Source organism: Hemiscyllium ocellatum, chromosome 20 (genome assembly GCF_020745735.1).
Source record: "Hemiscyllium ocellatum isolate sHemOce1 chromosome 20, sHemOce1.pat.X.cur, whole genome shotgun sequence".
Taxonomy (NCBI): Eukaryota; Metazoa; Chordata; class Chondrichthyes; order Orectolobiformes; family Hemiscylliidae; genus Hemiscyllium; species Hemiscyllium ocellatum.
In genome coordinates this window covers 48,005,211-48,077,299 of record NC_083420.1, presented here as the reverse complement: position 1 = coordinate 48,077,299, position 72,089 = coordinate 48,005,211, and the positions used below count along the sequence as shown (strand labels likewise).

At 44.1% G+C, this 72,089-nt stretch overlaps 1 protein-coding gene across 2 annotated transcripts; it reads right to left on the bottom strand.

Annotated features, from left to right (window-relative positions):
- Positions 1-18,423: 18,423 nt before the first annotated feature.
- On the bottom strand, positions 18,424-58,058 carry LOC132825492 (cytochrome P450 3A21-like). Of its 2 annotated transcripts, XM_060840818.1 has the most exons (13): positions 57,932-58,058; positions 47,997-48,090; positions 46,882-46,934; positions 40,158-40,257; positions 39,527-39,640; positions 35,046-35,134; positions 31,596-31,744; positions 29,877-30,004; positions 28,984-29,077; positions 27,115-27,275; positions 25,927-26,153; positions 21,323-21,485; positions 18,424-21,149 (listed from the first exon to the last, which is right to left on the bottom strand). In XM_060840818.1, the coding sequence occupies exons 1-13, from the start codon at positions 58,027-58,029 to the stop codon at positions 21,054-21,056; spliced, it is 1,566 nt and encodes a 521-aa protein (XP_060696801.1). In that variant the 5' UTR covers positions 58,030-58,058; the 3' UTR covers positions 18,424-21,053. The 2 variants fall into 2 exon arrangements, with proteins under 2 accessions (XP_060696801.1, XP_060696803.1); XM_060840820.1 differs by lacking the exon at positions 21,323-21,485 and having other exon boundaries at positions 21,056-21,149.
- Between the last annotated feature and the right edge of the window lie 14,031 nt (positions 58,059-72,089).

The window sequence follows — 72,089 nt, the reverse complement described above, 5'->3', positions numbered from 1 at the left end:
AGTTCTGGACTCCCCGACCCCAGACTTTGCCTATTTATCCTATCTATGCCCCACATAATTTTGTAAACCTCTATAAGGTCACCCCTCAGCCTCCGACGCTCCAGGGAAAACAGCCCCAGCCTGTTCAGCCTCTCCCTGTCCCTCAAATCCTTCAACCCTGGCAACATCCTTGTAAATCTTTTCTGAATGCTTTCAAGTTTCACAACATCTTTCCAATAGGAAGGAGACCAGAATTGCATGCAATATTCCAACAGTGGCCCAACCAATGTCCCATACAGCCACAACATGACCTACCAACTCCTATACTGAATGCTCTGACTAATAAAGGAAAGCATAACAAACGCCTTCTTCACTCCCCTATCTACCTGTGACTCCACTTTCAAAGAACTATGAATCTGCACTCCAAGGTCTCCTTTTTCAGCAACGCTCACCAGGACCTTACCATTAAGTGTAGACGTCCTGCTAAGATTTGCTTTCCCAAAATGCAGCACCTTGCATTTATCTGAATTAAACTCCATCTGCCACTTCTCAGCCCATTGGCCCATCTGGTCCAGATCCTGTTGTAATCTGAGGGAACCCTTTTCGTTGTCCACTACTGGCAGTTAACTTGTATTCATTTGCATATTGCCCCTGGCAATGCCTTTACCAATCAAAGTATGCTTTCCCATCAATCATTCAGCTCTTTCCTCACTTTCTGTATAAATTTTGGTTTCCTTTTGTTTTGGTATTTCCCATCTTGACTTTGCCCTTGTCCAATCTCTTCCCATTTGCATTCAAGATTCTTCGGATGTTTTACATCAGTTCCACGATTTCAGTTTTCTGGCCCCAGCTACCTTGTCCTCAACATGGCCACCGAAATGCAAGGTCCTATTTGGTCAGGCAAATCAGGGCAGGACTTATACACTTAATGGTTAAGTCCTGGGAAGTGTTGCCAAACAAAGGGACCTTGGAGTGCAGATTCAAAGTTCCTTGAAAGTGGAGTTGCATATAGACAGGATACGGAAGTGTTTGGGACATTTGCCTTTATTGGCCAGTGCACTGAATGTAAGAGGTAAAAACAATGACTGCAGATGCTGGAAACCAGATTCTGGATCAGTGGTGCTGGATGCTGCCTGAACTGCTGTGCTCTTCCAGCACCGCTGACACTGAACGTAAGAGTTGGGAAGTCATGTTGCCGCTGTACAAGACATTGGTTAGGCCACTTTTGGAATATTGTTTCAATTCTGGTCTCCCTGCTTTCAGAAAGATGTTGCTAAACTTGAAAGGGTTCAGAAAAAATTTACAAGGATGCTGTCAGGGTTGGAGGATTTGAGCAAAAGGGAGAAGCTGAATAGGCTGGAGCTGTCTTCTCTGCACAGTCAGAGGCTGAGGGGTGACCTTACAGAGGTTTATAAAATCATGAGGGGCATGGATAGGATGAATAATTAAGGTTTTTCCCCAGGATAGTGGAGTCCAAAATAAGAGGACGTGGGTTTAAGGTGAGAGGGAAAAGATTTAAAAGGGACCGAAGGAGCGGGTTTTTCATGCAGAGGGTGGTGTGTGTATGGAATGAGCTGCAAGAGGAAGTGGTGGAGGCTGGTACAATTACAACATTTATAAGGAACACTAGACTTACACACAATATTCCAACAGTGGCCTAACTAATGTCCTGTACCGCTGGAATATAACCTCCCAACTCCTGTACTGAATGCTCTGACCAATAAAGAAAAGCTTACCAAATACCTTTTTCACTCCCCTATCTACCTGAAACTCCACTTTCAAGGAACTATGAATCTGCACTCCAAGGTCTCTTTGTTCAGAAACTCTCACTAGGACCATACCATTTGAATACCATTTAGGAAATACACAAATTCTCCATTTTCCTCCCACAGTCCAAAGATGGGCAGGTGAGGTGAATTGACCATGCTAAATTGCCTATAGTGTTCAAGAATGTGAAGGTTAGGGGCATTAGTCAGGGGTAAATATAGAGTAATGGGGAATGGGTCTATGTGGGTTACTCTCAGAGGGTCAGTGTGGACCTGTTGGGCCGAAGGGCCTGTTTCCACACTGTAGCGATTCTATGATTCCTATGAAAAGGCATTTGGATGGTATGTGAATAGGAAAGGCTTAGAGGGATAAGGGTCAAATGCTGGCAAATGGGACTAGGTTAATTTCGGATATCTGGCCGGCATGGACAGGTTGGACCGGAGGGTCTGTTTCTGTGCTGTACATCTCGGTGACTCTATGATATGCAATCCATCTTTCGTCAGGAAGGTCAGCAAATTGAAAAGAGCCATGCACATTCTCCATCCACCACCACCCTCCTTCATCTCGCTGAGCTCATTCTCACTTTGAACAACTTGTCTCACTTTCACCAAGTCAAAGGCATGGCCATGAGTATCAACATGGATCTCAGTTATGCCTGTCTCTTGGTGGATATGTGGAACATTCCTTGTTCTAGTCTTACTCTGGCCCCTGCTCACAACTCTTTCTCCCATGCATCGATCATATTGGTTAGGTGCTTGCCCTTGTCCAGAATTTGAAAAGTTCATCAATTTTATTTCCAATTTCTATCCCTTTCTCATTTTCACTTGGTCCAGCTCTGATTTTTCATTTTTCTGGGGATAGGCTGTCCACCATTATCCATTACAAATCCACTGACTCTTAAAGTTATCTCAACTCCACTTCCATTCCAGTTTTCCAGTTTCTCCAACTCTGTCGCATCTGTTCTAATGATGCCACCTTCCACTGGGGTTCCCCTGACATGTCCTTGTATTTTTCTCCACACAGCATACGTCCCACTGTGATTGACAGGGCTCTCAGCTATTTCTGACCCATTTCCTACCCTGGTTGCTTTTCTTCCTGACCAGAACAAAGAAAGGATTTCTCAACGACACCTTCTAAGTGAAACACATGTTCATTGTACGTCTTCTAATCTAGTCTACTGTATTTGCTGCTCAAAAGGTGGTGTCCTTTACATTAGAGAGATCAAATGCAGACTTGATGACCACCTTGGGGAATACTTGTGACTTGTCCATAACAATACCTTCCAGTTGCTTGCCATTTTCAATAAATCATGTTTATCCCATGTTAATATTTCTGTCCTGGGCCAGCTGAATATTGTGTGTGCCTTGCTAGCTTTGCCCTTAGCAGAGTGGATCCATTTTCTCCTTTTCACAGCATCACTTACACTTATGTTTGTCGCTCCTTTCCCAACTTCCCTCCCTTTGTCTTTAGCTCTGTGCACCCTCATCATCTATACCTCTGCCTACATCACCAACATAAAATCCATTAGTTTTAAACTCCTTTTGTTTCCAAAAGAAGCGTCATGTTGGACTTGAAACATTACATCTTTCTCTCATCACAAAGGCTACCAGATCTGTTAAGTTTTCAAGTACCTTAATTTTTTTTTTAACTCTTCACTGCTTGGGCTGCCTTCAAAACAATTGGTAGAATGGATGTTCTATCTGATGTTCTGCTTTTGTGCCTTTATTAAACCCAATGTCTGGAGTGAGACAAGTGACACAAAGGTCTTGATTTGTCTAAGTATTGCAGGGTCAAATGTATTCCTTCTATATCATAATATAGAACGGGCGCCAACGGGCGGCACGGTGGCACAGTGGTTAGCACTGCTGCCTCACAGCGCCTGAGACCCGGGTTCAATTCCCAAGTCAGGCGACTGACTGTGTGGAGTTTGCACATTCTCCCCGTGTCTGCGTGGGTTTCCTCCGGGTGCTCCGGTTTCCTCCCACACTCAAAAAAAATTTTTAAAAAATTTTAAAAAGTGCGGGTCAGGTGAATTGGCCATGCTAAATTGCCCGTAGTGTTAGGTAAGGGGTAAATGTAGGTATATGGGTGGGTTTCGCTTCGGCGGGTCGGTGTGGACTTGTTGGGCCGAAGGGCCTGTTTCCACACTGTAAGTCTAATCTAATCTAATAATAATGCTATTGTCTGTGAAGTAGAGAATTTGTTCTGACCAGACCAATTTCTAGACATTTCATCAGGTGGGAAGCATCTATGATTTTCCAAATTCTACCACTGAAATCACCAATGAAGAATCAGCTCTCTTGGACACAGGGCAATGACAGATCAAGGTTAGAATCAAATCCCTCTTTGACCTCAGCCACTGTTTCTGGGGTTTGGGCAGATACATTGCTCTCTGGAGTGTACTGTTTCTGGATTAGAGTGAACTAAAGGTTCATGAACCATTTGTTTGTCGGGGGGAGACTGGCTCAGATTGTCAGCTAGCTTTTATGGAAAGCCAACCCTATGGAGCTGCCCTTCTTCAGGTTTGCTTTTCCTGAAGTGCAACTACTAACCTTGCTCTTTGAGCTGGACATCATCACACCTCCATGTATCACTCAGGGCAGCAATGTCAATGTCATTGTGTCACAGCCCCTGGGCATAATAGTGATACAATCTTCAGGCCTGTCACTGCTGGGGTTGTCATGGTATTAGGATCCTGATATTCTGGGTCCTGAGCTTCATTTTGAGATAACAAAGCATCTGAGCGTTCCTTTCCCATAGTTTAGCTTTTGCAATGAGGTGGGCTTGCAACTTGGGCCAATTACATTGCCTTATCTCCCACATCTGAGGGAGCAGAGTATGCTAGCAGATACCTGAGCTATGAGAATTGTGACTATCATAAGAAAGGAGACAAGACTGATTGTGGTAACTACAGAGGGATGTTCCTGCTGTCCATTACAGGGAAGGTGAATCCTCTTCAACCACCTCCACTTTGTGGGTGAAGAGCTTCTACTGGAGTGACAATATGGATTCTGTCACTCCAGTAGTAACTGAAATCATAAAGTAGATATGATCATCATAGCAAGACAAGTCTAAGACAAGTGCAGAGAGCAGCAGCAATCTTTATACATGGCCTCCTTTATTCTTATTAAAGACACTGGCTCTGTCAATCAGGAGGGTCTATTGGTCATGCTCCTCAAATGTGGCTGCCCCCAGAAGTTTATCTACATGTTACACCTGCTGCATGATGGTGTGCAAGCAAAGATTCTCACAAATCCAATATGAGTGCAACCTGTCTTAAAACAAAGCTGGATCACTGCTTTTCTCCATTGTGCTCTCTGCAAATTCTCTCGACAAAAATTATGAAGCTTTTTGGCTGAAGATGGCCAAGAAAACGTTCAAACTGTGGCATCTCCAGTCCAGAACCACGACCACCCAATCTGTCATCTAGCTACAGTTTACAGATGACCATCCCACTCAAAGGCCAAACTCTCAATAATCATCAATGCATAAGGCATGAGGAAATGGGCTTTAGGCTAAATATCTGGAAGACACAGGGGTCTACTGGCCTGTTCCTGCTGTGCAAAATTGCCAACTATCAGATCCATGGAGTTTGGACATTCTTATCAAGGGCAGACATAGACAATTAAATTCAACATTGTCTCCACTGTACCCTGCAGTGTTTGGCCATCTGAAGAACAGACTTTTTTGAAACTTAAATCTCAACTCCAGCAACAAACCATGGTCCATAGGGCAGCTGTGAGACCAGCCTGTAACAGCTGCCCTCCTGTATGTGTCAGATTCATGGATAATGTACAGGAGATACCCATAAAGCCTTGAGAAATACACTTAGCGATGCCACACAAAATTCTGTTGAATTGTTGGCAGGATAGACACGCCAATATGTGTGCTTTCTTGCAGGCCAACGTCCCAGCATTGAACCCAGGTTACGGCCAACTACCTGCATTTGGTGGACCACACGATTCCCATCTCTGAAACAGGACTCCCAAAGCAAGCTCTCTACTTGGAGGTTTGTGACTGCAAGTGGTTATCAGAAGGACAGAGAAACATGTTCATGATTGACCTCAAAACCTCCCTGAAAAAATGCAACATCTTTACCGACTCATGGAAATTCCCTTGTCCAAGACCATCCAAAACTGGAGAAACAACTTTTTTAAAAATGCCAACTGTGTTATATGTCTCCAAAAGGCACAGGTGATGATGAAGTTCCAAAATTAGGAATGTGTGCAAAACTGAGCATCCCACCCACCAGCCTTTTCAAATAAGCCCTGCCTCAGCTGTAGCAGGGTGTGTGGATCCAGCTTTAGTCACTTCCGGACCCACATCTCAGGGGAGGAAGATTAGTCTGGATCCCAAATGACAACCTAAGAAGTTACCAGTGTGAGAAGAACAATGAAATGAAAAAGTTTGTTCATGAGGTTATTACACAGGAATTTCTGTGGCTGTTGACAATGAAATTCAACAATTGCCCTTTCCATAATCCTTGAGACAACATTCAATGTGAAGGTCTAAGTTTTTCTTATTTGCTTCTGCCCTTAAACCAACAGAGAGCTTGTGTCCAATTACATTCTGAATCATATTCAGCAGAAAACTAGCTGAAAGTCAAGAAAAAACACATTCTTGGCTCCTCTTGAGTATTTCCAAATTGCTTACTGTTTACTGGATTGGCACCGAGCAATTGCACAAAGGGACAAATCATTAATCAAGTTCCTTCATCTGACCTATCCCTCAATGTTTGTTCAAAAACCATTGACCATTTCACCCATTCGGGCAAGGCTATTAACTCACCTTAACGTCTGGCCAAATACAGTAAAGTGCCATGTTTTGTAATACTGAGTCTGAAGCTGTCTGAAGAAACGTTAAATCACAGACTCTGAATCAAGAGCACACAACATTGGAAGTGCACACAACAGCTGATGTTTTGCCTGAATATAAAATAACTTCCGTTGGGACTAGGCTTATTATTATCCTTAACCAAAACAAGCAATTCTTCTGGTAAAGGACTGATTGGGTCAGAATATTTGCTGGTGAACTTTTGAATTCACCTGCCAAGTCCTCAGACGTTCAAGAAGGTCACTTTTAGGCCCAGGAACAATTTATTCAAATAGCACCAAGTTAAGGAAAAACAAAGTTACTGCAGTTGCTGGAAATCAGATGCAAAGCAAAAGGGAAATGCTAGAAACAGTTGGTAATCTGTGCAGATATTAGGCGGGCTAATGTTTTAGATGTATCCTTCTTCTAAATGAAAAAGTTACACATTTGGGAAGACGCGGAGAAAGAATGTCTTAAAAAATGTACTAAAAGACTTCACAGCAATCTAGGTTTGTTCAATACATCGCACCAATTGTATGACATTTTGATCTTTTACTATAAATTCTGTGTCCTATGTTGTCCCCACTAGCTACCTGACAAAGGAACAGCGCTCCGAAAGCTTGTACTTCCAAATAAACCTGTTGGATTGTAACCTGGTGTTGTGTGATTTTTACCTTTTAAAGAAAATTGCAACACCAGAGACAAAATTGTGAGTGAATTATCTGAACCAAGTAAATGGACAGAAACATTAAGGTATTAGGAGGTCAAACGGCATATTTTGATCTGACTCTTGAGCACTTATATGATAGCTGATTCCCGGAATGGTGTTTTCTTGCTCCCAGCCCCGATTTGTGTGGGATATTTATATCGCCATTTTTTAAAGTGGTCATAAGGAGCCAATCTGTTCTCTCCAATGATGCTGGTTGTTCTACAACATTTAGGACTTTTCTTTCCCCATGTTTTCTTCAAGTGTCCAATGTTTGCAGTATTTTACACATCCTGTAAGTTTTATCTCATGCTATTTGGACCCCAGAGTGAGTTCATTTGAAGTGCATTACCTGAGTGATCCACAGGACAATCTCATCAAAATAGTCCAAGAGGCTCCTCTGCAATGTCTATTCTGTATAAGAACTGAAACATAACATTGAATTTAAATTATTTTAAATGTATTTGAAGTTTCTTAGCTATGTAATGTTGCTTGAAAAAGTGATAAAGTTAAGAAGTTTAAGAAGAAAGTTTAAGAAATCCTTTACAGATATACTTTCTGTTGAAACTATTTGTTGTATTTTAATATTGGACAATTCATAGCCAGGTAGTTTTATAAATCACAAATGATTCACTTCAATATCCATGAAAAATAAACATAATTTTACAACATATATTGATCAGAGAACAAGATTCATTTTTCAGATGTTCTCTATTGAATAATCATTAATATAGTATCACTGCAGGCAAAGGATGCTTAACTTTTTCAACCTCATATATATGCTGCTTGGCCTGTTCATAAACATTACCATGGTGAAATTCCTCCACTAACTTTTCTCCGGACAGATGAGTAACACCTATGTCATGTATGCAGAGAGTATGGCTCTGGGGTGTGAACTGCACTTCCATATCTTAGTAGCCATCTCTCCCGATGGACTACATTGATGAAGAGGTGCAGCATCACCTCACCTGTACCAGTGCTATCTCCTTCAATATGTAATAATGTGTTTTTGACAACAGGGACCTCAGGCAACCAACAAATATCTACAGACTGTTGTATTGACTACAGCAAAACCAGGTGTGTCTATCAACATTACTTAAGGTCTTTGAGCACTTCCCCCAGTGGTGCCTATGTCAAATCCTGGGGATGGATTGGGAGGACCATTAGGAGGACTGCCCGGATGGGCCTTTGTGTGTGTGTGTGTGTGTGTGTGTGTGTGTGTGTGTATTGCGGGAGGGGGGGAGGTGGGGGTTGTGGTGTGGAACCATTGAGAAGAACATTAGGAGGGACATTGAGGAAGAACATTGGGAAGACCTTTGAGAAGAACGTTAGGGGCACCACTGAAAAGAACATTAGGAGGACCACTGGAACCACACAAGCGAGCCCATGAAGACGTACCTACTAGCATGGAAGCCTTGCTCTTGAAGAACCAACTCCGAAAAATGTACCATAGTAGCCTGACAGCCGCCTCCATCGGCAGGGGATCTATTCTTCCAGCTCTCCATTGGTTCCATCGCTGACAGGGCGGTCAAAGGAAAACATGTGAGGACCCTAAAGCATGAGAGACACTGTGTGCATGAGGCGAAAGCTGCCGGCTGTTGCCATGGCGCCTCCTGATCCAAGGGCATCAACCATCTTGAAGCTCAACAACGACGTGGAATGGCGACGGTAAAGAAGGAGCTTGAAGCCCAACCAGGGTCTGCGAATGCATAGTCTCTCCCAAGTAACAATGTGTTCCCATCACAGAAAATGAAAACATGTGGATCCAAAAAGAAATGTGGCTCTTTAGTCATCAGAAAACTCATCTAATCTAATCTGACAGTCATCTTCCTCAACTCTGAGGGACTGTCCTAAGACGGACTCCCGCAGAACAACGCGATTCCTTCAACATTCAGACAGTCTCCACAGCATGTGGTATAGCACAGACGTTAATCAATATATCATCTGTTTTTGTGATCCCATATACTCGAATTATTCAAGTTTCCATATATATTCATTTAATTATCTTTAGCTTAAGACATGCACATTTTAACATGTATTCAAAGCTCTACATTGGCCGAATTCCTTTGAACCAGCATTGACTAGTGACACAAACATAAGGCTGCAAGAATCCTGTCCATTCCTGGGGATGGAGTGGGAGAACCACTAGGAGGACTGCTGGGATGGACCACTGGGGGGACTGGCCGGGTGGACCTTTGTGGGAGTGGGTGGAACCATTGCAAAGAACGTTAGGAAGACATTGAGAAAAACATTGGGAAGCCCTTTGAGAAGAACATTCTCATCTTCTGATGGGAGACAGACTATAAAGAATAAGGGTAGAACAAGCAAACTGTAATTGTTGATGATTCTTTTCAATCCCATCATTCTCTTTCCGCTTTATTGACTTAAACAAACAAGTAACATTCTATTCTCAGTGACGTCTCTTTGCATAGCACAAGAGTCAAGGGTCAAGAAAGAAACGTTACCACCTTCATCACAAGTTGGGCAAATCACATTCCAAGGACCCACTCCAAATATCTGGAAGATATAAGGATCCCAGGACAGGGTAAAAAGAATGACTGCAGATGCTGGAAACCAGATTCTGGATTAGTGGTGCTGGAAGTGCACAGCAGTTCAGGCAGCATCCAACGAGCAGCGAAATCGACGTTTCGGACAAAAGCCCTTCATCAGGAATAAAGGCAGTGAGCTGGAAGCATGGAGAGATAAGCTAGAGGAGGGTGGGGTGGAGAGAGAGTAGCATAGCAGGGCAGAGGAAATGACCTGGGAGTTGCAGTGGGAGAGGGACTCCCTGAGATTCTTGTAGAGAGAGGAGGAAAACTTCTTGGATCCCAGGACACCCTATTCTCTTTGCTTAACCTAATTATATTGACAAAAACAAATCAAGTGGGCAGTATTATCACTAAATTTCCTTGCAGTTTAAATTTATCAGAGTGGATGAAGGATGTCACAGTTTTAAACTGTCACCATAGTTTTGTCCAACAGTTTCTCCACTTCGTGATATTTCTTGAGTTGTTGTTCCACAGACACTGAGTATTAATCTTGATGTGTAAGTCCAGGTTATGGTGTGTAGCCAGACTAATCAACTGTGAGGAACAGGAGAATAGTCAACGTGGATCCTGCCCATGCCTGATGTTCAGCTCTGTATTCAGAACGGTAATTGGGATGCTGTGCCTGTGAGTGAACTCCACTTTTAAAATGTACCCAATCAGAATTTAGCACCTCTAAATATCTTTCAATCTTGACCCATTTGGTCTATCCAATTTATCAACTTATTAACATCCTAAAATACCTCCCATTTAAGAAAGGGGAAAGGTTACACAGTGGTAATATTAATAGACAAGTAACCAGAATCCCCCTCCACTGCCCCCCCCACAAATCCTTAAGAGATACAAATTCAATTTATGAATAAATTTTGAACTAAAAAGCTAGTCACAGTAATGATGATGCAATCTGGTCCTAAAAATCTTTCTGCCTCACTGATATCCTTCAGGAAAGAAAATCTGTCATCCTTCCCAGTCTGACCTACACGTTATCAAAGAGACGACAGTGATTCTACTCAATGGCACATCAGCTTTCCCAGGGAAATTAGTGATGGGCTACAAATGCTTCCATGCCATAAGAGAATTAAAATGTAATGCGACTGCTGAATTGCTTCACTGGGGTAGCCCACAAGAAATCAAGCCAACTTAGCTATTCCTGGAATCATCTGAAAAGTTAAAGATTTTAATAAGTATGCATGATTCCAAAATTTTGCTGACTTTTATAAACAGGTTGACAGAAATGCTAGATGATCCTTTGAAAATGGAAAAAAAAACACCCAACTTTCGAGATCTGCAAACTGCAGTTTAAACAAACCTAGAAGGCAAAGTCTACAGTTAGTTGTCTGCTCAGTCCTGAGTTAGTTAGTTTCAATGTTGTTAGCACCATTATATTAAGCCTTAGCAATTCTAGAGCTGTAGAATATAATCAAGAAAAATACTACTATTGTCTGTTCCTGATTAAAGTTATTGGAGAGTAGGCGTGGTCAACAAACTTCAGAATGTTACAATCATGTTAATTTGAGAGAGTAACTCAAACACATTCCCAACACAACACTAAAAACAAGGAACACAATTACAATGCATTAGGAACCTGTTTATTGTGTTTCGGGGCGGGGTGGGGGACGGGGGGGTTAGAGCGGTGGAGCAGTATATGGAGGAAATGCATTGGAGGTCTGCCTGGATGACATGGGGGGAAACAAATGTTGTTCAAAATCGGTGGACATCTGGGGACCAACACTTCCAGCTGCCAACGAGATTCATTCCTTCCGTTCACTTTACCTGTGTTCATCTATCTCTACCTCACCACTCCACCCCTCGCCCCACCCAAAACCCTCCCCCAAGGCCCCTTTATCTGCAGCTCCCCTTAAACACACCCCCAGGCCTGAAGAATGGTTACACCTGAAACATTGACTTCTCCATCACCTGACACTGCTTGGCTTGCTGTGTTCTCCCAGCCTCCTGCTTGTCTACCTATGATGAACGCTTAAAGGCTACAACCCACCACAGGTGTAATTACCTGTCTTCCTGGTTGTCTTCCAATAGGAAATCAGGCAACCTGCCTTTTGTTTGGTGGGGGCCTCCACTTGCTCCAGTTTGGGGCAATGGGCAGAGATTAAGGGGCACGGATTGAATACTGAAAGGTCCAGTAAAAATGGTAGTGCAGAAGTTAGTTCAATTTTTGAAAGAAATATGGATTACCCCGAAGAAATTAAATCAGATCAAAGTTCAAATTTTGTCACGAATATTCAAGGGAATGGTGGCTAGAATTGGAATAAAAGAAGTTACGTCTTCTCCTTATCCATCACAATCTGATATGCCCTGAACTAAAACTCTCTGAACTTTGGACATATGTTTAGGCAAAGTACTTTGGACCACAATTCTCAACAGATTTACATAAAGCACAAAGGTGTGGAACGTTCGGTATTTCTGTGCCCGAGCACTGATTGAAAGTTGAATGGCTCTGTCTGAAGTTGTTTTGTTTTGCAGTCTGGCTTTCATTGTTTTAAGTTGGGGCAAGAATGGGAGTCTTTCTTTTGCTTTGTAAGCTAACCCCTGGTCCAGAGAGCTGACCCTCGACTTGAATATTACACAATCAGTCTCATCCAGCCTTTCCTGGTTCGGATGAGCCCATAGCTTCTTGAGTCCACGATATCAGTGAATTGTGGTCCAATGTACTTTGCATAAACATATGTCCAAAGTTCAGAGGGTTTTAGTTTGGGGTACATCCACAAGCTGATGGGGATTTTGCCTCACCTTCCCTTGTGGAGAGATGGGCTTCAGACTGCTCACTTTCCAGAGGCTGTTTTCAACCTGGGCATTTTATCCAAGCCTGGAGTAAGCCTCACAAAGACATCCAACTTACCTACTCCACTCATCCCAGCCCCATAGTGGGCGACCAACGATCAGGGGTGAGGGAGACTCATAAAGTTCAGAAATAAATGTCATCCACGTCTTTTTCCTTGGTGAATAATGATGGAAAGTAATCATTAAGTAGCTCACCCACTTCCTCTGGAACCACGTATAAACTCCCTCCTCTGTCCTGATGTTAGACCTATCCTTTCCCTGTTACACTTACTCCTAATATATGGAAACAATGCCTTGAAATTCTCCTTAAGTCTGTTTATCAAGGACATTTCATGGCCCCTTCTAAACCTCCTAATTTCTTTTTAAATTTATCATATGCTTCCTTTATGCTTCTCAATGGACTTGTATTGTTTCTGCTTCCTAAACCTTACATGTGTTTCCTTTTGCTTTTTAAGTAAACTTACAAACTAAACTCTTATGTAAACTTACAAACCATTGAATGGTGGCACAGTGGTTAGCACTGCTTCCTTGCAGCACCAGGGTCCCAGGTTCAGTTCCTGCCTCAGGCAACTGTCTATGTGGAGTTTGCACATTCTCCCCATGTCTGTGTGGGTTTCCTCTAGGTTTCTTCCTATAGTCCAAAGATGTGCAGGTCAGGTGAATTAACCACGCTTACAAAAAATTGCACGTAGCGTGAGGTGCATTAATCAGAGGGAAATGACTCTGGGTGGGTTGCTCTTTGGAGGGTCAATGTGGACTGGTTGGGCCGAAGGGCCTGTTTCCACTCTGTAGGGAATCAATTCTAAACTTTCATCATCCAGGATTCTCAAATGTTGCTAGCCTTATCACAGGAAAATGCTGGTCCTGAACTCGAGACAGCTGGCTTTTAAAAGACTCCCACATATCAGATGTAGATTTCTCTTCAAATCGGTGCCCCCAATCTATTTTTTCCGGTTTTGCATAATTCTATTGTAATTAGCCTTCCCCCAATTTATTTACATTCACCTGAAACCAGTCTTCTCATTTTCGTTAACTATCTTAGAAATTAAAAACTTCTCCCAAAATGGGCTGCTTCCCTAGTTTTACCATCTACATATTGTTTCAAAAATCCCTCCTGAATGCACTTAACAAATGCTGCCTCTTCTAAGCTCCTGGCACTAAGAGAGACCCGTGCAAATTGGGGAAATTAAAATATCCCACTACCACTGCCCATTGTTTTTACATCTCTCCATGATCTGCTTACATATCTGTTCCTCCATCTCCCACTAGTTATTGGCAGGCCTATGTAATAACTCCGCATTGCAGGTTTCTTATTTCTATTTTCTACCCATATGGACTCACTGGATGCGATCTCTAAGATGTACTGTATTAGTACAGCTGTGACATCCCCATTAATCAGTAATGCAACTCTTCCACCCCTTGTACATCCCTCTCACTTGAAACATGTAAACCATGTTTCTGTAATGGCTATCTTATGGTAGGCCCATGTTCTAATCTGACAGCAAAGAAGGTCACCTGAGTGTAGGACATGACCTTGATCAGGTGGGCCAGTGAGCTGAGGAGTGGCAGATGGAGTTTAATTTAATGTGAGGTAGTGCATTTTGGAAAAGCAAATCATTGCAGGACTTATACACTTAGTGGTAAGACCCTGGGGAGTGTTGCTGAACAAACAGACCTTGAATCCAAGTTCATTTTTCCTGGAAAGTAGAGTTGCAGGCAGACTGGATAGTGAAGAAGGCATTTATTAGTCAGTGCATTGATTATAGGGGTTGAGAGGTCATGTTGCAGGTGTACAAGACCTTGGTTAGGCCACTTTTGGAATTCAGTTCTGGTCTCCCCGCTACAGGAGGATGTTGCAAAATTTGAAATGGTTGAGAAAAGATTTACAAGGATGTTGCCACGATTGGAGAGTTTGAGCTATAGGGAGAGACTGAATAGGCTGGGGCTGTTTTCTCTGGAGCATCAGAGGCTGAAGGCTTGGATGGGGTGAAAGCCAAGGTCTTTTTCCAGAGTGGAGCGACCAGAGGGCATAGGTTTTAGGTAAGAGGGGAATGATTTAAAAGGGACCTAAAGGTTTTCATGCAGACGGTGGTGCATGTATGGAATGAGCTGCCAAAGTAAGTGGTAAAGGCTTGTACAACATTTAAAAGGCATCTGGATGAGTATATGAATAGGAAGGTTTTGAGCAATATAGATGAAATCCTGACAAATGGAACTAGAGTAATTTAGGATATCTGGTCGGCATGGACGAGTTGGACCAAAGGGTTAGAACTGAGGAGATATTATTAAAATCTCCAGCACAGACACAAATAAGACAGAATGTAGGTAAAGGATTAGCGATCAAACTTCAAGCACACTGGCCAAACGAATGACGATGAGAAGAGGGATGGTTAACACAGGACTGAAGGCGTTATATCCAAATGCACGCAGTATAAGGAATAATATAAGTGAGCTTGTGGCACAGATCAAACTTGGCAGGGCTGACATGGTGAATAGCACAGAGACATGGCTGCAAGGGGATCTGGATTGGGAGCTGAATATTCAAGGATATCCATCCTATCGAAAAGTTGGACAGTTGGGCAGAGGGGATAGGCTTGCCTTACTAATAAGAAATGAAATTAAATCAATAGTCAGCAACAAACTAGGATCAGATGGTGCAGAATCTGTGTGGGTAGAGTTGAGGAACCGCAAAGGTAAAAGAACTATAGATGGAGTCACGTACAGGTTTCCAAGCAGTAATTAGGAGCCGGGATGCAAGATACACCAGCAGATAGAAAAGATGCGTAGGAAAGGCCAAGTTACGGTGATCATTGGAGACTTCAATATGCAGGTGGACTGGGACAATCAGGTTGGTAGTGGGTTACAAGAAATGGAAATTGTGAAATATCTGCGAGATAGCTCTTCGAAGCAGCTTGTGGTGGAGCCCACCAGGGTACAGGCAATACTGGATTTAGTATTGTGCAATGAGGCAGACTTGAAAAGGGAGCTTAAGATGAATTTACTTTGCAATTTGAGAGGGAGGAGACAGAATCAGAGGTAACAGTATTACAGCTGAATAAATGCAACTACAGAGGGTTGAGGGAGGAGCTGACCAGAATTGACTGGGAGAGGAGCCCAGCAGGAAAGATAGTGGCACAGCAATTGCAGGAGTTTCTGGGAGTAATTCAGGAGACACAGCAGAGATTCATCTGGAGGGAAAAAAAGCATGGTACAGGGAGGATGAGGCAACCATGGCTGACTAGGGAAGTCAGGGATAGCAGCAAAACAAAAAAGAGAAAGCATATAATGTGGCGAATGGCCTGAGGATTGGGAAGCTTACAAAGACCAACAGAGTGTATCAAAAAAGAGGGTGAAGATTTAGTATGAGGGTAAGTCAGCCAGTAACATAAAGGAAAACTGTAATAGTTTCTTTAGATTTATAAAGGGCAAAAGAGAGGCAAAAGTAAACATTGACCCATTTGGAAAATGACCCTGGAGACAGTAGTGGGGAACAAGGAAATGGCTGAGGAACTGAATAATTACTTTGCATCAGTCCTTACAACGAAAGACATGAGTAATATTCCAAACATTCAAGAGAGTGAAGTGGCAGAGCTGAGTATGGTGCCATCACCATGGAGAAAGTGCAAGAAAAACTGAATGGCCTCATGGTGGATAAATCACCTGGATCAGATGGACTACACCGCAGAGAGCTAAGGGAGATAGCTGAAGAGATAGTGAAGGCATTAGTGGTAATCTTCCAGGGATCATTAGCATCAGGGAGGTCCTAAAGGACTGGAAAATCACTAAGGCGACAACCCCTGTTTAAAAAAGGAATAAGGCAAAAGATGGAAAATTACAGATGGATTAGCCCAGCCCTGGTTGTGGGTAAAATCCTGGAAACAATTTTGAAGGATAAAATTTCAGAACACTTGCAAGTGTATGGTAAAAGAGGGCAAAGTCAGCATGGTTTCATCAAGGGGAGGTCATGCCTGACTAATCTGCTAGAATTCATTGAGGAAATAATGAACAGGTTAGACCAAGGAGAGCCAATGGATATATCGATCTGGACTTAGAGGCAAAGTGCTACCATGAATAGAAGCTTGACTGACTGGCAGAAAGCAGAGAGGCTGGCAGCTGGTGACAAGTGGTGTTTCTCAAGGCTCAGTGTTGGGACCACAACTTTTCACTTAACACATTAACAATCTCAATGAATGAACTGAGGGCATTCTGGCTAGGTTTGCAGACAATACAAAGATAGGCAGAGGGACAGGTAGCATTGAGGAGGAGGGGAGGCTGCAGAAGGATTTGGACAGGTTATGAAAGTGGGCAAAGAAGTGGCAGATTGAGTACAATGTGGGAAAGTGTGAGGTCATGCACTTTGGTAGGAAGAAGAAGCATGGACTATTTTCTAAATGGGAGAAAACTCAGAATTCTGAAATACAAAGAGACTTGGGAGTTCTTGTCCATGATTGTCTCAAGGTTGAGTCAATGGTTAGGAAGGCAGATGCAATGATGAAATTTATTTTGACCAGGACTTGAATATAAAAGCAGGTATGTACTTCTGAGGCTTTATAAGGCTCTGGTCAGACCACATTTGGAGTATTGTGTGCAGCATTGGGCCCATATCTCAGGAAGGCTGTACTGGCCCTGCAGCGTGTTCAGGGGAGGTTCACAAGAATGGTCCCAGGAGTGAAAAGCTTAACATATGAGGAACATTTGAGGACTCTGGGTTTACACTTGATGGAGTTTAGACGGATATGGAGGATCTAATTGAAACATACAGAATACTGAATGGCCTGGACAGAGGAGATGTAGGGAAGATGTTTCCATTGGTAGGTGAAACTCAGACCCAAGTGCACAGCCTTAGAATAAAGAGAAGACCTTTAGAACAGAGATAAGGAGAATCCTCTTCAGCCAGAGAGTGGTGAATCTATGGAATTCATTGTCATAGAAGGCTGTGGAGGCCAGGTCATTGAGTATATTTAAGATGGAGATAGATAGGTTCTTGATTGTCAAGGGGATTAAGGGTTACAGGGAGAAAGTGGGAGAATGGGGTTGAGAAACATATGAGCCATGATTGAATGGCAGAGCAGACTCAATGGGCTCAGTGACTGAATTTCAACTCCTGTGTGTTATGGTCTGTTTCCAAACTGTACAGCTCCAGACTCTAAGCTCATCTGCCTTCTCTATTATACTCATTGCATTATAATAAATATACTTCAGACCTGTAATCCCACTGTGTTTATTAACTTGATCCTGCCTTTCTTCCTACTGCCCTTGTTGATTTAGCCACTCTCCTCTCTTCAAACACTCTATATACTGACATACTGCTCAATTCTACTCTGTGCCACCCTAGTTTAAGCCCTCCAGAGTGGCACTAATAAATCTTCCTGCAAGGATATTGATGCTGCTCCAGTTTAGTTGCAACCCATCCTTCTTGTATAGGTCTCACAGGCTGTAGAAGACATCCAAATATTTGAAGCCATCTGTACAGCTGCTCTTTAGCCATTTAGCCAACTGTATTATCTTCCTACGTCTGGCCCCACTAGCACATGGCACAGGCAGTAGTCCTGAGATCACAAGCCTAAAGGTCCTGCTTTTCAACTTCCTACCTCACTCCCTAAATTCTCTTTGCACATTATTCAGAGTCTGTGAAGACTTTGGCCACTGTGACACCTTCAACAGATTATTTAATTAATTAGTAACAGTATCATTTCAAGGAACAAAAATGTTTAATTGGTGAAGATAGGATTTTAGAGTAAACACCAATTGTTCCCAAAATTTGTTAGCATTTCGTTTAATATTTCAAATACACTATTTTTTCAACATTACTGAAATGATTAAACAACCAAAGTCCTCTAAAATATCCCAAATTCAAATTCACACAATTAATAATTCAAAGCTGCCATTATTTGTGTTTCTTATGTTTGGTGTTAAGACTTTCCTCTTATTTACCATGACAATCAGGATATCACTGTTACCCAAAACAAAATTCAGATTTACAATTTAAATCTGAATCTTCATTCCAATGTAACTAAGATGTAAGTATCCACATAACCGGTGTTTGAGAAACAAGTGTTATCGATTATGTATTGTTCTGACTGAGACTAAGAGTGTTTTGTTTTAACATTTGTAACAGTAAGAGTATGTTTAAAGTGTGAATCGGATTGTGTAGTCTTTTTAATTGATTGCCAGTAATTCAAATGACTTTTCAACAAGTTAACAATTTCTGCTAAGATTGTAACAATTCAGTGAAAGATTGTGCATTTAGCTAACAGTTTGGAGCACATTGACACCTTGAATTGAAGTGCTCCTACCAGCACATACTGTGCTGAGGGATAGCCACCAACTTCCTGATGATTGGACTGACTGTGTCGCCGGGCTTCTTGCTCGCTCTCTGAACACTCACTTCGTGCCGACTTGGATACTGACAGTACTTGTGTATGACTTTGCCATTTAGTGCAGACACAGGCAGCTTGCCAAGTGATCTGTCAAGGGTGGATATGTTGCTGTACATGCCACCCGAGATCAGTGTCATAATGCAGAATGTGTCAGCAGCATACAAAGCATACGAAACATACTTTAGTTGTCTTAAAGTCCACTAGAAGTAGACCTCAGTCAAACCAAGGGAGACAGCTTTCACTGAGGGGTCCTGCACAGTAAGTCAAAGGCAGCTTCCGGTATCAGTCAGGGAATTGAACATGACTAGTTGAACGATCACCATTTGGGTAATCAGGGCAGGGCCATCTATAGCTCTGATTAACATCTGTGCTCTAACATCTACATATTGCCCGCAAAAAAGACTGAGCTTCCAGTTGCCTGCCACTTTAGCACAACATCCTGTTCCCTGGCAACATCTCTGTCGCAGGCTTGCTGAGGTACTAATGCGAAGCTCAGCATAAGCTGAAAGATCACCTCATTTTCTACGTTGGGACTCTGCAGCCATCTGGTCTCAATAGAGGTTCAATCACTTTAGGGCTCAACTCCCCCAAGTCCTTGCCCCCTATTGAACACATCAGGCCTTATCACATGATACACTAACTATTGTTAGCTACTAACAACCCATTAGCAGTTATTCATTCTCCTCAGTTTACCATGATCTTCTTTTTCATTTGTCCAACTGTTCTTTCTTTTGGGCTCTGTTCCTAGGTATCATTTACTCCTTACTCCCCTCCCCTACTTTATGCATGTAATCTGACATTTTCCCAGCCCCCATCAGTTTTGAGGAAGGGTCATCAGACCCGAAAGGTTAACTTTTATTTCTCTTCACAGAGGCAGTGAGACCTGCTAAGCTTTTCCAACAACTTCTGTTTTGTTTCATCAATGTCTCTGCATTCCAGGGAGTGGCCCACAGTTGTGCAATTCAATGCAAAATGTCTGGGGAGTTGCAGTAAGTCAATCACGAAGCTGCATAGATCATTTAGGATGACCATCTTCTCTCTAATACCTCACACTCTCTCTCTCTCCTTGCTACTGTATCCACCTCACCAAGGCTCAAGCTCTACATCCATCGCCAATTCCTGTAACATTTTCCCACATGCCTTCACAAACCCCAGTGCCTGATACCCAGCATGCCCCCTGTGCTGCCTATCCTCTCAGACCGCCTCTCCCCCTATATCAACAGTAATAGCAAGGTGTGAAAACGCGGGGCAGAGACACTGTGAGCATCCAAATAGACCCAAAGAGTAAGCACTGACAGTGAATTCAGAGCCCAGAGAGGCATCCTGGTCCAGTCCATGTATCCCCAAGTACAGTCATTGTACCAGCATTAAGAGCTACAGACTAGCCATCTATCATAATGGCCATGAATATCCTGGGCCAGTCAGCAACATATTTCATGCTTCACTGCATTTTGAGACAATCGCAGGATAAAGTTTGCATGTGATCTGTCTCAGTGGGTTTGGGTGCAGATTAAATAGTACAGGTACTCTACAAGCCCTGTGTTTATCAGATTCATTTCATTTGCCAAAAAATTAGAATTCAGGCAACTAGTAAAAATTGGATATGGCACTTTTTAAAATTATAAATACAAAGTTGCTTAAGACTGAAAATGTACAATTAATAAGAAACCCTTGGGAGATGTTTTCATTCAAATACACTTCGTATAATAGAAATAATGTCTATCCATCTATCAAATAATTTGTCAGCACAGAATGATTCATTAAAATATCAAGAATATTTTTAAAAATACATTTAACATTCTACTAATTGGACAAACTACTTTGAAATGTTTTTTCTATTGAATAATCAATTATAATATCTTTCTAAAAACACTCAAACATTCAGTCACAGCAACTGGAGAAAGATCATAGATCCTCATCACTTAATCCTGGTTTCCTCTGATGAGACAGACTGATTGGTTATCCATGTATTTTCATTTCCTTTGCAGTGACACGGCCCATTTCTCTTCAGTTCAAGGCATTCACGCTCCTAAATATTTTAACAACTCCAAGTGGGCCACTGCCTTATTCCATTGAATCAGCATTCACCCGTGGCACAAATTTCAGGATCACGGGTTTTTTGGGATGCATGGGTCCTTTCACATCCAGTTCTAGTGGGATCTGGAATAGAATGAGCAATGGTGAGGAGGGCAATGGGAATGTCTGACTGAAAAGTTTAATGTATCCAACTATCAGGCCATAATTTCCTCCCTGTCCCATTATCCACTTAATTTTTAAATCCAACTTCAAAACACATTTACACTTTCAGATTTTTTTTATGCTGAAATTCTCACCGATGTCTCCTGGCATGGCACAATGGTCAAATGTTGCAAGAATGAAGCAAGTGCCATCTTCATCATAAGTTGAGCAAATCGCATCCCGATGCAGTTCCGAGGGCCCACTCCAAATGGCAAGAAGATATTTGGATTCCGAGACTCCCTATTCTCTTTACTGAACCTAGTTATATTGGCAAAACAAAAGGGAAAGAGGCCATTGTCAAATTGGCCTGGATGCAGGTGAGGTAGATGTAGCTTCACAGTGGAAGACACCAGTAACATACCGGATCTTCAATGGAGTCGGGGCCGAGGTAGGAGTAATGGCCGAGGTAGGAGTGGCCATCACTGAAGGAGAAGATCCTAGAGAAACCAAAAGGTCTGAAAGTTGGACTACACCCCAGAGTTCTGAAACAGACAGCCGAGGAGATCGTAGAATCGTTGGTGGTTATCCTTCAAGAACCATGGAGGCTTACAGAGGACTGGAAAATGACTAATGTAACACCCATGTTAAACAGACAGGAGGGAGGGAGGGAGGCAGATGTCAGAAACTATATACCAGTTAGCCTGACAGGGTCATTGGTAAAATTTGAGTCCATTAAAGATAAGATTGTGGAGTACTTAGAAACGCATGGAAAATTGGGGCAAAGTCAGCATGGCTTTGTCAAGAGAAGGTAATGCCTGACAAATATGTTAGAATTATTTGAGGTAACAAGTAAATTAGACAAAGGAGCACCATAGAGTCTTAGAGATGTACAGCACAGAAACAGACCCATTGGTCCAACTTGTCCACGCTGACCAGACATCCCAACCTAATCTAATCCCAATTTACAACACCCAGTCCATATCCCTCCAAACTCTTCCTATGCATATACCCATCCAGATGCCTTTTAAATATTGCAATTGTACCAGCCTCCACCACTTCCTCTGGCAGCTCATTCCATACATGTACCACCCTCTGTGAGAAAAAGTTGCCCTTTAGGAGTTGACATGTTCAATTTGGATTTCCAGAAGGCCTCTGACAATGTGCCCCACTGGAGCCTACAAAACAAGATATGAGTCAACGTTGTTATGGGTAAAGTACTGACATGGATAGAGGATTAGCTGACTGGTAGAAGTCAGAGAAGGGGATAAACGGGGTCCTTTTCAGGATGGCAACCAGTGACTAGTGGAGTTCTGCAAAGGTCAGTGTCGAGACCACAACAATCCACACTATATATTAGCAATCTAGACAAAGATGTTTCCACTAGCAGGAGAGACTAGGACCCAGAAGGCCCAGCCTCACAGTGAATGGATACCCTTTTAGAACTGAAACGGAGAAATCTCTTCAACCAGAAGTTAATCTATGGAACTCATTGCCACAGGGAGCTGTGGAGGCCAAGTCATTAAGTGTTTTGAAGACAACGGTAGGTAGGTTCTTGATTGGTAAGGGGATCAAAGGGAAGAGGGAGAAGGCAGGAGAATTGGGTTGAGAAACTTCTCAGCCATGACAAAATAGCAGAGAGGCGCAATAGGCTGAATGACCGAACTCTGCTCCCACATCTTATGGTCTAATATAAAATTTGAAATGGTAATGGTGGTTATGTCCTAGCATTCCTTTATTGATCAACAGTGAGTTGATGTTTCACAACCATTGGATGTATACCTTGGATTCCAGAACACAAAGTGTCTCCAGACTAATCCAATAAGGGAACACAATGTTGATCTGGTACTTGCCTAACATCCCAAATGGTAAAACTGGAGCATAATATGTCACAGTACCCCCAAAGTGCACATTAAAAAGTACCAAACTAGCAATTGGCCTAGCCACTCTGTGACAGACCCCTTTGATACTGGCAGCTTCTTATCATTATCGTAAATGAGGCACCTGTTTGAATTTCAAATTTATACAAGAAAAAATCATCACTATTTGTGCTGATTTCATGGAACTGTCAGTGCTGGAAGTCATTACTTCAAAGTCTGAATGTTGCGACGTGCACTTAACTGAGGAAATCCAGCATTTTCTGTCAGTGATTGTCTCCTTCACACAGTTTGTGAAGTTGAAAAATCACCACAGGCAGTAAATCAATGAACTGACAAATTACTCTTTTACCTTATTTGTATGGCTTTAAGAATCTCGGACAAGTTGCATTTTGTTGAGTGATATTACACTGGAATTTTAACACAAGTCTATTTTACAGAACAGCCTCACAGGTCCTGAGAAATATTTGTGGAATGTGAAATCATTTAATAAAAGTTCATATATAGACTTAAAATATTTGTATTTTGGATATTTCAACTATTCCCTTAAACCATATACAGGTCACAATTATTTATTGCTCCCAGCAAAACTGAATTATTTAAATTACCGTTGTCTTCAAAACACTTAATGACTTGGCCTCCACAGCTCCCTGTGGCAATGAGTTCCATAGATTAACTTCTGGTTGAAGAGATTTCTCCGTTTCAGTTCTAAAAGGGTATCCATTCACTGTGAGGCTGGGCTTTCTGGGTCCTAGTCTCTCCTGCTAGTGGAAAAAAGGAGAAACTAGCAAAAAAAGAAATTTGATATTTGTGGAGAGCAGCTCACTTACTTTCTGTGGGCAGTTCCTCACATACAACTGCAAGTTTTTGTTGCCATTTTAGTAGTCCATTTCCAGGCACTGTTCAAGTTTGTACCTTCTATAGTTCTAATGCCCACTCCTACTTTGGCATCATCTGCCAGTTTAGTAATATGCACCAAATGAGAGATTCATAATTCATCAGTTGGAAATAATAATGGTCGCCAATATTGAGCTTGGGGCCCACTGTGCGGGACGTTCTTCATTTCTCTAACTAGGTACAAAATGCTTTCTATTCTCAGGCCAGTTTAAAGTTTACTTTGAGTTGCTAACATTTTGAGTTCAACCAACAAATGTTTTGTGGAACAAAAACAGAAAATGCTGGAAAAACTTTGCAGGTCTAACAGCAGCTGTGGAGAGAAAGCAGAATTAACACATCGAGTCCAGGTCCCCCTCTTCAGAATTTCGGAAATATCTTGTGGGACTTTGTCATTAGTGTTTAGGCTTCATGACAATAAGGTGGTTGTTCAGATGTTTATATTAATAATTGATGTTTCATTACAAAATAGAGGCTTCTCAAGCGCCTGAAGCTATCACACTTAGCTCTCCATACGCGATAGTTCAGTTCTGTGTCTGTGGAAAACAAATGAACAATACACTACTTCCAGTAGCTAAAAGAGTATTTTGAACATGTGCGAACATCTACTCAATATTGATTTAGTTGGCCTTAGTGAGTGGTTCTAGCACTGTTATATTATTGGCTACTGAGGCTCAACAGAAGAACTGCTCATGTTGAATCTGATCACTATATTTGTTAGCCAGCAGACAGCACATGTTGGTATTCAAAGACAACATTATTTTGCCCAGCATTGATGACTCTGACAAATGACAACACCAGGTTATAGTCCAACAGGTTTATTTGGAAGTACAAGCTTTCATCGAGTAGCTAGTGGAGCAGGATCATAGGAACAGAATTTATAGCAAAAGATGTGTCCCGTGATCCTGCTCCGCTAGCTAGCCGATAAAGAAGCAACACTCCAAATAAACCTGTTGAACTATAACCTGGTGTCGTGTGATTTTTAACTTTGTCTGTTCTCGTCCAACCACCACCTCCACATCTAACAATGAGAGATACATCAGGCCAGTTACCAAGATGGATCTTTAGCCAGACCGAATGGGTCTTGACTAGTAAGTATATAATAGACCACAACATGTGCCAGTAATCTGCCTTCCATTTTCTAGTAGCTTTACGATGAAAATGACAAATTTTAAACTGCATCAGAAGCTATTTGACCATCAAAAATCAAAACCTTCAGGATTCCAAAAAAGTATTTTGCTCTGAATGTCAACATGGTCATGCCATACGACTATGTTTAAAGTTCCATCAGCTGAATAGATCAAGACCTCGCCTTATATTGAAACAAAGACCAACTGGTCAAAGCAGAAGAAGTATAAAAGGTGCCAAGTAAGAAATAGAGATTGTTATTGGGTATTGTAACGTAAACAGCACTTCAGTCAAATATTACTGTAATTGATGCAGCTCAAAGGTCAGCGCTGGGCTAGTTAAAAATCCCAAAAAGGAAAATCAAAAACACAAAATTCATATTCATCCAATTTGTCAAAGCAGAGATCATTGGTCGTATGCAGAGGAACACAGATTACTTCTGTATAGTACAATGCAGAACAATGTCAATGATTAGCAGACAGGAGAGCAGATGCTGGAAGCCAGAGGTGTGGGGCTGGAAAAACACAGCAGGTTAGACAGCATTCACGGATCAGGAAAGTCAACCTTTTAGACTGAAATATTGACTTTCCTGCACCTTGGATGCTAACTGACCTGCAGTGCTTTTCCAGCCTCTCATCGATTGACAAATGTTCATGATGTTACTCTGATGTGTTGATTTTAGGAAGAGGATTAGAACTGGATGAGAGGGCGCAGTAATTAGTATTCTGTAAATTAGCATGTTAATAAAGTTTTTACAACACTTGCAGGGATTCAGACAAGTTACTCTGACATGACACACAGACAGGTGCAGCAGGATCAATGGAAACAGCCTCGCCAAGTAGAGCAAATATGTGCAGTAATACCTTTCAGGTCTAAACTCTTCAGGCTCTGGCCAGTATTTTGGATCATGGTGCAGAACATAGGCAGGAACAATGACTACAGTCCCCTTTGGAACTGTTATCCCATTGAGCTGGACATCTTTCTTGCACACTCTGTCAATGCGGGGAGCAGGGGGGAACATTCGTAGGGTTTCAGATATCACCATTTCCATATATTCCAACTGCATCACTCCCTCGTATGTGGGAGGAGCCTTTAAAAGGAAAAAAAACAAAACAAGTCATTAGTGAAATGTATAAATTTAAAATATTTCGCCACAGGGCAAGAGAAACAATCTCTGCTATTTGTGATGGTACAGATGGCGTATCAATAGTGGGGAGACCAGAAAGTAATCTAATTGAGAATTCAGATATTGCATTCCATAGAATGTCAAACTATCTGTGTGTATGTTGTGTGTGTGTACGCGTGTTCATAGATTGGGGCTGCCATAGTGTCAAGGATCGGATGGAGAGGAATTTATTCTGCATGTACAAGCACATTTTCTGATTCAGTATGTAGATTTACCTAGTACAGAATGAGCAAAACTTGACTTCCTCTTAAGAAATAAGGCAGTGCAAATACCTGAGGTGTCAGTTGGGAACATTTTGGAGCTAGTGATCATAATTCTATTAGTTTTAATGTAGTGATGAAAAAAGATAGACTGACCCACAAGTTAAACTTATAAAATGGGAGGATGACCACTTTTGATGGTACTAGGCAAGAACTTTCAAAAAAAAAGTTGACTGGGGGCAGATGTACACAGGTAAAGAGACAGCTGGAAAATAGGAAGCCTTCAAAAATGGGATAAGGGGAGTCCAGAGACAGTATGTTCCTGTTAGGATGAAGGGCAAGGCTGGTAGGTGTCGGGAATGCTGGATGACTCTTGAAAGTGAGGTTTTGGTAGAGAAAAAAGAAGCATACGTAAAATCACAAAAAAAAAATGCAGTACAGAGCATTCCAAATTAGAGACACTGAATGAAAACCCTTTCAAATGGATATAAAGCATCTCACAGCAGGATTTTGAATCGCATGAGAGTTCTTACAGCAAAATGTAACTAGTTATAATCAGACTGTTGTGCATAAAGTTTAAAAAAAAACAATTACTACCAACTCAGAAGTTGCTGCAAAAGGGATCCCAAGGTTATTATCACCAAAATAGAATTGCAAGTTCTCACTTTGTTTGGGAAAGCTTCATCTATCTCTTGCTGCAGTTTCTTCTGTACGTCTGGGTGTGTTGCCAGGTTGTGTGCAGTATATGATAGTGTATTGCTGGTGGTCTCGTATCCAGCAAAGATAAATGTCATGGCCTGTGCCAGAATCTCTGTGTCCGTTAGACCTGCAGAGAGAGAATTAGAATATATCTATCACAAATTTTGCCTTACACTACCAAAAGATAAAAACGTTGGGTCTCCAATACAAGCAATTCTTAAAATATATTACCAATTAAAAGTATGATTATAAATAATTAAATGATGCATTGATTTAAGCCACAGCTTAAAATCATTAATATACTGCAGTCTGAGTATATGATGCAGATTACTACATAGAATTTAGTAATTGAACACTGGAAGTAAAATGACAGTTCAAATATACTTTTTTACTCAGTAAGTAAAAACAGCACTGACAAGAGTCAAGCTTGGATATTACTGACTGGAATTTGAATGTTCAAGTCACAAAGGGTTTCAGGACAAAATCAGAAGTGTCTCAATTTCCCTGCACAACACAGGATTCTGATCCCACTTTCAGACTCACAATTGTGCAGAATGAACACCTACGAACCAGGAAATTCCCATTTGGGTAGTCAAAATATTGGATACATAACTGGCTCAACAGGGTAGGAGACAGAGGGTTGCTTTTTAGACTGGAGGCCTGTGTCCAGCAGTGTGCCATGAGGATCAATGCTGGCTCCATTGCTTTTCGTCATTTACATAAATGTGGTTTCGAATATAGGAGGTATAGTTATTATGTTTGCAGATGACACCAAAATTGGAGGTGTCGCAGATAGTGAAAAAATTACTTCAGAGTACAACGGCACATTGATCAGTTGGAACAATGGGCTGAGGAGCAGCAGAAGATGTTTAATTCAGATAAATGTGAAGTTCTGCAATTTGAAATGGCAACACAGGGCAGGCATATCCACTTAATGGTAAGGTCTTGGGGAGTGTTGCCACATAAAGAGATCTTGGAGTACAGGTTCCTTTAAAGTGGAATTACACATAGACAGGATAGTGAATACGGTGTTTGGTATACTTCCCTTTATTGGTTAGTACATTGAGTATGGGAGTTGGGAGATCATGTTGCAGCTGTAGAGCACATGGATTGGGCAACTTTTGGAAGACTGTGTTCAATTCTGGTCCCTTAGTTATAGGAAAGATGTTAAGATTGTACAGAAAAGATTTACGAGGATATTGCCTGTTTGGAGAGTTTGAGCTTTAGGGAGAGGCTAAATAGGCTGGGACTCTTTTGCCTGATGCGTCAGAGGCCTTATAGAAATTTATAAAATTGTCAGGGGCGTGGAAAACATGAACAGCCATGGGCAGGGGAGTCCAACGTCAGAGGGCACAGGTTTAAGGTGAGGAGAAAGATTTAAAAGGGACCAAAAGGGCAACTTTTTCACACAGAGAGTGGTGTGTGTATAGAATGAACTGCCAGAGGAAATGGTGAAGGCTGGTACATTAACACCATTTAAAAGGCATCTGGATGGGTATATGAATAGGAAGGATTTAGAGGGGTATGGGCCAAATGCTGGCTAATGGGACTGGATCTGTTTGGGGTCTCTGGTCACCGTGAATGAGTTGGACCGAAATGTCTGTTTCCATGCTGTACATTGCTCTTGACTCTATGATTCCAAAAGGCTCCATGTAACCCCTCACTGACACTTATGGAGCTGGGAATAGATCACGTGTCTAAATTGTCAGCCAGGTAGGAATGGGAAAACTAGAGGACAGGACAATAGCAAACAAGAAACTGAATAGGGAGCATTCATTTCAGGATCAGAAAGAAACAAAGGATGAAGGCAATGAGAAGCTTTCCCATGACGATACCTTTGTCTATCGACTTGCTGTCACCATTCTGTTTCTCAGAGCTGACATTTGTTACTTGCGAATCAACCATTAGCTGCAGGAAATCCACCCGATCCTTAGAATTAAACAACCACCATTTGTGAATACTTAGCTTTTTAAAAAAACAACAACAGAGCTTAGCACTACCTTTCCTGAACTCAGCTTCATCCCGTTAGCAAGGAAGGGGAACAAAGGGGCCTCTTTCAGACGCTCAGTCATTAGCACTGCAGCCTCACAGCAGCAGGGACCCAGGTTCAATTCCAGCCTTGGGTGAACGTCTGTATGGAGTATGCACATTCTCCCAGTGTCTGCCTGGGTTTCCTCCAGGTGCTCTGGTTTCCTCCCACAGTCCAAAGATGTGCAAGTCAGGTGAATTGGCCATGCTAAATTGCCCATAGTGTTAGGAGCATTATGCCAGAGGGAAATAGGTCTGGGTGGGTTGCTCTTCAGAGATCAGTGTGGACTTGTTGGACTGACGGGCCTGTTTCCACGCTGTAGGGAATCTAATCTAATTTAACCTAATATTCTCAGGTAGCTCATTCTATACATGGACCACTCTGAAAATGTTGCCTCTTATGTCCCTTTTAATACTCTCCCCTCCCACCTTCTAGTTTTGGACTCCCCCACCCCAAGGAAAAGACCTTGTCTATTCATCCTATCCGTGCCATTCATGATTTTATAAACTTCTATAAGATCACCTCTCAACCTCCTCTGCCTCAAGGAAACCAGCTCCAGCCTATTTAGCCTCTCCCTATGGCTCAAACCATCCAAACCTGGCAACATCCTTGTAAATCTTTCCTGAACCCCTTTTAAGTTTCACAACATCCTTCCTATAGCAGGGAGAGAAGCATATCAATGATTAGTTTAATACTCACAGTGTGCACTCCCTTTTGTCTTTTTGCCTTCAAGTTCGCTAGAACATTCATTAAAAATGCGTTCACATCTCTGGGGAAGAAGCTAAAATTAAGCTTCGCAAGGATTGGAATAACAGCAGGAAAAACCACTAGAACAAAAGATAAAAGTTATATCAGATGACAAATAGCACTGACAGTACACCAACTCACTTTTCATAGGACATGTTGATGCAGCACCAGAGATCAAGGTTCAATTCCTGCCTCGGGTGATTGTTTATATGGATTTGCTGCCCACCCTAATTGGCCTTAGAAGCTGGTGGTGATCCACATTCTTGAACTGGTGCAATCCTTGCCATAAAAGGAACAGACTCACTGTTGGGAAGAGTTCCAGGATTTTGATCCCACGGTACTGTAGTTGTGACAATGTAGTCTTTAACATTTGGTGTGTGGCTGAGAAAATAACTTGCAAGCAGTGGCCTCCCAAACCATTGTTCTTCTGAGTGATAGAGGCCACAGGTTTGTTAGGTGTTGTCAAGGGAACCTTGATAAGATCCTGAATTTTGCAGGTGATACACACTGTTGCTACTGTGTGCCAGTGAAAAACAGCAAGAATGTTTAGGGTGGTGGATGGGGAGCCAGTTACGCAGGCTGCTTCATTGTGGAAGGTGTCATTGCTTGGAGTGTTGATTAGATTACTTACAGTGTGGAAACAGGCCCTTCGGCCCAACAAGTCCACACCGACCCGCCGAAGCGCAACCCACCCATACCCCTACATATACCCTTTACCTAACACTAGGGGCAATTTAGCATGGCCAATTCACCTGACCCGCACATCTTTGTGACTGTGGGAGGAAACCGGAGCACCCGGAGGTGTTATTGAAGCTCTTAGATCATGGTATCCCTATGAAGTTGCAATCGTTCAGGCAAGTATTTCATCCTTCTTCACCTAGGATTTGTAGAATTTGGGCAGGCTTTGAGAGATGACCTTTCATGGAGAATATGATTTAGAAGGCTGAACCAGTTCAGTATCTGGTCAGTGATAATCCCCAGGATACTGACAATGGCAGACAATCAGCAATCAAATGTCATGGGGAAGTGGTTTAGATTTTCCCTTTGTTGGGTGATTACAGTTGGAACTGAATAGCTGACAAGTCTTGAAATGAGAAAACTCCTCTTTGGATATGGAAGACATTATAATTATTAAATGTTTTAGGGTCCCTAATGAAGTCTGTTAAGTCCTGGATTTTTTGACACAATGGCATGGTGGCTGAGTGGTTAGCATTGCTGCCTCACAGCACCAGAGACCAAGGTTCAATTCCTGCCTCAGGTGATTGTCTATATGGAGTTTGCATATTTGCTCCACGTCTGTGTGGGTTTCCTCTTCGGAGCTCTGATTTCCTCCCACATTCCAAAGCTGTGTGGGTTAGGTGAATTATCCATTGCCATTGTGTTTAGGGATGTGTAGGTTAGGTGCATTAGTTTAGGGTAAATGTAGAGGAGAAGGGGAACGGGTCTGGGTGGATTACTCTGAGTGTCAGTGTGGACTTGATGGGCCAAAGGGCCCTTTTCCACACTGTAGGGAATCTATGAAAGCTACTAGAAGTGCAAACTGTAGGCATTGCAGCTATGGAACCAGGGCAGCTGGAGTGAACAGTGCAACCAGCAGCATATCTCCTCAAATCAGAAGAAAACCTTCCCCTAACTCAACTAAAACAAAAAGAAATATTATGAATCACTTACAAGCAAGAATAAGAACCGGGTTGAAGAAGTTGAACTCGACCAGTTTCTTGATGTTGCTAATTAACAGGTCATTGGGATTGTTGATCGAGTCGACATCCACACTGAATGCAGTGCTCGTCACCACATCCATACTGTATGTACCAAAGATACTGGAAGAAAAGAAAGATTTATTTGTTACAACTGCTTATCAGCTGAAAGAAAAAAAAACTTTCACCACTTGACAGTAAAGACAAGATTAAACCATTGCATGTATGTGCCAACCATGAGTGCTTCCAAACTGTGATCTAACACTCAGTAAATCAGTCTATGCGGTTCTCCCTCTCATGGTGATTTAATGTTTCCTTAAATGTATCTACTTCATTTATAAAATTTTAACAGGTCTAGATAAGGGAAATGCAGGAAGAATGTTCCTGATAACTGGAGAGTCCAGAACTTTAACAGATATGGAATTGTCCATCTGGGCCTGAGATAAGGAGAAATCTCTTCACCCAGAGAGTGGTGAACTATTGAATTCTTGACCACCAAAAGCAGTTGAGCCAAATCATTGAATGTTTAAGAAAGCATTAGGTATGGTTCTTAGGTCTACAGGGATCAAAAGTATGAGGAGAAAAAATAAACAGGGTACTGAGTAGATGATTAGGCATGATCACACTGAATGATAGAGCAGGCTTAAGGGAAGTACTCCTGTTTTGTGATAGTGTGGGTATTTGAAATCCATAACAGAATGAAAATTTAGACCCCATTAAATGATCTGGCTCAGGAAAACATAGTGCAGTATAATAAAGCTGCAACATGGCATTCAGTGATTTTTAAAACCAATCAACTACAGCAGGTCTGCAATCGTTTTGTTTCCACTGAAATAGTGAATACAAATGTAAGCAGTCAAGGTAGGTACCCCACAGAGCCAATGATCAGCTGTGCATTCACAGCACTGAGAACAGCTCTAACATTGGCTGTGCTGTTCCTCAAAATCTAGAGAATGTGAATAACGTCAATTAGTGATCATGGCCTTGTTAGCCATTTGAAGCATTTTATTGCTTTACTATAATATTATATGGAATGCCTAACTGATGGTTTTATTTTAATGATCATTTTTCCATCATAGTTTTGGCTGCCAGAAATTATGGATAAGCAGACAGTGATGTCACAGTAGGCAATAAGGTGCAGATGAGTGAATTCACAAATTGCAAATGCTAATAGTGGAACCTTACAGTATCATGTAGGGAAAACAACAGTAATATCTAGAGACAAGTGTCAAAAGGGAGGCGTATAGACTGGGGATAGGAGCATTGTAAAAAGCGGGGAAAGAGTTGCTAGAATGTTTATAGGAAAAGATTCAACAGCAGCACATTTCTAGTCCAAGGAGACATTGCTGAATCTGGTTTATGGGAATAAATGGGGCCAAGTGTCTTCAGGTGAACAGTGATCACCATCAGTGAACTGCAGGGGACAGTGATCTGGTTAAGACTGGCTATAGAAGAGGACATGAAGAAATTCAGGAGAAGGAATAATTAACGAGGAAAACGCCAACTTCAATGGAGTGAGACAAATTTGGCCAATGTTGGCAAACTAGAACTGAACAATGTGCTGCCCGAAAACAGAGGAAATCGTTTAAATCAGGTACATTTCCAGTGGAAAGGGATAACAAACAAAGCCAGAACTTCTGGGATGAAGAAATACACAGAATAAGATAAACAGATAAGAGGATATTAAAATGACTGCGACATAAAATTAAGAAATTAGGCTATACATAGAAGCTTCAGAGCAGAATTTTTAAAAAATACAGTGAGGATGAGAAATAAGTGGCTTCCAAAAAAAAGGAATCCAAATGTCTATGAAGTATTTAAATAATAACTGAGGAGTTAGGAGAAATGAGGGCAAGTAAGGATTAAAAGAAGGATTTGTGCATAGAGGCCATGGCATGGTAAAAATTGAGTATCAAGGATGATTATGCATCCCAGTGGAGAGAAAAGATAGCGTCTTGGACTAAGGTGGATTAATTAAGGAAAGCTAACATCAATTTGTTGAAGTAAAATCATGTTTAACTGACTTCCCGGAGTTTTTCTTTGCCCAGGGTTGACAGAAGGAAGATGTCAGTAATCTTATCGATGGTGCACACAGACTTAGTGCTACACTGATTTGTGATGTTATGAAGATGTGGGTGTACTTTGACAGTTAAAAGCAGCAGAACTACTTGGCACAGAACCAAGGGTTCTCAATAAGGCAACAATGTAACACCTCAATTAGATCACTGCCTGGAGACAAAACAAATTCAAATTTGGCCAGTCAGTTTAAGTTATACCCCGAAAAGTATCAAACTCCAGTCCAGGTTGAATTGAGTATATTGACAATATTAAAAGCCAGTGACACAATCAGATTCTTTGGAGGTATAAGACCGGGGAAAATGGAACAGTTGAGGGGAGAAATCGCAAAAATTGCTTCAGGCCTGAGAATCTCCAGCTACATAAATAGATAGAAGAATCTGGGACTGTTCTGAGAAGATTTGATGGAGGGATTCAAAATGACAGTCTGAACAGAGTAGAGAAAAACTGTTCCCATTGGAGGACGGCACCAATTTATTGAGTTGGACAAAAAGACAACATGGTTAGATTATTTGTACATTACCCAATGACTTCATGTCTTGTATGTGGATACTATTTGAATTCCAATCAAATTTACAGAGTAAAAGCTGTGAAATATATGAGAGCCTTTCTGCTTAGACAGAAGTTTTTTTGTCGTTCTTTTTAGGGATGCAGGTGTCGCTGGGTGAGTTCAACTGAATTACCTTTGATTAAGAGAAAGTGAGGCATCTCGACTATAACACCAGGGTAGGAAGTTCCATGATTTTGATCCAGTCAGAGATGTGTTTCAGACTTGCAGGTGGTAGTTGCCAACATATCCATGGCCTTTGTCCTTCTAGGTTATAGAGATTGTGGCTTCTTGGAATGGGCTATCAAGGGATCCTTAGTGAGTTGTTGCAATGTATTTTCTAAACAGTGTACAGTGCTGCCACTGTGCATTGATGGGGATGGGGGGTAAAATAAAGTCTTATGGCAGCTCCTCTATCTTATGTCTACATCAAGGTTCAAAGTGACATTAAGAAAATCTCAAAAGCAGTTCATCCACCATCATTGCCAATGTTACCCTAAGGGAGAAATGGAAGGATTGAGAAACCTCAAAGTGTATATGTCTTTTCAATATGGAAGCTACATGTTTGAGCTGTAGTGAGACGTTAAGATGTACCATCACAACCAGCTTATATAAAGGTATAACTGGTTAACACAGGATGACCAGCAAGTTATTTAAAGTTAGCAAACATCACATGAATTCCACTTAGAGAGCAGTGCAAATCAGAAAGTCCTTGGATCAAAATGAAAATCATTTATCGTGTTTGGGAATGATTTATGGTACAGAAACAGAAATGTGTAATCTTATAGACAGGTAACTCACTCTTTCATGTCAGCAGATTCATTCAGCTTTGCTTTCTTTTTTGCATGCTTTACAAGATTTTCTGCATAGTGACTGATGATTGGACACATCTGGGAAGGAATAAAAAAGGACAAACAATGTATGGGATACATACAAAGCTGGGTGGGACCCAAATATAGTCATATGTTCCTGGAGATTAGCAGATTTCATCTCGTAATGGAGCATCTTACACACTCGACATCCCTTCAGGATTAGATTAGACTTACAGTGTGGAAACAGGCCCTTCGGCCCAACAAGTCCACACCGACCCGCCGAAGCGAAACCCACCCATACCCCTACATTTACCCCTTACTTAACACTACGGGCAATTTAGCATAGCCAATTCACCTGACCCGCACATCTTTGGACTGTGGGAGGAAACCGGAGCACCCGGAGGAAACCCACGCAGACACGGGGAGAACATGCAAACTCCACACAGTCAGTCGCCTGAGTCGGGAATTGAACCCGGGTCTCAGGCGCTGTGAGACAGCAGTGCTAACCACTGTGCCACCGTGCCGCCCACATGTGCCACCGTGCCGTCCACTACTGTGCCACCGTGCCGCCCACATTGTGCCACCATGCCGCCCACTAGTGACACAGTGACAGATAATATATTTCATTTCCCAGAAGAAACTATCCACTTCCTCAACCTTCCTAGTCCCTAAACCCCACCAACTATGAAATACTACTAGCACTTTACCTGCACACACAGACACAGGTTAGATTACTTTTTAGATTAGATTACTTACAGTGTGGAAACAGGCCCTTCGGCCCAATAAGTCCACACCGACCCTCTGAAGAGCAACCCACCCAGACCCATTCTCCTACATTTACCCCTTCACCTAACATTATGGGCAATTTAGCACGGCCAATTCACCTAACCTGCACGTTTTTGGACTGTGGGAGGAAACCAGAGCACCCGGAGGAAATCCACGCAGACACAGGGAGAATGTGCAAACTCCACACAGACAATTGCCTGAGGCAGGAATTGAACCCAGATCTCTGGCGCTGTGAGGCAGCAGTGCTAACCAATGTGCCACCCACAAAACTCTTCAAAACTCAGCCATACATAACCCATCTCATCAAATTCCACATCCATTACCTGGTCTTGTTGATCGCATGTTGGTTGTATGTGCAGGAAGTGTCATCAGCTGCAACAGCTCAAGCTTTGGGGATTTGGAGCAGTGCTGCTGAACACACTTGGGAGGTCAAAACAGCACAATGGCAGATGTGGTCATCCCACATCTTGAGTGTATGAAAGAGAGAGACAGGATGGGTGACCACCAGGCAGTCAAGAAGAATGCATTCCCCCAATCTGTATCTAATTCTCCATACTGATAAATGATACACTGAACAAAAAAAACCCACAGAACTACAGATGCTGGAAATCTGAAACAAAAACACATTTTTTGGAGAAACTCAGTAAGTCGCTGGCAGCATTTGTGGAGAGAAAGCACAGTCAATGTTTCAGGCCAAGTGACCCTTCTTCAGAACTATGATGTTTCATTTGGAGTGAAGGCAAATCTATGGAGCCAGAGCTGGTTGAGCTGTACAGAGTGAGACAAAGATAACAGGAAAGCCAATTGTAACAGGAGGTTAGATGGAATAGACAGCTGTTTATACTCCTGCAGTTCTGAATCCATGATGATTCTGCTGTCTCCCAAGTGCCAGGGCCAAGGATGTGACTGAATGGCCATTTGGGTGAACATCCAGCAGTTAAGGCCCACGTTGTTACTGGCAAGTACAATTGTGCTGCTGTCACTGTTTATGGAGCTCTGAAGGATGTTTGCAAGCAAGGCCTTAGAAATAGTGACCTCTGGATTACACACACACACAGACACACACACACACGCGCAAGCACACGCACGCACATATAAATGTACATGTGGCTGCAGAGATGATGCAGTAGAAAGGGCTTTACATTTTTGGGACATTGGGATCAGTTCCAGGTCAGATGAAACCTGTACAGATTGTGCTGCACCCAAACAGAGCTGGGACCAATTTCTGTGCAATGTGATTTGCTAGTGGTATTGAGAAGACTTGAAAGTAGCTTGACAGGGTGCGGAAATCTGGAGCACCACCAAGGTGCAAGAAATATTGGGAGCTAATATAGGACTCAGCAAGGCACCTGGAATTGCTATTGTAGCAATAATTGAGACTTAGCTCAAAGAGGTCGTTTTGTGGGATTGGCTATTAAATATTTCTGAATTTAAAGGTGCTCTGAAAAAAAGATAGAGAAGAAGGGATGAGGCATGGTGGTATTGATTTCATTACTAATTATACAGAACATTAGAAATGATACAATAGTTATTAAGGGGGATATTAATTATACAAATATAGGCTGAGATAACAGCAGTGCAAAAGGACAAAGATGGGTATAAGCTCCTAGAGAGTGTTCAGGAGAATGGTCTACAGCAATGATGTTTCCAATCCAAATGAAAGGAAACACCTACTTCTTGGGAATTAGGTGGATTAACTGGAACAAGGAGAACTGGAAGAGAACATTTAGGAAATGGTGATTGTTACAAAAGGCTCATATTATTATGGATAAAAAGTAAAAGAACAGGCCAAAGTATGAATAATTAATTGTGAAAGTGCACTTAACTTTGTAAATGCAATTGATATGGATTAGACTTGTAGACCAGCAGACAAACTGTAATGAGCAATGGGCTTCTTTTGAAAGGAGGGATAGGAATATACTCACGATGGGGAAAAAGTAGAGCAGAAGATATCTAGAACTTCTTGAAAGAGATATAGAGATGCAGATCAAAACAAACATGATTATGACAGCTGTCAGGTGAATAATGCAGTATGCAGGTTGAAACTGGAAGTTTTAGAGGGGAAATTGATAATGTGAAGGAGATAGATGGTCCAAGTAATATTTTAAGGAGTCATAGAGATGTACAGCACAGAAACAGACCCTTCGGTCCAACCCATCCATGCTAACCAAATATCCCAACCCAATCTAGACCCACCTGCCAACACCCGGCCCATATCCCTCCAAACCCTTCCAATTCATATACCCATCCAAACGCCTCTTAAATGTTGCAAATGAACCAGCCTCCACCATTTCCTCTGGAAGCTCATTCCATACACATACCACCCTCTGCATGAAAAAGTTGCTCCTTAGGTCTCTTTTATATCTTTCCCCTCTCACCCTAAACCTATGCCCTCTCGTTCTGGACTCCCCGACCCCAGGGAAAAGACTTTACCTATTTACCCTATCCATGCCCCTTAAAATTTTGTACACCTCTATAAAGTCACACCTCAGCCTCCAACGCTCCAGGGAAAACAGCCCCAGCCTGTTCAACCTCTCCCTACAGCTCAAATCCTACAACCCTGGCAATATTCTTGTAAATCTTTTCTGAACCCTTTCAAGTTTCACAACACCTTTCCGACAGGAAGGAAACCAGAATTGCACGCAATATTCCAACAGTGGCCTAACCAATGTCCTGTATAGCCACAACATGACCTCCCAACTCCTGTACTCAATACTCTGACCAATAAAGGAAAGCATACCAAACGCCAACTTCACTATCCTATCTATCCGTGACACCACTTTCAAGGAGCTATGAACCTGCACTCCAAGGTCTCTTTGTTCAGCAACACTTCAAAGGACCCTACCATTAAGTGTATAAGTCCTGCTAAGATTTGCTTTCCCAAAATGCAGCACCTCGCATTTATCTGAATTAAACTCCATCTACCACTTCTCAGCCCATTGGCCCATCTGGTCGAGATCCTGTTACAATCTGAGGTAACCCTCTTCACTGTCCACTACACCTCCAATTTTGGTATCATCTGCAAACTTACTAATTGTACCTCTTATGCTCGCATCCAAATCATTTATGTAAATGACAAAAAGTAGAGGACCCAGCACCGATCTATGTGGCACTCCACTGGTCACAGGCCTCCAGTCTAAAAAACAACCTTCCACCGCCACCCTGTGTCTTCTACCTTTGAGCCAGTTGTGTATCCAAATGTGAGATAGGAAGGTATTCCAAAGCTTGGGCCCCACACAACTGAAATCAATGGTGAAGCATTTATAAATTTGATACAGAATAGGAGGAGCAGAGAATTCATGTAGGATTGTGGAGCCGGAGAAGATTACAGAGATAAGGAGAAGCGAGGCCGTGGAGTAACATGGAAAACAGGATGAGAATGTTAAAATGAAGACATTTGACAAGGAGTCAAAGGAGGTCAGTGAGCAGGCGTCTTTAGGGGAATGACATTTGCTAGGAGTGAAGATATGTGCAGCAGAGTTCAGGATGTCCTCATGTTACTCTGTATTTTATCGTCTCAAATTATAATTCCTTTGTGTATCAGCTACACTCATCATATCAGATCAGTTATCGTACAATTTTGCATCTGATACAAAAGGACCCAAATACATAATCTTACACACCACAATTACAGGCAAAAGACAAAACCTTCAATAACGGGAGAATGGGTTGGGGGTTCATTACCTCTTTCAGTCTCCCACTGGTGAAAGTTGGCGAAAGCACACTTCGGATTCTCTTCCAGTGGTCATCTTGAACAATCAGGATAGACTCAGCCAGTGGTCCATTCAGAACAAAGTCCTACAGAAAAACATTGGCAAGTCACACTTCAATGTTACGTTAGTTTACATATTAGGTTCTATACATGTTAATCTATCAGCAGAGTTCTGCTAAAGCAGCCATGGGTATTTAGGTTGGATGGGGAAGACGGTATAGAGAAAACAGAAAGGGTGTAAGGAAAGAACAGCAATCAGATCCCACTTGCCCCTTTCCGGACGCAAAATTTTGGCAAGATTTCAGCATTGGGCCTCATCTCCACGATTGGAAACAATCTGATCAGTCATGACCTTACTGAATGGTAAGGCAGGCTTAAGGAGAAAAATGGCCTATTCCTGATAATCTTATTTTCTCATCCCATACCCCAATCCGTGACAAATGCAGTTGTGCTTGGTAAGCCTGACCTTTACCCTGCATGGCATGAAATCAGAACACCAGATGGACAAAATCTGGAAACTAAGTTACATTCTAGCCAAGGCAGATTTAAACAAATCAGGTAGAGAACAAGAGTTTATTCTAATCCATGCAGTTCAATACTTACCCGTCTATTGGTGAACAAAGTGTAAAATTCTTTGATGAAGATGGTTTTAATTAGGTCAGGGTCCATAATGGATAGAATGGGCTGGCGTCCATCATAGAAGCTAAAGGAGAGAAAAAAAAAAGTCAGATTGTAAATCTGGGCTTTAAATCAGACAGAGAGAGAGAGAGAAAGTCTTCTTGTGGAGTAGGTGAGGGGGATTCGGGGTAGAATGTAAAATGAGAGAGATGTAAAATGGTTCTAATTTGGTTCAACTCCTCACTGATCAATTTATAAATCCGCAAGTGGTGTATTTAAGTCAAAATTTAATTGGTGAATTAATGAAGGTTAAATTCCAATTGTTCTGTGGTGCTGTGCTGCACCTGATTATAAAAAATGTATAGTTTTTCGAACCACGTGGAATTTCAGGAACAGAACATTAGAGCACGGCGAGGCCGCAAGGAATTATCTTCAAAATGTTCTGATATTTCAATTGGTTTTCACCAGCATGTGACATGTGATTAACACAAAGGAGAGTGAGCACACCATTGGAACCATTTTTCAATTTGAATGTTTGTTAACAAGAAGTAATTGCATTAAGGCTGAACATCCCTCGCTGGAACTTGCAGAACTCTAAACAATTTGGCATCTTCTGAGTACAAAGTGAAAGCATCCACCTCACCTCTACCACATGGAGCACCAAAGAGGAACAATTGACTACATCAATGCAAAGGGTACAAAAAATTACTGCAGATGCTGGAAACCAGATTCTGGATCAGTGGGGTTGGAAGAGCACAGCAGTTCAGGCAGCATCCAACGAGCAACGAAATCGATGTTTCGGGCAAAAGCCCTTCATCAGGAATAAAGGCAGAGAGACTGAAGCGTGGAGAGCTAAGCTAGAGGAGGGTGGGGTGGGGGGAGAGTAGCATAGAGTACAATGGGTGAGTGGGGGAGGAGATGAAGGTGATTGGTCAGGGAGGAAAGGGTGGAGTGGATAGGTGGAAAAGGAGCTAGGCAGGTCGGACAAGTCTGGACAAGTCATGGTGACAGTGCTGAGCTGGAAGTTTGAAACTAGGATGAGGTGCGGGAAGGGGAAATGAGGAAACTGTTGAAGTCCACATTGATGCCCTGGGGTTGAAGTGTTCCGAGGCGGAAGATGAGGCGTTCTTCCTCCAGGAGTCTGGTGGTGAGGGAGCGGCGGTGAAGGAGGCCCAGGACCTCCATGTCCTCGGCAGAGTGGGAGGGGGAGTTGAAATATTGGGACACGGGGTGGTGGGGTTGATTGGTGCGGGTGTCTCGGAGATGTTCCCTAAAGTGCTCTGCTAGGTGGCGTCCAGTCTCCCCAATGTAGAGGAGACCGTATCGGGAGCAACGGATACAATAAATGATATTAGTGGATGTGCAGGTAAAACTTTGATGAATGTGGAAGGCTCCTTTAGGGCCTTGGATAGAGGTGAGGGAGGAGGAGGTGTGGGCGCAGGTTTTACAGTTCCTGCGGTGGCAGGGGAAAGTGCCAGGATGGGACGGTGGGTCGTAGTGGGGGCATGGACCTGACCAGGTAGTCATGGAGGGAATGGCCTTTGCGGAAGGCGGGAAGGGAAATATATCCCTGGTGGTGGGGTCTTTTTGGAGGTGGCGGAAATGTCGGCGGATGATTTGGTTTATGCAAAGGTTTGTAGGATGGAAGGTGAGCACCAGGGGCGATCTGCCCTTGTTACAGTTGGAGGGGTGGGGTCTGAGGGCGGAGGTGCGGGATGTGGACGAGATGTGTTGGAGGGCATCTTTAACCACGTGGGAAGGGAAATTGCGGTCTCTAAATAAGGAGGCCATCTAGTGTGTTTTATGGTGGAACTGGTCCTCCTGGGAGCAGATACGGTGGAGGCGGAGGAATTGGGAATACGGGATGGCATTTTTGCAAGAGATAGGGTGGGAAGAGGTGTAATCCAGGTAGCTGTGAGAATCGGTGGGTTTGTAAAAAATGTCAGTGTCAAGTCGGTCATCATTAATGGAGATGGAGAGGAGAGGTCCAGGAAGGGGAGGGAGGTGTCAGATTTGGTCCGCGTAAATTTAAGGTCAGGGTGGAATGTATTGGTGAAGTTGGTGAATTGCTCAACCTCCTCGTGAGAGCACGAGGTGGCGCCAATACAGTCATCAATGTAGCGGAGGAAGAGGTGGGGAGTGGTGCCGGTGTAATTACGTAAAATCAACTGTTCTACGTAGCCAACAAAGAGACAGGCATAGCTGGGGCCCATACGTGTGCCCATGGCTACCCCTTTGGTCTGGAGGAAGTGGGAGGATTCAAAGGAGAAATTGTTAAGGGTGAGGACCAGTTCGGCCAAACAAATGAGAGTGTCGGTGGAAGGGTACTGTTGGGGACGTCTGGAGAGGAAAAAACGGAGGGCTTGGAGGCCCTGGTCATGGCGGATGGAGGTGTAGAGGGATTGGATATCCATGGTGAAGATGAGGCGTTGGGGGCCGGGGAAACGGAAGTCTTAGAGGAGGTGGAGGGCATGGGTGGTGTCTCGAACGTATGTGGGGAGTTCCTGGATTACGGGGGATAGGACAGTGTCGAGGTAGGTAGAGATAAGTTCAGTGGGGCAGCCTGGACTGCCCAGTGGCCCAACATTTCAACTCCGCCTCCCACTCTGCCAAGGACATGGAGGTCCTGGGACTCCTTCACCGCCGCTCCCTCACCACCAGACGCCTGGAGGAAGAACGCCTCATCTTCCGCCTCGGAACACTTCAACCCCAGGGCATCAATGTGGACTTCAACAGTTTCCTCATTTCCCCTTCCCCCACCTCATCCTAGTTTCAAACTTCCAGCTCACCACTGTCACCATGACTTGTCCGGACTTGTCCGACCTGCCTAGCTCCTTTTCCACCTATCCACTCCACCCTCTCCTCCCTGACCTATCACCTTCATCTCCTCCCACACTCACCCATTGTACTCTATGCTACTCTCTCCCCACCCCCACCCTCCTCTAGCTTATCTCTCCACGTTTCAGTCTCTCTGCCTTTATTCCTGATGAAGGGCTTTTGCCCGAAACGTCGATTTCGTTGCTGGATGCTGCCTGAACTGCTGTGCTCTTCCAGCCCCACTGATCCAGTATCTGCAGTCATTGTTTTTACCTTGTTGATTTTAACCCTACTGCGAATCCTCTTGCAAGGGTGCCTGCCTTGAAGATGTTTTCCTCCTCTCTCTGCAAGAATCTCAGGGAGTCCCTCTCCCACTGCAACTCCCAGGTCATTTCCTCTGCCCTGAATTTCTTCAACCATGTTCTGAAACAAACTCGCTACCATAGCCACATTTGCTTCCTCAGTGCCTGCCTCCGAAACCAACTCATCCCACACGGACTCCAGACCACCTTTAAACCAGCAGAGTTTGGACCCGAACAGGACAAACAGTACAGACCACAGATTCAAAAACACCAGCAACAGTTCTCTTCAGGATCCTCCGCTGCATGCATGCAGTAATGCGCCAGCACCTAACATCTCTACAGTCAGCCCTGCCTCAGCTGAGGGCCACACTCTCTTAGAATTGCAAAGGACCCACTCTGTACTATATCCTCAGGAGAATTCATACTCTCAACAAACAGTATTTCAACTCCATCTCAAACATCAAAAACTGTAAGTATAACAAACTTTTATCTACCCACCTCCATAACCAGCGCTCCTCAAACACTCCAGAAGATTCCCCTGGCCTCGGAAACGCCATAAGCCATGCGGCTGATGCAGCTTCCATCCCCACGCTGATTGATGATGTCATTTTCGCCCCCATCATGGCCACTCCCACAGCCACTTCCGCCCCTCACATCATCGCTGATGCCACAGCCTCAACCCTACTGCCGTGTCTGCCACCACTTCCGCCCCTACCAGCGCCACTCACCTGCATTCTGCTGACACGCGCCCCCCCCCACGTATCCCACTGTCACCATTCCTGACCCCCAGAACCCTGAGGGGAGCACCACCCCTGCTCATGACTCCACCCCCATTCCCCCCACCATCACACCCATTCCAGTTGCAGGCTCCGACCCCACTCCCAGCTCCACACCCACACCAGATCCCAGCTCCCAGCCCTGCCAAGTTTTCACCATGCCCCCAGACCTCCCCCTCACTGAGTACGAATGATCAGTCCTCAGCAAAGGACTCACCTTCATCCCTCTCCGTCCTCGCATCAATGAATTTGATACACGTCGTGACGTCGAACAATTCTTCCGTCGCCTCCGCCTCCAAGCTTAATTTCACAATCAGGACTCCCACCCACCTTCCGAGGACCCCTTTACCTACCTCCAACACACTGCATCCATTTGGACACCCCGCGCTGGCCTATTATCTGCCCTCAACCACTTCATTTCCAACTGCCATCGGGACATTAACTGCCTCAATCTGTCTACCCCCTCCCCCACTCCAAACTCTCACCCTCAACGTGCAGCCCTCCAATCCCTCTGCTCCAATCCCAACCTCACCATTAAGCCAGTGGATAAAGGGGGTGCAGTGGTAGTCTGGCCCACTGACCTCTACACCGCTGAAGCCAAACACCAACTCGAGGACACCTCTTCATACTGCCTCCTAGACCATGACCCCCACCCCCCCATCACCAAACCATCATCTCCCAGACCATACAAAACCTCATCACCTCAGGAGATCTCCCACCCACAGCTTCCAATCTCATAGTCTGGGAACCCCGCACTGCCCAGTTCTACCTCCTTCCCAAGATCCACAAGCCTGACCACCCCGGCCAACCCATTGTCTCAGCTTGCTCCTGCCCCACTGAACTTATCTCTACCTACCTCAACACTGTCCTATCCCCCCTCGCCCAGGAACTCCCCACATACATTCGAGACATCACCCACGCCCTTCACCTCCTCCAAGACTTCCATTTCCCCAGCCCTCAATGCCTCATCTTCAGCATGGATATCCAATCCCTCTACACCTCCATCCGCCATGACCAGGGCCTCTAAGCCCTCCGATTTTTCCTCTCCAGACGTCCCCAGCAGTACCCTTCCACCGACACTTTCATTCGTTTGGCCGAACTGGTCCTCACCCTTAACAATTTCTCCTTTGAATCCTCCCACTTCCTCCAGACCAAAGGGGTAGCCATGGGCACACGTATGGCCCCAGCTATGCCTGTCTCTTTGCTGGCTACGTAGAACAGTTGATCTTCCGTAATTACACCGGCATCACTCCCCACCTCTTCCTCCGCTACATTGTTGGCTGCATTGGCGCCACCTTGTGCTCCCGCGAAGAGGTAGAGCAATTCAGCAACTTCACCAAAACATTCCACCCTGACCTTAAATTTACGCGGACCAAATCTGACACCTCCCTTCCCTTCCTGGACCTCTCCATCTCCATTAATGATGACCGACTTGACACTGACATTTTTTACAAACCCACCGACTCTCACAGCTACCTGGATTACACCTCTTCTCACCCTACCTCTTGCAAAAATGCCATCCCGTATTCCCAATTCCTCTGCCTCCGCAGTATCTGCTCCCAGGAGGACCAGTTCCACCATAGAACACACCAGATGGCCTCCTTCTTTAGAGACTGCAATTTCCCTTCCCACGTGGTTAAAGATGCCCTCCAACGCATCTCGTCCACATCTTGCACCTTCGTCCTCAGACCCCACCCCTCCAACCGTAACAAGGACAGAACACCCCTGGTGCTCACCTTCCACCCTATTAACCTTCGCATAAACCAAATTATCCGCCAACATTTCCGCCACCTCCAAAAAGACCCCACCACCAGGGATATATTTCCCTCCCCATCCCTTTCCGCCTTCCGTTCCCTCCGTGACTACCTGGTCAGGTACACACACTCCCTACGACCCACCCTCCCATCCTGGCACTTTCCCCTGCCACCGCAGGAACTGTAAAACCTGTGCTCACACCTCCTCCCTCACCTCTATCCAAGGCCCTAAAGGAGCCTTCCACATCCATCAAAGTTTTACCTGCACATCCACTAGTATCATTTATTGTATCCGTTGCTCCCGATGCAGTCTCCTCTACATCGGGGAGACTGGGTGCCTCCTAGCAGAGCGCATTAGGGAAAATCTCCGGGACACCCGCACCAATCAACCACACCGTCCCGTGGCCCAACATTTCAACTCCCCCTCCCACTCTGCCAAGGACATGGAGGTCCTGGGACTCCTTCACTGCCTCTCCCTCACCACCAGACTCCTGGAGGAAGAACGCCTCATCTTCCGCCTTGGAACACTTCAACCCCAGGGCATCAATGTGGACTTCAACAGTTTCCTCATTTCCCCTTCCCCCACCTCATCCTAGTTTCAAACTTCTAGCTCAGCACTGTCACCATGACTTGTCTGGACTTGTCCGACCTGCCTAGCTCTTTTTCCACCTATCCACTCCACCCTCTCCTCCCTGACCTATCACCTTCATCTCCTCCCCCACTCACCCATTGTACTCTATGCTACTCTCTCCCCACCCCCAACCTCCCCAAGCTTATCTCTCCACGCGTCAGTCTCTCGGCCTTTATTCCTGATGAAGGGCTTTTGCCCGAAATGTCGAATTCGCTGCTGGATGCTGCCTGAACTGCTGTGCTCTTCCAGCATCACTAATCCAGAATACATCAATGCAAAGTCAGCTTGAAAAGATCGTTACCTCAAAACTGGGTGTACCACTCTGGACATCATACAGTAAACTGCACTGCATAACTGCAGTAAAATGGATTTTTCGAAGATAATAACCAAAACCTTCACAAATACTCCTGGTTAATCAGATGCACTCACCCCCACAGCTTCCCATACTTCTTGTAGCATTCTGTGTCAAATCCAAACATACCCTGGACAGAAAAGAAAAGAAAATTCAGCAAAAATAATCACCAAGTACAAAAAATGTATAACAATAAATACTTGCATCAGAAAGATAAGAAAGGTACATTGATATTATTGAAGAGATGTAAAAATACAGACTTGTTTTATTGTTTTAAATTAAAAAAAGTTAATTCCACTCCAGTTGCCATACAACTATTCTTTCAAAAAATCAGATATTTCAGGTGTCTATTCATATGACCTCAAAAAAGAATTAAACACATTCATAGATGAATGCATGTCCTTTGAGTCAGCTAGTCTGTGCCAGTGTGTATTCTACGTGTGATGCCTTCCCCATTTTATCCAGACTCCTTTAGCTGTCATGTGCTCAACTACTTGTCTATTAGATGCATCTGTCCATTCGCCTCATCCACTCTTACATGCTGGAGAAAGGCAGCTCCCTGCTGTCACATTTACAATTCTCCCAGTGTTTTCTCCAGGTTGAGAAGTTAAATATCTCAAACTAGCAGGCAACCTCTCAATCCACAACTGCTTCCACTCCTTCCTGAATTCTTCTCCTCTTGTGGTATGTCGTATATACCTTCCACATCCTGCAGAGCCCTCTTTTCCCAGGTCCATTGCAGGTTCTGTCTCTGGAGAAGCTGATAGATTGGGAGAGAGGGAACCGGTCACTGGTTGAGCTGGAGCAACAGAATCTGCAAAGAAAGCTGCTCATCCAATCACAACACAGCACTTTCTCCCCCACTTTCAGCCAGTTTTCCGCTATTTCTTAGCTCAGGGCAACAAGAGGACCAGGATGTAAAGCAGTGTAGTCCAGGGAATGACTTTTCTTGAATTTCCCTATTTCTGTCCCCCTCACCCAATTTTGCTATGTGTTAAAAAAATGACAAATTCACCTGCTGCTTCCATGTGTTTTGAACCTTGATCTCTTCTCAACCAAACACAGGCTTGGGAAAATTCTCTCTCATCACTTGGCTTAAAGAATATATAGTGCTATGGAAGAACGTATCCGTAACAGGCAGAATTCAAGAGGGGAGTTTTTTCCATAGTCAAGTGAAAAAAATTAAACATACCTTTCTATAATGTAGAAATGTTCCAATGAATGGCAGTGGTCTTGGGCCTGGAACACCAAGCTGTTTAAAAAACCTATATGGTGAAACACTGTACCTGCAAAATAAATTGGTTACAAAACCTTAATGAATAATAAACACATTGGTTATGAACTAAGTCAAACAAACTCCCATTAATTAGCTCCACAGAGTAACTTCTCATTTAAACACCAATCTTCCACATAACACATCAACACTAAACATGGAGATATTTTTGAACATTTCAAAGAAGGTTCAGAAGTGAGCGAGTTCTGGACACAATTGTACATTGCGTTAATCCATGCTTCAGCAAACATTTGTTCCATTCTTTCAGGCAACGTGTGGAATTTGCACATTCTCCCTGTATATGCGTGGGTTTCCTCCCAGTACTCCGGTTTCCTCCCACAATCCAAAGATGTGCAGGTTATGTGAATTGGCCATGCTAAATTGCCCATTGTGTTAGGTGCATTAGTCAGAGGGAAATGGGTCTGGGTGGGTTACTCTTCGGAGGGCCAATGTGGACTAGTTGGGCCGAAGGGCCTGTTTCCACACTGGAGCGAATCAAATCAAAATCGAATATTCCAGATCATAGCAACTTGTCACTTCACTAAAAGTGTGTTATCCGTACAGCTTCCACTTGTGGTCTCTGGTTACCAATCCCTATTTATTTGGAATCAGTTTCTCCTTACCTACTCCACAAAGACCTCTCATGATTTTGAAAACTTTTATCAAATCTTCTCTACTTGCAGGAAATCAATCTATTGCTGTTTAAATTCAGAATCTTGGATCTCACAATCAGTTTTGATTCACTACATTAAACTCTCTGCATTCAGGACAATGTAGACAATATCAAAGCTGATAGGTGGCAAATAATGCATCAGTACGTAGTATTCAAGCAACAAGTGCTGGGTAATGTCCATCGCCAACTAGACAGTTCAACCAACACTCAGTAGCATTATACTCAATCGCCCCACCAAACTGCTGAGCGTCACCTTTGATTCGAAACTGAAATAGACCAGCTATACAAATGTTGTGACTGCAACAGCAGGTTAGAATTTGGGAATTCTGCATCAAGCAACTTACCTTCTGACTCCCCAAAGTCTTTTCACCATCCGTAAAGGAACTTTAAATCCTCTCCACTTGCCAGGGTGAGTGCAGCTCCAATAATACCCAAAAGCCTGGATGTTAACCAGAAAAATCTGCCTAGCGCCTTGAACACTCACTTTCTCCACACTGGTGCACCATGACTGCAATGCATACTAAATAGAAAGATGCAGTGCTGCAACTCCCCAGCATTCCTTTGATACCACCATCCAAACACAGGAACTCTAATATCAGGACGGATGAGTGCGACAGAAATGGGAGCACCAACACGTACGAGTTCCCTTCCAAGGAACAACTTATTCTGGCTTGGAAAATCACTATTCCTTCATCATCACTGGGTCAAAACCCAACTGCAGAGTACACCTCCACAGCACAAACTATAACAGTTCACCGCTACTTTAGAGGGTAATTTGGAGTGGGCAATAACTGCTGCCTTGGCCAATGTCTATGAGAGAATAACCAAATGTTGAAGTCCTGATGTCGGAGTGATATAGGAGTAGAAGGGGCGATGTATTTTAGAGTTGTCTACAAACTTCCAGAATAAATTAAAAGAATGTTGACGATGTCTTAAAAGTTATACCGGATCTGAATTTGGGAAAGGAGCCCGGCCAGGGGAGTGAAGTTTCAGCAGGGGAATATTTTGGGAGCAGTGACAACAATTTCACGCGTTTGAAGATGCTCATGGATAGGGATAACAGTAGTCCTCAGCTGAAGGTGTTAAACTGGGGGAAGGTGAATTACAACAACATTAGGCAGGAACTGGAGAATTGTGATTGGAGGTGGCTGTTTGAGGGTATATCAACAGTGGACATGTGGGAGTATTTCAAACAGCAGTTGATAAGAGTTCGGGGTGACACATTCCCTGTGAGAATAAAGGATAGGAATGGCACATTACGTGAACCTTGGATGACCAGGGATATTCTTACCTTGGACAAAGAGAAAAGCTCACGTGAGGATCCAGAGGATGGGAACTGATGAAGCCTTACATAAAGTAAAATAGGAAAGAACTTAAACAATTAGAAGGGCTAAAAGGTGTCATGAAAAGTTGAGAGCAAACATGATTAAGGAGAATACGAAAGGTTTTTATACATAAACAAAAAGCAACAGGGTAGCCAGGGAAAGGGCTGGCCAACTCAAGGACAAAGGAGGGAATCTGTGTGTGGAGCCACAAGAGGTAAGTGAAGTCCTATAATGAATATTTTTGTGTTGGTAGAAGATTATCTCAGTGAAGAAAGTGTCAAATTACTGAGCCAAGTTGTTATTAAAAAGGAAGAGGTGTTGTGTGTCATAAGACAGTTTAAAGGTAGGCAAGTCCCCAGGTCCTGATGAGATATAGGAGGAGAAAGTGAAGTCTGCAGATGCTGGAGATCAGAGCTGAAAGTGTGTTGCTGGAAAAGGGCAGCAGGTCAGGCAGCATCCAAGGAACAGGAAATTCGACGTTTCGGGCATAAGTCCTTCTTTAGGATTCCTGAAGAAAGGCTTATGCCCGAAACGTCGAATTTCCTGTTCCTTGGATGCTGCCTGATGAGATATAGCCCAGAACACAGAGGGAGGCAAGAGAATAAATTATTGGAGCATTGATGGACATCTTTGTATCCTCTCTGGTCACAGGCGAGGTCCCAGAGGGCTGGAGAAGAGCCGACGCTGTTCCATTGTTTAAGAAGAGTAACAGGGACAGTCCAGGACGCCCGGTTCTACCTCCTTCCCAAGATCCACAAGCCTGACCACCCCGGCCGACCCATTGTCTCAGCTTGCTCCTGCCCCACTGAACTTATCTCTACCTACCTCGACACTGTCCTATCCCCCCTCGTCCAGGAACTCCCCACATATGTTCGAGACATCACCCATGCCCTCCACCTCCTCCAAGACTTCCGTTTCCCCAGCCTCCAATGCCTCATCTTCACCATGGATATCCAATCCCTCTACACCTCCATCCGCCATGACTAGGGCCTCCAAGCCCTCGGTTTTTTCCTCTCCAGACGTCCCCAACAGTACCCTTCCACCGACACTCTCATGCGTTTGGCCGAACTGGTCCTCACCCTTAACAATTTCTCCTTTGAATCCTCCCACTTCCTCCACACCAAAGGGGTAGCCATGGGCACATGTATGGTCCCCAGTTATGCCTGTCTCTTTGTTGGCTACGTAGAACAGTTGATCTTCTGTAATTACACCAGCACTACTCCCCACCTCTTCCTCCGCTACATTGATGACTGCATTGGCACCACCTCATGCTCCCGCGAGGAGGTTGAGCAATTCATCAATTTCACCAAGACATTCCACCCTGACCTTAAATTTACCTGGACCATCTCTGACACCTCCCTCCCCTTCCTGGACCTCTCCATCTCCATTAATGACGACCAACTTGACACTGACATTTTTTACAAACCCACCAACTCCCACAGCTACCTGGATTACACCTCTTCTCACCCTATCTCTTGCAAAAATGCCATCCCGTATTCCCAATTCCTCCGCCTCTGCCGTATCTGCTCCCAGGAATACCAGTTCCACCATAGAACACACCAGATGGCCTCCTTCTTTAGAGACTGCAGTTTCCCTTCCCACATGGTTAAAGATGCCCTCCAACGCATTTTGTCCACATCCCGCACCTCCGCCCTCAGACCCCACCCCTCCAACTGTAACAAGGACAGAACGCCCCGGTGCTCACCTTCCACCCTACAAACCTTCGCATAAACCAAATCATCCGCCGACATTTCCGCCACCTCCAAAAAGACCCCACCACCAGGGATATATTTCCCTCCCCACCCCTTTCCGCCGTCCGCAAAGACCGTTCCCTCCGTGACTACCTGGTCAGGTCCATGCCCCCCTACGACCCACCCTCCCATCCTGGCACCTTCCCCTGCCACCGCAGGAACTGTAAAACCTGTGCCCACACCTCCTCCCTCACCTCTATCCAAGGCCCTAAAGGAGCCTTCCACATCCATCAAAGTTTTACCTGCACATCCACTAATATCATTTATTGTATGCGTTGCTCCCGATGCGGTCTCCACTACATCGGGGAGACTGGACGCCTCCTAGCAGAGCGCTTTAGGGAACATCTCCAAGACACCCACACCAATCAACCACACCGCCCCGTGTCCCAACATTTCAACTCCCCCTCCCACTCTGCCGAGGACATGGAGGCCCTGGGCCTCCTTCACCGCCGCTCCCTCACCACCAGACTCCTGGAGGAAGAACGCCTCACCTTCCGCCTCGGAACACTTCAACCCCAGGGCATCAATGTGGACTTCAACAGTTTTCTCATTTCCCCTTCCCCCACCTCATCCTAGTTTCAAACTTCCAGCTCAGCACTGTCACCATGACTTGTCCGACCTGCCTAGCTCCTTTTCCACCTATCCACTCCACCCTTTCCTCTCTGACCTATCACCTTCATCTTCTCCCCCACTCACCCATTGTACTCTATGCTACTCCCCCCCCTCCCCCACCCAAACTCCCCAAGCTTATCTCTCTACGCTTCAGGCTCACTGCCTTTATTCCTGATGAAGGGCTTGCCCGAAACGTTGATCTCACTGCTCGTTGGATGCTGCCTGAACTGCTGTGCTCTTCCAGCCCCACTGATCTAGTCCAGGACATGACAGGCCTGCGAGCCTCATGAATAAGGTAGGGAAATGATCGGAAACAATTCGCAGGGACAAGATCTATGCACATTTAGAAGCAAATGGACTAATTAGCAACAGTCCGCATGGTTTTGTGTGGGCAAGGTCATGCCTCACTAACTTGTTCAAGTTTTTTGAGGAGGTTACTAAGATGATTGATATGGAAAAAGCTGTTGATGTTTTTGACATGGACTTTGGTAAAGCCTTTGACAAGATCCCACATGACGGACTGGTACAAAAGGTGGAGTCACATGGTATCTCGGGTAAACTGGCAAAATGGTTACAGAACTGACTTAGTTATAGGGGACAGGGTAGTGGTGGAATGATGCTTTTCGAAATGGAGGATTGTGACTAGCGGTGTTCCTCATGGATCAATGCAGAGACTATGCTGTTCGTGGTCTACAGGAAGTATTTGGAAGAAAACATGGCTGGTCTAATTCGTAAGCTTCCAGACGATACAAAGACTGGTGAAGTTGCAGATAGTGGGGTTTGTCAAAGGATACAGCAGGAGATAGGCCAGTTGGAGGCATAGATAGAAAATCGGTAGACAAGCCAGAGGCTAGAAGAACACAGCAAGCCAAGCAGCATAAGGGGGTGGAGAAGTCAAATGGGTGTAACCCTTCTTCAGGACTGGATGTGGGTGTATGGGGAGATGCAGATAAAGAGGGTGGGGGATGCAGGGTGGTGAGGTAGGGGTAGGTAAACACAGGTAGTGGGAATGAATTGGTTGGTCGGTGAATCCTAGTTGGTATCTGGAAGGAAGGGTCAACCAAAGGAATGGAAAGAAGGGGCTGGGAAAAAAAATCAGGGGCTAGGAAGGGAGGTTATTTGAAATTGGAGAACTCAATGTTCAGTTTTTTGGGCTGTAGGCTACCCAGGCAGATGATGAGGTGTTATTCCTCCAACTTGCTTTCCCTCTCCTGTTGTCATCCAGATAGCCCTTCACTGCACCTCCTCCATTACATGTTCCACCGCTCTACAGTCAGATTCGCTGTAGCAATGGAGAAGGCCAAGGATGGTCATTACGGAAAGAGAGTGGGAAGGGGAGTTAAAATGGGGGGTGACCGGAAGGCTGGGGGGTCAGGGCAGCCCCTGCAGGCCTGACTGAGATGCTTGGCGAAAAGTGCCCTGAATTTCCATTTGGCATCCCCGATGTGGTGAGGACCACATTGGGAGCACCAGATCAGTAAACTAGAGGTGAAGCAGATGAACCTCTGTCTCAGCTGGAAGGACTGTTTGGGGCCTTGGATGTAAGTGAGAGGGGTGGTGTACTGGCAGGTGTTGCATCTTTTACTGTTGCGGGAGAAGGTACCTGGAAGTTTGGGGGGTTTGATGGGGATAGTGGCGCAAACCATGGATTAGTGAAGGGAATGGCCTGAGGTAGAAGGCAGGGAGGGGTGGGGAGAGGAAGATGTTTTTAGTGGTGGGGTCTAATTGGAGCTGGCTAAACTGTTTAAGAGTGATACATTGGATGCAGAAACTGGTGGAGTAGTAGGTGAGAACAAGGGGATCCTGTCTTTATTGCCTTGTTGAGGGGTGGGGGGGGTTTAGAGCAGTGGAACAGGTAATGGAGAAATTGCAGTGAAAGGCTGGGGGGGAAAGCATGTTGTCCAAAATAGGTGGACATCTGGGATGCTTGGGAGTAGAATATCTCCTCGTCCAAGCAGATGCAGTGGAGAAAGAAGAATTGAGAGAATGAGATGAAGTTCTTGTAGGATAGTGGGTGGGAGGAGGTGTAGTCCAGGTAGTTATGGGAGTCTGTGAGTTAAAGTAAATGTCCTGCTGGAATGTCACTGGAGATGGAAATGGAGTGGTCAAGAAAGGGGAGGGAAGTGTCCGAGATGGACCAGGTGATTTTGAGGATGGTGGGGGTGGAATGTGTGGGCGAAGTTGATGAATTACTGGCGTGTATAGGTTCGTGGTCCAGTGATGAAATGGAGAGGTGGTGGGGGGGCGGGGTGTATATTACAAGAGATGTGTGAGACAGGTTTTTTGTCATTATGGATAGAAAGAAATGGCATATAGAGATTAATCTGCACAGACCGTGAGTGATGCATTTTGTAAGGTTAAGTACTGGTCAAAAATTTAAAATTCACACACTATATTGTTTCAATTGCATGAAACTGAAATTTCTTTGCTATAAATTCCGTGTCTTATAATGCTGCTCCACAATTACTTGATAAAGGAGCAGTGTTCCGAAAGCTAATACTTCCAAATAAACCAGTTGGACTCTAACCTGATGTAACTTGTCCACCCCAGTCCAACACCAGTACCTCCACATCAAGGTAAATATTATACAGTGAATGGCAGAACCCTTCAGATTATTGATATGCAAACTGAACTGGTGTGCAAGTTCACAGATCACTGAAGGTGGCAGCGCAGGTAAATATGGTCATAAAATGGGTCTGTGGCATGCATGCCTTCAGTGGAAGGGGCATTGAGTGAAAGGACAGGCAAGTTATGCTGCAGCTTCAGGTAACTTTAATTAGGCCACACTTGGAATACTGTGTCGCAGTTCAGGTCACCACAATAACAGAAAGATGTGGATGCTTTGGAAAGGGTACAGAAAAGGTTTACCAGGATATTACCTGGTATGGGGGATTTTAGCTATGAAGAAAGGTTGGAGAGACTTGTTTGTTTTCACAAGAACACAGGAGGTTGAGGGGCAACCTGGTAGAAGTTTATAAGATTGTGAATGACATAGATAGAGTGGAAAGTAGGAGGCTTTTCCCCAGGGCGGAGGGGGCAATTCCTGGCAGATACAGGTTCAAGGAGCAGGGAGGAGGTTTAGTTTACAAGAGATGTGTGAGGCAGGTTTTTCGCACAAAGGGTGATGAGTGCCCAGAACACATTGCTAGAGGAAGTGGTGGAGACAAAACAAAACTGCAGATGCTCAAATCCAAAAAGACAGACAGGAGGGTGGAAAAACACAGCAAGCCAGGCAGCATCAGGAGGTGGAGAAAGTGAGGACTGCAGATGCTGGAGATAAGAGCTGAAAAATGTGTTGCTGGAAAAACGCAGCAGGTCAGGCAGCATCCAAGGAGCAGGAGAATCGACACTTTGGACATAAGCCCTTCTTCAGCCAAGCAGGCTAAGATAAAAGGTAGGGAGGAGGGACTTGGGAGAGGGGCGTTGGGAAGGCGATAGGTGGAAGGAGGTTAAGGTGAGGGTGATAGGCCGGAGAGGGGGTGGGGATAGAGAGGTCGGGAAGAAGATTGCAGGTCAAGAAGGTGGTGCTGATTCCGAGGGTTGGGACTGAGATAAGGCAGGGGGAAGGGAAATGAGGAAGCTGGAGAAATCTGCATTCATCCCTTGTGGTTGGAAGGTTCCTAGGTGGAAGATGAGGTGTTCTTCCTCCAGGCGTCGTGTTGCCATGGTCTGGCAATGCAGGAGGCCAAGGACCTGCATGTCCTTGGCGGAGTGGGAGGGGGAGTTAAAGTGTTCAGCCACGGGGCGGTTGGGTTGGTTGGTCCAGGTGTCCCAGAGGTGTTCTCTGAAGCATTCCGCAAGTAGGCGGCCTGTCTCCCCAACGTAGAGGAGGCCACATCAGGTGCAGCGGATGCAGTAAATAAAGAGTATGCAGCTGCAGGTGAAGTTGTGATGGATATGGAAGGATCCCTTGGGGCCTTGGAGGGAAGTGAGGGGGGGAGGTGTGGGCGCAAGTTTTGTGTTTCTTGTGGTTGCAGAGGAAGGTACCAGGAGTGGAGGTTGGGTTGGTGGGAGGTGTGGACCTGACGAGGGAGTCGCGGAGGCAGTGGTCTTTCTGGAACACTGATAGGGGAGGGGAGGGAAATATATCCGCGGTGGTGGTGTCTGTTTGGAGCTGTCGGAAATGGCAATGGATGATATGATGTATCTGGAGGTTGGTGGGGTGGTAGGTGAGGACCAGTGGTTCTGTCCTGGTGCCGTTTGGAGGGGCAGGGTTCAAGGGCAAAGGAGCGGGAAGTGAAGGAAATGCGGTGGAGAGCATCATCAACCACGTCGGAGGGGAAATTGCGGTCTTTGAAGAAGGAGGCCATCTGGGTTGTTCGGTATTGGAATTGGCCCTCCTGTCGACTTCTCCATTAGGAGGTGGAGAAGTCGACATTTCAGGTGTAACCTGTCTTCAGGACTGGGGGTGAGTGCGGAGGGAGCTGCAGATAAAGAGGGTGGCAGAGGCAGGGTGATGTAGTGGGAACAGGTGAAGACAGATAGAGATCAATGGGAGGAATGAATCCAGTTAGTGGCAGAAAGCAGTGGAAGGGAGGGGGAGGGGCTGGGAAGGGATTTGGGGGATGAGAAGGGAGGTTATTTGAAATTGGAGAACTCAGTGTTGAGTCCTCTGGGCTGCAGGCAGTGGTGGACAAAGTTACAAATCACACACCAGGCTATAGTCCAACAGGTTTATTTGGAATCACGAGCTTCCGAGGAAGTGGCGGAGACAGACACATAAGAAGCACCTGGACGAATACATGAAAAGGAAAGGATATGGATGCTGGAAGTGAAGACAGTTTTAGTTTGGAAGGACAGAATATATCAGCACAGGCTTGGAGGGGCCAAAGGACCTGTTCCTGTGCGGTTTCGTTCTTTGTTCTAAAAGTGTCCGAGAAAGTCCTCTTCAAAATCTCCCATAGCAACAGAACAGTAAAAGTGACTTAATTTCAAGTAACACTCAAAATCCTCTGCAAGTGGTTTATTCCCAAATCAGGCATTTGTTGTTATCAGAGCAGCACAACACAAGCATTATGCGCCAGAATGTGAGTCAGGGTATATATTGGGGAGATGGATCAGAACATGTCTAAACAAGTCGTTTAAAAATAATTTTAACCACCAAAACGACCCTCCTGAAATGTCTGAAGACCGCCATCATTTAATATCCCTGGTCAGGTTCTCTCCGTCATCTCCCTCTACCCAAAAAGATGAACTAAACTCCAAAGTGGGATCAGCCTCATTCAGCCAGAGCCTGGGATCTCAGGGCTGGGGGCAGGAGGAAGGGAAAATACCCCACAATCAGCAGCGATTGCCCGGGCAGGGGGAGTGCGGTCAGAGGCTGGGGAGACCCCCCTCCCTCTCTCCACCTCACACACACAGAGTTCAAACACACAGACCACCTGGTGACAAACTGTCCCCGTCCCCGTTAGCGACTGCAGATGAACTTTGTGACTGTTTTGTCCCATCGTTGGGAGCTGGACGAGGCGATAAAGAGATCCCACAGACACTTACCAGGCCAGCAGGAGCAGGAAAGTGATGAGAAGTATCCAGGTCTGGTCGGACAGAGCGGCCCGGATCGCCCCCAGACTCTCTGCAAAAAGGACAGCCATCCTGAGAGTAAACAGCAGCAGCAGCTGGAGCTAGTACTGGCTGTGTTTATAGGGAGTGGGGGGGACAGAGAGCCAGAGGGCGGGATCAGGATTGCTTCATCACACCAAACTCTGACCTGCTTTTTGCAAAGTGAGGTGATGTAAGATCGTGTGCGAAAAAGGTGTTTCTTTTAATCTTGCCTTTTGTACCTCTGAGTCATCCAAGTCATGAAAGTGAGGGGTATAGATAGTGTTAATTGTGGTTGTGTTTTCCCAAGGGTGGGTGATTTCAATACTAAAGTGAGAAGAGATTTTAAAAAGACATGAGAGACTTTTTTTTACTCAGAGGGTGGGTCGCGTGTGGAATGAACTTCCTGAGGAAATGGTGGATGTGGGTACAATTACAACGTTTAAAAGACATTTGGATGAGTACATGTCTTTAGATTAGATGTAGTGTGGAAAAAACCTTACAGCCCAACAAGTCCACACCGACCTCCGGAGAGTAACCCACCCAGACCCATTTCCCCTTGACTGATGCACCTAACACTATGGGTGGTTTAGAATGGCCAATTCACCTGACCTGCACATCTTTGGACAGTGGGAGGAAACCAGAGCAAACTCATACAGACACAGGGAGAATGTGCACGCTCCACACAGACTGTCACCTGAGGCTGGACTCAAACCTGGGACTCTGGTGCTGTGAGGCAGTAGTGCCACCCCTTGGAAAGGTTTGGAGGGATATGGGCCAGGAGCAGGCAAGTGGGACTGGTTTAGTTTGGAATTATGTTCAGCATAGACTGGTTGGATTGAAGGGTCTGTTTCTGTGTATTTCTCTGACTCTGTAACATGTTGCTCTACTTCACCCCTGAGCTTGATAAGCAACTGATATCAACGGGAAACGAGTGTATCTCCACAAGAATTATGCAATTCATTCAATGTTTCTTCTGATTGCCTGACTTCATAATAAATGGAAAGAAAAAAAATATTTATTCAGCACCTAACCATGAGCATAGAATGTTCCACTTTCCAGACAAATAAATCTTGTTAAAGCTTAATGCTTCTTGGAAGGTTGGAAAATGTAACAGTGAATTTGTACAATGCAAGGTTCCACAAGGATCAATGTGGTAATAACCAAATTATCTATTTTGAGCAAAGTTAGTTGAAGGAAAAATATTGATCAGGAAGGTTTCTTTCTTTTTTGAATGACAGTAATGGGTCATTTGTGTTCACTTCAGAGTCTCCAGCTTTACGTTTCATCCAAAAACAGTAGCTCCCATAATGCAGCACCCCCTGACTGGAAGTGTTATCTCAAGAGAGTGGACTGAGGCACCTGCAACGTACACTAAATAAAGATCTTGAATGGGGTCTTAAATGTTTCATGGTAATGTCATTACAAATGGGACATTCTTTGGTGAAGTGGGAGATGGTACGGGGCAGGGTGATCCTAGGCACAGGGACACACAAAATGGCTACTGAGTCATTAAGTTGGCCACTTAACACACAAGATGGCTGCCAGTCCACAATATGGAGAGAGAGAGAGCAGAGCAAACACAAATATTGCCTGGGGTCACCAGAATGCCAGCACAATGCACTCCCAACCTAGTTGATTAGTTTAAGGCGGGTGGGAGAGAGCATACACATGAGTAACGTGTACTGCTCACTGAAGTGTCTGGGTCCAACCAACACCTTTGATAGAAATGCTAACTGTTTGATACGGACTCAATACAAAGTGCTAATAACCAGAGCTGCAGTAAACATCCATCTTATAGCAATGCAGAATCTGGTTAGAGTTTAAGTTAAAAGTTGGGTGCTATTTGTATTTGTAATTTCCAATGTGGTGAGGAAGAGGAGCTGATCATTCTGACCAAGAGCCAAACCGCAGTGGAGCCCACGTTACCAAGGTGGGGAACGTGGACACTGTGAGTAACAGTGATACCCTGTCAGTCCATAGTAGAGTGACAGAGTTTGAATAGTGACGGTGGCCAGGAGGGTAAAAAGTTCCACCGGTAGAGAGTACACCAGGCTAGAGGTAGGTTACTGGGCCTCTCGGGAGGTGTTGGATCAGTAGAGATGGCAGAGCAAACACAGATACTGCCTGGGGTCACTAGGATGCCAGCACAATACACTCACAACCTAGTTTAAGGTGGGTGGGGGAGAGTAGCATATACTACCCGCTGAAGCATCTGGGTCCAGCCAACACCTTTGAAAGAAATGCTGACTGTTTGATACGGACTCAATACAAAGTGCTAATAGCCAGAGCAGCAGTAATTGTCCTTCTCAGGAAGAGCAATTAGCGCCCATTACTACAGCAATGGACTTCCATGCAGATGCTGAAACTGACAATGTCTGCACTGAAACTGACAACGACCACAGTAAAGTTAACAAAGGCTGTGCTGGGACTGACAATGACTGTATCAGAACTTTCAATGATTCTGCAATGTTTACAACAAACAAACTATGTCACAGAGACAATAACCTCGTCACTGACCTATTACATCACAAAATGTATAAAAGTATGTTTACATGTGCTCCGAGTTGAGAGAAGAATCACAGCTGACTACTGTGCAGTTGGTGCCTTTCTCTCCCCAGAGGTCCGGTATTTCCTTGTCCAATAAACTCTGTCATTGAACCCCGACTCTGATTTCAAGGCTGGTGATTTTCCCCACAACATTTACAGAATGAATTGTTTATACATTTTGTAATTCTGAGTTTCATTTCCACCTTGTCAACTGCAGATATCTGGTATTTCCACAAATTGCGACCCTCTTTAATACCAGATTTTTGTTTAATTTGAAAAGCCAGAGGATGGCATTCAAACACCAGATGCCTGCTTCTACTATCTAAAAAAACAGTTCCCAAATCTGGTATGTAGCTTTTGAGGATACCATAAACTTGAATCCAGATGTTAACAAGATCAAAGAAGAGAGTGGAGCTGAAGTTGTTGTGGTGTTTAAATGACAGGGCCACTTTATATTATATACGTTGTTGAATCTGTGAAAGTTGTGACTCTAAATTTTCTGTGTTAATTGCTAAAGGAGTTTAGAGTTAACAATGATCCCATTCCTGTGTCTGTTTTCCTGATCTTTAGAAACACTGATTTCTTTGCCAATCTAATTAGAATTCATCTGAAATTAAAATGAGAATTATTCAGTATTAACAATACGGAACACTCGTCACTATTCCTTCTTTATATATACAAGTTGAAGTTTCAATATATTCATCTATGGATCATGGACATGTTTAAGAATCTACAAAAGGACAGTTTTCAAATGTTAATGTGATGACATAAAAATGCATTAGACAAACCAGAAACTCCAGAGCAGCTCACATAAATATAAAAGTTTTGGAATGCCTGTTGTGTTTGGAAATTCCGTCATAATTTGAAGAGAGTCTCTGGGCAAAGTACCATTGCACAATCCCGAGGGCAAAGCTCTGTGACTTGAGTGCTTTAACAACAGGAGCTGAAAAAGCGCAGCCGGTCAGGCTACACTCTTCAACTCTGATCTCCAGCATCTGCTGTCCTCACTTTCCCCTGCTTTAAAGACAGAGATGCATTTCGGTGGAGATGGCCGTAACAGAACAACATGTGTAGCCGTGCAGATTAATCACATGCCAAAATTGTAATGCTCATTTGTACCACCTGATTAGTTTGAGCGCAAAATATGCATGACACTGGGTACAATAGCCCAAGTTATTTCATGTGCTAAAGGGTTAAGTGAAGAATTGGAGCACGTTAATCATGTTTTGCTTTCAGATTTAATTCCATTATAAGAAGGCACAGGAAACCAACAAAACAAAATGCATTGACACATTTCAATGTCTAACCACTCCTGATAGTATACATTTCAGAGAAGCAGCAGTCTCAATGGAATCTTTTCTGCATTCCTTGCATTGTCATACTTAACTTGCTCCAGGCCTCACTCCTCCTTATCTCTGTAACAGTCTTCAACCTAACAATCCCTCTCTGTATCCCCCCCCCCCCCATCTCCTCTCTCACTCACCTCACATTCTTGATGATGACCACAACTAATCCTGGCCAGAATGAAAATTATTTCCTTCTCAAATCCATGGTAACTGCATGGCTGTGAATGACTGAGATAGACTTTACATTCACAATTTGTCTTTTGTAACTATCCTCCACTATTGGAAATCATATCGGTTTGATTGAGATACATGGCTAAATATTATATTGCTGCAGCATAGAGATTGTTTAAGTACACTTTACTGATTACAGACATTTTCCCATTAATACGGTTCTAATGTCACTTTTTAACACATTAGGCATGTTTCCCCCATTAGCACAGCTTCCATTTTTGTTTTAGCATGATTATTGAGCATATTCTAAAAAAGACTGAAAAAGTGGTGACTTTTCCATGGGTCCATACGGGTGGGTGGAATTGGTTGGCAGAACAGGCTTAAAGGGCCAAATGATCTACTCAAGCATCTAAATCCTATGACATTTCTGTCTGCTGCCTCCCTCTTCCACACTCCGCTCGCTGCTTCCCTTCTGCTTCCCGCCAGTGTCCCACTCAAAACTCCTCTCACTCAATTCCTCCATCTCACCACCTCTCCCCCGCGTCCTAACTCACAACTATGGTCTGGGAGAAGAGAGCAGTAAATGAGAGAGATCATATGAGTGCAGCAGTGAGCATGAGGTTCAGGGAGCAGGAGAGGTAGCTGGCAGGGGGTTTGAGAGTAAGAAACTTGGAAATTTGAAGAGGATGCTAAGTCTCCCATTTAAGATCAGGGGAAGGAGAAATATTTTCTGACAGAAGGTCATTGGTCTGAAGAATTCTGCTCCTTCAGAAAACAGTATCGATAGGATTGGTGAATATTTTCAATGCTGAGGCTGACAGTTTCAGGTTGGTGATATGTTTTCATGAAAATGATTTTTGTTTAGCATATCATTTTTAGCCAGACAAGGAATAATTGCAATTGGACTGTGCTGTGCAAATAGATTGCTTGCCTTAATTCCTACCCAACCTCTATCTTCAACAACTTACAATGGTGTCATTGGGCACGATACATTTTCATGTTTTGTGTTATTCTCCTTCTGCCTCCTTGTAACACCCTCTTTCAGCAGCCTCAGCCATTGTCAATGCTTCACCCACCTTGATCCCACTCCTCAGAATTACCACTTTAGCTCTGCTACTCTGTACTTTTTATCCTCCCTGCAGACGGTCCACCACACCCTCCAAATATTGGTTCGATGCCCAGTTTTTCTTGTTCCCTTATTTGGGCATGCTTCTACGTTAATAAATTTTAAAACTGTTTAAAGACCTTGAGCAAATATGTAATAAAGTGCAAAGACTTCATTTAATAATTTATAGCCTAAAGAAATTGGAGACTTTACCATGTGATTGGAAAGTGAATCAAGAAGAGCAAATTATCCTCATATTGGTTGGTACGGACACAGTTTGATTTAATGTTTTATTTATAGACGTAAGATACAATAATAAAAATAATGGAGTGAGGGAAAGAATTAAATTTGGAAAATAAAATCTGTAGCTAGGAAACATTGGACGTCTATCTTTCAGGAATTTGAACATTCTCCCTGTGTCTGCATGGGTTTCCTCCAGGTGCTCCAGTTTCCTCCCACAGTCCAAAACTGTGCAAGTTAGGTGGATTGGTCATGTTAAGTTGCTGTGTAGTATCCAGGGATGTGTAGGGTAAGTAGATTAGGCATGGGAAATGCAGAGCTACAGGGTTTGGGTGAGATGCTCTTCAGAATATCGGTGCAGACTCAATGGCCTCTATCTGCACTGGAGAGATTCTATGATTTTAATTGTTCAATTGATTTACAGTGGCAATGAATGAATTTGTTATTTTTATTTAATATTTAGTGACTATTATCAAAAGTGAGTCTGAAAAGAAGTTAAATGTGCAAGAGTGAATGAATCAATTCAGGGATTATTTATTTTATAATTGTTAGCAGTGTGTTAAGGAACATTACTAAAATGAATTATTTAGTTTTAAGTTGGCACTGTGGTTTAGCAAACGTATTTCTTTGGGGCTGTGGCAGATAATCCAGAAGTAGGAGTAGACCTTGTAGATCAGTACAATGGTGAAATGTCAAATTTTATTTACCCACAATGAATGGTACAGTAATAGAAAATACACTAATCCTTTCTATATTACAAAATGTTTCTGAAAATAATATCCCTTTGAAAGAAGCAAATGCAAAGCAACATTCAGTCAATTATGTGGGTATGGGCAACAAAGCAAAACCAGGGATGCAGAGGTCTGGGAGCAGCAACTAGAACTAGGCGAAAGAATAAGTCAGAAGCCATAGGGATTAAATGTGATGTGGAGTGCCCACATGAGCCAAATTTCCAACTGACTCTGGCAATATCCCTGGAATTGGAATCCATCCTTACCCAACTGAACACTTGTTCCTTTTGAAGGTTATATGTTGCCATTTTCTTCAAACACTTGTGTGTTTTCAGTGTAAGTTGCTGGCACATGATGCAGCTTGAACTTTGATGCAGCATTATACCGTACAGTGACATGACCATCCCGTGTCTAACTGATCCATTCACACGTCAGCGCTACCTACTGCCGTAAGCTGCTTAAAGTAAAAGCTGAAAATGTGTTGCTGGTTAAAGCACAGCAGGTTAGGCAACATCTAAGGAACAGGAAATTCGACGTTTCAGGCCAGAGCCCTTCATCAGGAAAGGGCTCTGGCCCAAAACGTCAAATTTCCTGTTCCTTGAATGCTGCCTAACCTGCTGTGCTTTAACCAGCAACACATTTTCAGGTCTGATCTCCAGCATCTGCAGACCTCACTTTTTATTGCTTAAAGTAAAAGTCCAGCGAAACCACAGAGAATGCCTGCCTCTAATGCAGCACTAAAAAATCATCTGTGTTAACAAGGAGGCTAAAACACAGAAGTCACCCGTCTCTAACTCAGTGCTGAAAGCCCTGTAATAATATTTAAGACCCCTGTCTATCCTTCAGCACAAGATAACCTCCACAAGCTGACATGCTTGCTCTCTCTTAGCTCCAAAGTACATGCTTGAAGCCTTCAAGTTGTGCCTGAGTTGGGACAAGACAAAGTCTGATAATGTTGTGAGGCTGGTGCCTTGCTGGTGCTGTGTAGCATGGCTGAAGGGTGCAGGAATCCTGTGGCCATTGACCATAAGGCACATTGTACAGAAGAAGTGGTTCCATGTAAAGAGAAGCTAGATGGCTGGCACAACCATTCCACAAACTTCGATGAGTGCTGACTAGACAAATCACCAAGTACTCACTCTGTTTTACTGGTCAAGGTCCTACTCCGTTGAGTTTCTCAATTGCAGAAAGGAAGATTGGAAATGTGACATTAATATGTAAAGTTGGACTATTAATGAAATTCAAATGCATGGAAATAAAAGACTCTCCATCCAATGGCAACCAAAGATATGAGGACTTAATTGGCAGAGTTCTGCCCAATGCCAAGAATCTGAGTTTGAAAAAGCAAAATTACATTTAACACGTGAACTAAACACAAATTCATGGAATTAAAAGGACAGTAGCAGGACAAAACTGACCAGAAAGCAGAGAGTACTGGTGAATAGTTGTTTTACACAATGATGTGAAGTATATAGCATATTCCATCAAACTTAGTATTAAGCCCAGTACACTTTATGAGGTGTGTATTCATAACATGGACTTGGAAATATAAAACATAATTTCAAAGTTCAAATATGAAATTTGGAAATGCAATAAACACCAAAAAGGGTAGTAATATAAATATAAATTTTTCAATGAAAGTCAGTACAAATTTGTTATATGCAAATTATATTTGACAAACTTGATTTAGTCCTGTAATGAAGTAATGGAAAGGGTTAATGATGTAATGCAGTTTATGTGTATTACGGCATTCAAAAGACATTTGATAGACTAGTTTGCATAGTTGGAATTCACAGTGGTGTGGATAATTGGCTAAGGGATAGAAGACAGACTAATTATGAGCAGTTTCAAGTTGGAGGCAAGGGTATAGGTGTTATTCCCAGGCGTCAGTGGTGGGAATACAATACTGATACAAATTGACCTGGACTTGGATACATTTGGCATCCTTTGAAAATTCTCAGATGAGAAGAAGCTCAGAAAATCCTGAAGAAAACAGTCCCAAATTCCAGGAATGGACACAAACTAATGAACTGGTTAAGTAAATTGTAGATGAAGTGTGGCAAAGAGAATTGTGAAGTGATACATCTTGGAAAAAAGGCTGAGGAGAATGTCTGAACGAAGTAATAATGTTTTAAAGGGAGCTCAGGGACAAAGAAACCTGGATTGCAAGCATCGAAATCTTTGAAGATGGAAGGACAAGTTGAGAAGGGAAATGTTGATATGGATTCATTCGCTTTATTAGGATAGGAATGAATTACAAAGGAAAAAGTGAGGACTGCAGATGCTGGAGATCAGAGTCAAGAGTGTGATGTTGGAAAAGCACAGCAGGTTAGGCAGCATTCGAGGAGCAGGAGAATTGACGTTTCGGGCATAAGCCCTTCATCAGGAATGACGCCTGTGGGCCAGGGGACTGAGAGGTAAACGGAAGGTGAGGTGGGTGTGGGGGAAGGTAGCTCAGAATGCAATAGTCAGACACACTACCATTGAACCACAAGCCCACACCCTAGAAGTTAAGCTTCAAAGGCCAGGACAGGCTGCTAAAATCTTATGCTAAACTGGTTGGGCCTCAGCTAGAGTACTATGTTGGTTTCAGGGCACTTGATTTCAGGATGATTATTGAGACCTCTGAGAAAATGCAGAAAAGACTTACTAGAATGGTGGCAGGGTTGACAGACTTCAATTAACCAGAGAAGACGGGGTTATTCATCACAAATCATAATCAGAATGTAGTGTAAGTGCTACCACATATGGCTAGCATTGACTGGAAGGAAGGGTCTTTATTATCTTTGGTAGATACTCTTTGCCCATCAAAGGCACACATACCCTCACCCCCACCCCCACCCCTGTGATAAAGCAGTATCCCCACTTTTTGACCTGCCTACACTCCAAACTCCAACACTTTCAACCCTTCGCCCTTTTCTCCCTAAAGTAAATAAATACTTCCTTTTTGCTTTCAGCACCCACTGCTGAGATTTGCTGTTGCCAGGACTATTAGAGCAAGGGGTCAATCAGAATTGTCAACAGCTTCAGAGAGTGGGATTTCTTTCTTATTGAGGGACAGATGTCTAACTCTCCAGCTCTTCAGCCTGCCCACAGTGTATTATGGCTATGGGGTGGTGTTCATTCCGGTTTGTCAGCCTGTCACCAATTTCTCTTCAGGTGGGACTAAAAGGGAAATGTTTGGAGAAAGACGTTTTCTATATTGTGCAATTGTGAATTGTCATAGTCATACAATCTCTGCTATAACTTGCCTACACTTTCGAAGTAATAGCCACTACACACATTACATGAAGGAAACAGAGATGATCTGAAGTTTTGCACAAATTAGTTGTTAAGAAACACATTTATTTGTATGTAAAGGTCTAATTAGCAACATATAACAAATTTTGCTTAAAATCTAAGCATCCTTAAGGTGTGTTGCAGGTTTTATAAGAGAGATACTGTAAAGATTTCCCAGAATCTTATATTGTTTCTCCTCCAGGACTTCTGTGCAAAATCCATTGTTCATTGCCAACACCAGGGCCTCCGCTTCTAGGAGAAAGTGAGGACTGCAGATGCTGGAGATCAAAGCTGAAAATGTGTTGCTGGAAAAGCGCAGCAGGTCAGGCAGCATCCAAGGAGCAGGAGAATTGACGTTTCAGGCATGAGTCCTTCTTCAGGAATGAGGAGAGTGTGCCAAGCAGGCTAAGATAAAAGGTAGGGAGGAGGGACTTGGGGGAGGGGCGTTGGAAGTGTGATAGGTGGAAGGAGGTCAAGGTGAGGGTGATATGCCGGAGTGGGGGGTAGGGGCGGAGAGGTCAGGAAGAAGATTGCAGGTTAGGAAGGTGGTGCTAAGTTCGAGGATTGGGACTGAGACAAGGTGGAGGGAGGGGAAATGAGGAAACTGGGGAAATCTAAGTTCATCCCTTGTGGTTGGAGGATTCCTAGGCGGAAGATGAGGCGCTCTTCTTCCAGCCGTCGTGTTGCTGTGGTCTGGCGATGGAGGAATCCAAGGACCTGCATGTCCTTGGTGGAGTGGGAGGGGGAATTGAAGTGTTGAGCCACGGGGTGGTTGTGTTGGTTGGTCCGGGTGTCCCAGAGGTGTTCTCTGAAAAGTTCTGCAAGTAGGCGGCCTGTCTCCCCAATACAGAGGAGGCCACATCAGGTGCAGCGGATGCAATAAATGATGTGTGTGGAGATGCAGGTGAAATTGTGGCGGATATGGAAGGATCCCTTGGGTCCTTGGAGGGAAGTAAAAGGGGAGGTGTGGGCGCAAGTTTTGCATTTCTTGCGGTTGCAGGGGAAGATACCGGGAGTAGAGGTTGGGTTGGTGGGGGGGTGTGGATCTGACGAGGGAGTCACAGAGGGAGTGGTCTTTTCAGAATGCTGATAGAGGAGGGGAGAGAAATATATCCCTGGTGGTGGGGTCCGTTTTGAGGTGGCGGAAATGACGACGGATGATACGATGTATATGGAGGTTGGTGGGGTTGTAGATGAGGACCAGTGGGGTTCTGTCCTGGTGGTGATTGGAGGGGCTGGGCTCAAGGGCGGAGGAGCGGGAAGTGGAGGAGATGCGGTGGAGAGCATCGTCGATCACGTCTGGGGGTATATTGCGGTCTTTGAAGAAGGAGGCCATTTGGGTTGTTCGGTATTGGAACTGGTCCTCCTGGGAGCAGATGCAGCGGAGACAAAGGAATTGGGAATATGGGATGGCGTTTTTACAGGGGGCAGGGTGTGAGGAGGTGTAGTTTAGGTAGCTGTGGGAATCGGTCGGTTTATAATAAATGTCCGTGTTGATTCAGTCGTCCGAGATAGAAATGGAGAGGTCTAGGAAGGGGAGGGAGGAGTCTGAGATGGTCCAGGTAAATTTGAAGTTGGGGTGGAAGGTGTTGGTAAAGTGGATGAACTGTTCAACCTCCTCATGGGAGCATGAGGCAGCGCCGATACAGTCATCGATGTAACGGAGGAAAAGGTGGGGGGTGGTGCCAGTGTAGCTGCGGAAGATGGACTGTTCCACATATCCTACGAAGAGGCAGGCATAGCTGGGGCCCATGCGGGTGCCCATGGCTACTCCTTTGGTTTGGAGGAAGTGGGAGGATTGGAAAGAGAAGTTGTTCAGAGTGCGGACCAGTTCAGTCAGTCGAAGGAGGGTGTCAGTGGAAGGGTACTGGTTGGTATGGCGGGAAAGGAAGAAGCGGAGGGCTTTGAGTCCTTCGTGAGGGGGGATGGAGGTGTACAGGGACTGGATGTCCATGGTGAAGATAAGGCGTTGGAGACCGGGGAAGTGAAAAGCGTGGAGGAGGTGGAGGGCGTGGGTGGTGTCCCGAACATAGGTGGAGAGTTCTTGGACTAAGGGGGACAGGACCGTGTCGAGGTATGCAGAGATGAATTCGGTGAGGCAGGAGCAGGCTGAGACAATGGGTCAGCTGGGACAGTCAGGTGTGTGGATTTTGGGCAGGAGGTAGAAACGGGCGGTGCGGGGTTGTGGGACTATGAGGTTGGAGGCGGTGGATGGGAGATCCCCTGAGGTGATGAGGTTATGGATGGTCTACCTCTGCTTCTACAAAAACATTGGGTCTGAAAGTCAAGGCTCTCACTTGTTCGTCTGCCAAGCTATCAACTATTGTATAAGGGTGTCAGGACCTTGGAACAACCGTGCAATTATGTCATGGAGCTGCACCCCATGAGGTATAAATATCTCAAAGTTAGGATACTCACACTAGTCAGCCAGGGTGGGGGGTGTTCTTTTTTTTAACCAGGGCTGGCTAGGGTCAGAGTATGGATGGGATGGGCTGAGTGTTCACATTTAAATTTCTTGTCCTAAGGTGCATGTAACTTTTTGTAACCTTGTTTTGTCTGGGTCTGGGCACAGCTTCAGTTAGAAGGAGCCATGGAGGGGTTAGTGGGCAGTAGGAGTGCCCCCTATGGCAAGGGGAAAAGTCTCCTCTTATTTATGTTGTATGTTGGTTCATTGTAGCAGTAGTTGTTAGAAGTTTTGATTTGGTACTTTTTGTAGTTGTATTTTCAAGTTTATAAGAACTGTTTGCTGTTTTCACTCGGCATGCTATGAGTAGGGTTCTTCCTCCCGGGAGGTCATGGGCTGTTTCGGATGGCTATGGCTAATCGTTCATTGAAATGATGCACCTGAAATGTTAAGGGGAGTCATTCACCGATTAAAAGAAAAAAGATACTTTCAAGCCTTAGAAAAGACAAGGTCGATGAAGCCTTGCTGCAAGAAACGCGTCTAACCGATAAGGAGCACTTAAAGTTACAACAGGGAGGGTTCGGCTGGGTGTTCTTTTCATTCTTTAATTTAAAAAGTGGAGGAGTACCAATACTCATCCAGAAGAATCTTCCATTTCAGTTGTTAGACCAAATTAGGGACAAATGTGGGCGGTTTCTGATCCTTAAAGCTTTAATACACGGAGAGGAATATGGGATCTTCAATGTATATTGTCCCCTGGCACAGCCCCTTAAATTCTTAACAGATGCGCTCTCTGGGCTGATGGCCCTTGGGGCGCGTCATACAATTATAGGAGGAGGCTTTAACCTGCTTATGGGCCCCAAGGTGGATATGATGCCGAGGGGTCTCTTGGGTATATCCCTGCAATCCAGGCAGCTGGTGGACCTGAACAGGGAGCTGGGGTTGGTGGATGTGTGGAGATGTCTTCAGTCTGAGGGTAGGGAACTCACCTCTTTTCTAATCCACATAAGTGTGACACTAGGATTGACATGTTTATTTGCCCCATCAGCCTCTTTGAACTTGGTGCTGTCCTGTAGAAGTGGGAACATAGCCATTTCTGATCATGCGGCAGTATATATGGAAGTTAAAGATAATAGTGATGGGGCACTGGCACTTGGATCCTTTCGTCTTGATGGGTAGCAAATTTATTAAGTATTTTCCACGGGAATATCAAATTTTTGGGGGCATTATTTCGGGTACGGCCAGTAATCTGTCACTGCTCTGGGAGACTGCCAAGGCCTGTGTAAGGGGTTTGATTATTTCTTACTTGGTGACCCGGAAGCAGCAGAAGGGAGAGCAGCAGTGTATGCTCAATGCCCAGCTGAAGGCAGCTGAGATGGCACACTTTGACAGACCATCTGTAACTAAGTTGCAGCGATTACAGCCCTCAGGGTCACTCTGAATGCTGCACTCACCCAGCCAGCAAAAAGGAGATTTCCTTTGTGAAACAGGTTATTTGAGTATGGTGATAAACTGGGTAGGTATCTGGTGTACTTGGCCAGAAAGAACAGTGCCCCCCAATCTATCCCATCCATCAGAAAGTGTGCTGGTACCTGTGATCCCAAAAAAGATTAATGCAACATTCAGCAAGTTCTACTCTGGATTGTACTGGTTGGAGGGCTGTGAGGACAGATTGGTGAAGATGGAGTCCTTTATTCAGACCTTGGACCTCCAAGGTGTAACTTCAGAGCAGATGTCTCTTTTGAATGCCCCTCTGACAATCCAAGATGTACAGGAGGCGATGAGGCAGCTCCAGAGTGGTAAAGCGCTCAGCCCAGATGGATTTCAGAGCGAGTTTTATAAGAAGTTTATAGACAAGCTGGCCAGGCCATTGTTGGATATGTATAATTATTCGTACAGTCAGGACTGCCTCCCACCCTCTGAGAGAAGCAAATATTTCTCTTATTCTCAAGAGAGGGAAAGCCCCAGAGGATTGTTCTTCGTACAGGCCCAGATCGTTATTAAACGGGGACTTTACAATGTTGTCAAAAATCCTGGCATTGAGACTGGAGAAGGTCTTGCCATTTATTGTAAGGGAGGACCAGTCAGGTTTTATTAGGGGTCGTAGGTCCTCTAATAATATTAGAAGAGTACTGAATATGATTCAGGTAAGCCAGCAAGGCCAATTCCAGACTTGGTAGTCTCCCTGGATGCAGAGAAGGCGTTTGACCGGGTGGAGTGGCCGTACCTCTTTTATGTCCTGGAATGGTTTGGTCTTGAAGGTGTCTTTGCCAGGTGGGTGGCAGTG

Coding starts and splice junctions, on each gene's coding strand:
- LOC132825492 (XM_060840818.1), bottom strand. CDS start 58,029: ATGGCTGTCCTTTTTGCAGAGAGTCTGGGGGCGATCCGGGCCGCTCTG. Junction 39,641..40,157: donor CTTTGTTCACCAATAGACGG/GTAAGTATTGAA, acceptor GTTTTTCTGTAG/GACTTTGTTCTGAATGGACC. Junction 30,005..31,595: donor CCCGGTTCTTATTCTTGCTT/GTAAGTGATTCA, acceptor CTTTTGTTCTAG/TGGTTTTTCCTGCTGTTATT.